Source organism: Engraulis encrasicolus, chromosome 5, assembly GCF_034702125.1.
Source record: "Engraulis encrasicolus isolate BLACKSEA-1 chromosome 5, IST_EnEncr_1.0, whole genome shotgun sequence".
NCBI classification, from domain to species: domain Eukaryota; kingdom Metazoa; phylum Chordata; class Actinopteri; order Clupeiformes; family Engraulidae; genus Engraulis; species Engraulis encrasicolus.
Window position 1 is genome coordinate 23,751,425 of NC_085861.1, and position 72,089 is coordinate 23,823,513.

General features: G+C 43.4%; 4 protein-coding genes and 1 long non-coding RNA gene across 5 annotated transcripts in view; 1 reads left to right on the forward strand and 4 right to left on the reverse strand.

Annotated features, from left to right (window-relative positions):
• Positions 1–14,690: 14,690 nt before the first annotated feature.
• Positions 14,691–16,517, reverse strand: LOC134448422 (phospholipase A2 inhibitor NAI-like). The gene is made up of 5 exons (XM_063198098.1): positions 16,436–16,517; positions 16,120–16,233; positions 15,621–15,767; positions 15,367–15,480; positions 14,691–15,001 (listed from the first exon to the last, which is right to left on the reverse strand). Exons 1-5 carry the CDS (start codon positions 16,494–16,496, stop codon positions 14,802–14,804), a joined length of 636 nt encoding a protein of 211 aa, XP_063054168.1. The 5' UTR covers positions 16,497–16,517; the 3' UTR covers positions 14,691–14,801.
• Positions 16,518–27,864: 11,347 nt separating this feature from the next.
• On the reverse strand, positions 27,865–33,609 carry LOC134449159 (urokinase plasminogen activator surface receptor-like). The gene is made up of 5 exons (XM_063198966.1): positions 33,526–33,609; positions 32,442–32,561; positions 31,839–31,982; positions 29,924–30,040; positions 27,865–28,426 (listed from the first exon to the last, which is right to left on the reverse strand). The coding sequence occupies exons 1-5, from the start codon at positions 33,569–33,571 to the stop codon at positions 28,215–28,217; spliced, it is 639 nt and encodes a 212-aa protein (XP_063055036.1). The 5' UTR covers positions 33,572–33,609; the 3' UTR covers positions 27,865–28,214.
• A 5,991-nt stretch (positions 33,610–39,600) lies between these two features.
• Positions 39,601–44,542, reverse strand: LOC134448423 (uncharacterized). Its single transcript, XR_010034763.1, has 7 exons — positions 44,244–44,542; positions 42,605–42,715; positions 42,413–42,513; positions 42,027–42,137; positions 41,855–41,929; positions 41,087–41,178; positions 39,601–39,748 (listed from the first exon to the last, which is right to left on the reverse strand). It is a non-coding gene; the product is annotated as an uncharacterized LOC134448423 (long non-coding RNA).
• Positions 44,543–50,400: 5,858 nt separating this feature from the next.
• Positions 50,401–58,177, forward strand: si:dkey-79d12.4 (uncharacterized). The gene is made up of 2 exons (XM_063199850.1): positions 50,401–51,189; positions 53,472–58,177. Exons 1-2 carry the CDS (start codon positions 51,157–51,159, stop codon positions 58,044–58,046), a joined length of 4,608 nt encoding a protein of 1,535 aa, XP_063055920.1. The 5' UTR covers positions 50,401–51,156; the 3' UTR covers positions 58,047–58,177.
• Positions 58,178–59,714: 1,537 nt separating this feature from the next.
• The window catches only part of kcnn4 (potassium intermediate/small conductance calcium-activated channel, subfamily N, member 4), a 49,423-nt gene continuing 37,048 nt past the window's right edge, over positions 59,715–72,089 (reverse strand). Inside the window, exons 7-10 of the mRNA XM_063198967.1 lie at positions 68,887–69,008; positions 64,730–64,799; positions 62,198–62,391; positions 59,715–59,835 (exon numbers count right to left, since the gene is read on the reverse strand). Coding sequence (XP_063055037.1) covers positions 59,832–59,835; positions 62,198–62,391; positions 64,730–64,799; positions 68,887–69,008 — 390 coding nt within the window. The 3' untranslated portion in view covers positions 59,715–59,831. The remainder of the gene's footprint in view (positions 59,836–62,197; positions 62,392–64,729; positions 64,800–68,886; positions 69,009–72,089) is intronic.

Consider the following 72,089-nt stretch of genomic DNA (forward strand, 5'->3'; position numbering starts at 1 on the left):
GGTGGGAGGGGGCATAAGATATTGTCCCCCGTGGGGTTGTCATTCAAGTGTAAAGAAATCCTGCACACTGTCCATTCCACCAACATAATTTGTACAGGAAGGTGTTACATCCTGCTGGGCATTGCTGCCTGCCGCACCTCCTCCGGTGCCCATGGGTCAGCTACAGGGTCATCAGTCGGGAATCACCGTGTCATCAACGTTTCGCCCCTTTAATCCCGAAACGTCTCCGGTGGCGGGGCAGTGACAGGGACGTCTCCCTGTCACCCCCTGCAGCTGATAGATGTTATCCCTGCGGCTGTTTTCTGGGGGTTAGTTGTCCCCGAGCTCCTGTACTTCCTCCGCAGCCAGAGCAAAAAGCTACCTTTTTCTGCCTCCTCTGCCAGCTCCTTTGCCTTCTTTAGCTTTCCTCCAGTGACTCCCACATCCTTCAGAAGGCGTATGGTCGACAGCCCCATAAAGCCTCGGCATCCAACTTCGACTGGATATATGGAAGTCTTCCAGCCCGCCTCCCGGCACTCCGCAGCCAGTTCGGTGTACTTGGCCTTTTTCCGTTCAAAGGCTGCCTCAATCCCTTCCTCCGATGGTACAGTGAGCTCTATTAGAGCTACCGCTCTTGCCTTTGCAGACCAAGCCACTATGTCTGGTCGGAGAGATGTGGTGGTGATCTCTGTGGGAAAGTGAAGCTTTCTATCCAAGTCAACCTTCATGCTCCACTCCTGGCTGGGAGTGAAGGGCCTTGTTGTTTCTTTTTGCCTGATGCTTCCAATTCCTCCTTCCGCAATAAAGATGGTAGAGTCCTCTGCAGGCGATGGTATTCTGCTACCCTGTCTGCACTCCTCCAGCACCTCGGCTAGCTTTCTCAGGACCTGGTCATGGCGCCATCTGTAGCGACCCTGAGAGAGCGCGATTTTGCAGCCTGACAGGATGTGCTGGAGGCTTGCGCTGGGAGCACTGCAGAGAGCACAACATTCCTCCTTTCCGAACCACTGGCTGAGGTTCCAAGGACAGGGAAGCGTGTCATACGTTGAGCGGATAAGGAAGCTGAGTGTTGCTTGTGGGATCTTCCATATGTCTGACCAACTGATGTTTCTGTTTGAGATTCCCTCCCAGGTTGTCCAGCTTCCTTGCCGACCCTGAGACACGGCCTTGATCTTGTAGCGGTCTTCCTCCATCCTTGTCACCTCCGCCACCACCATCTCCTTCCTTTCCTTGCGGTGGGCCTTGGACCAGAAGCGTGGTGCATCTCCCCATCCTAGGCCTGCTCTTCCTACCTGGACTCTTCCCACGATTTCCTTGTGTTGCAGCCGACTGACAGCTTGGTCGACCTCTGTCTGGGCATTCCACTTGCGGCCAGTTAGGACCCTGGCATTGGCTTTCCTCACTGACTCGTCTGTGGACTCCCGAAGCTCGAGCACCAACCTGGTCTTTTCTTGCCTGTACCCCAGCTGCAGAGATTTCAATGGTAGCTGGAGCATGTTTCTCCCGAACAGGCCGGTGTCAGAGAGGCACCGTGGCAGCCCCAACCACTTTCGGATGAATGAGTTGGCTTTCCCATCCATCTTACTCACGGTCAATGAGGGGATCTCGCTCATTTTCAGGGGCCACATTACTCTCTGGTAGAGAGTGAATTGGTAGCACCAGACCTTGTACTTCCCCGGGAGTTAGCTTTGGTCGATCCTCGCCAGGCCATCTGAGAGCTGCTTCATGACAGCTTTCCCCATCTGCTTATTGGAAATCTCAGCAGTGTACTGCCTCCCCAGGCTTTTGATGGGTTGCTCTCCGAGTAGTGGGATCTTTTCTCCTCCGATGACAAAGGTGGTGCTGTCGTTCCTGACTCCTCTCCTGAGTGACTACGGGAGGCTACGGGACTTGGAGGGCTTGATCTTCATTCTTGCCGATGACATCAGCTCATCAATCCTCTTCAGAAGCCTTGATGTACATGGCGCGGTCTGAAGAAGGATGGTGACACCGTCCATGTAGCTCCTTAGCGGGGGAAGCCTCTGGCCAGTTGGCAGTTTGATTCCTCCTGCCATTTGCCTAGCACCGATGAGAAAGATCTCAAATGCTGCGACAAAGAGTATCAGAGAAATGGCACACTCCATCGCTGGTGAAGTCTTGGGTAGAGAAGCACATCTGCAGGTTGTTAAAATAGCATGCTATCATGTTCCTAATGCAAGTGGGCATGTGGAAGAACTCCATGGCGTAAGTGATCAGCTGGTGTGGGACTGATCCATATGCGTTCGCCATGTCAAGCCAGATGACGTGCAGATCTGTCTTGTCCCGCTTAGCTCTCTGGATCTGATCCCAGATCATTGTGGAGTGCTCAACACATCCTGGGAAACCTGGCACTCCTGCCTTCTGGCAGTTGGTGTCGATGTAGTTGTTTTGGAGCAGGTAGTTGGTCATCCTTCTGGCTAGCACTGAGAAGAAGATCTGTCCTTATACGTTGAGGAGGGCGATGTTACGGAATTGGCCAATCTCTGTGGAGTTTGCTTCCTTTGGGATGAACACTGCTACTGCTCTTTGCCACTCAGATGGAATGAGTTGTTTTTTTTCCAAATGGTTCTCATAAGGTACCATAGCAGCTCTAGTACCTTGGGGCAGTTCTTGTAGAGCTTGTAGGGGACTCCGTTGGGGCCTGGTGCGGAGGAGGACCTTGCCTTCTCCACAACTTGCCTGACCTCGCTGAGCTTGGGAGGCATGATGTTGAATTCAGCTGTTGGTTGTGCAGGTTGCGGTACGTATCCTGGTGTTCCTAAGGGGACGCTCCTTTGTGGATCACTATACTGCTTTCTGACATGCTGTTCCAACTGCTCCCTGGTGGTTTCGAGCTTGCCAGTCTTCTTCTCCTCCAGCAGCTGTCTGGCATGCTTGAAGGGGTCCTTGAAGAAGCAATCTCGCTCTTTTTGCTTCCGTTTGCTGTGTTTCCGGACGTGTTCAGCTCTGCGTAGCATGGCTAGCCTCTTCCTGACCTCCTCCCACAAGACTTTCAAGCCTTCCTTCTCTGCCTGTGTTGCCTTTCTCCAGTTCTTGCGGAGTTGCCGTCGCCTTTGAACCTGTTGGAGGATTTCCTTTTCTCTCCATCCCTTCTCCCTTTGGATGGTCTTCTGTCTGTGCACAATCTCACCAAACCTGTCCTTGCAGGTCTGGTATATGATGTCCCCAATCAGATTGAGCTTGGCCTCTGCCCCTCCATGCAGTGACTCCTCAAGGATATTGATCAAGTGTGTGTCCAGTGTGCGCCATGCCTCTGCTTCAATAGACTTTGGCCACTTGATCTTGCTCCTTCTGGCGTCTGTCTTGGTCTCTGTGTTTTGCTCTGTCCTGTCTGGCGTGGTGAGGACTGGCAGAGACGGTCTAATACGAGACGAATCACTCATAAAACCTTCCATAGGAATGAACGAGAGCATTTGGCTACGCGAACATGGCGTTTGCCGGCGTCACTCCCACCTGTCCGGTAACGAGAGCCAATTGTTTGCTGAGCTGCGCTGTCACTTATCCAATCATCTCGACGCCTCGACACAAGTGCAAACGTAAACCTTTACGACTGCTTGTACCTAATCGGTTTGTTTGCTGGTGGCCATGTGGTTTGTTTGCCGTCCGTGGAAACTTCAGCCAGCCAACTGCCAACTGAGGGACAGCTGTTTTGAAAGTCTTCTCATGGACGAAGAGGTATGTGTTTTGGAGAAAATACTGATGTGAGTGCGTGTATTAGGCTACTTTAGTTTTGTGTTTTGTGCATGTCGTGTTTTGCCAAATGGGATGCGGTATCGCTACTAGCATACGTTAATAACAGAACTAATATGCATCGGTTGGCATATTCAAACTATCTCAGGCAACATATAATTTTAAGCGTATCTTCTTCATGCGCAACGTAAGACAACCCATGTCGCAACATGCTGTGTTTTTTTCCAATCCCCTGTGTTCTAAGCAGACCAGCCAAAATGGCTAGAAGTTCTAAGTTATAACTGGCCAAACACGCTCATAATAGGCCTAATGGGGCAAGTGGACATGACTAGGTTCTAGACCTCTAGCCAAACTGAAATCTCGCCAGCATTTTGCACAGTTGGCTGGTTCTAGCTTTGAGAACACCTTTGAAATTGTGATGGTTGGCATTCATGAACCAGATGATGGCTTGTTGTACATTTGATTTGACTTATTTGTATAAAACCCTCGTGCATTTAGAACTGACCAACTTGTGGACTAGTGGCACCACCCTCCGACCATAGCTCCGGCGTAGAGCTCTATTTCATAGGCCTATGCTGATTGCTGTATAGAATCATGAATCAACAACGAAATGCAATCCAAATAGAATTTTTTTTTTCAAGCTGCAACATTTAATGAGGTTATTATAACCATGTCAACATGGTTGACAGGTTTGTTTTGGCACATCCCAACATCAAATACAGGATGTAGGCCTAATGGACAGAAACAACAGATCACATGCATGACAGACAGCTGTGGACACATACATATATACACAGTGAACAGTGGTCAAGTCACATATGAAATTGCTAAAGTGCTTATTGAAGTGGAATGGTTATGTGCATACAAAATATCACATTATAGGCATGTCATAATTCAGAGCAGGTTCAAATGTCAGACCAGTCAGGCCAGTGGCTATGTGCTGTCTCTAAACCAGGATGTTCAGGTTCTCAAGATTCCATGAGGGGAGTAAAACGTCGATGTGCTGGATGGAAGGGATCAGCTATAATCTATGACACCATCGTGTCAGTAATACGTAGGATATAAGTAGTTGGCTAAGGAAATTTGGCTGTTAAAAAAAATCCTGCCTATTCCTTGGAATGTACTGAGTCACAGAACCACTTTCCCTCCTTCAGTGTGCACAGCTGTATGGACAGATAGACATCACAGAATCAGTTGTTCATCCATTGATCATCCATTGTCTTGTCTTTTTTGCAGCAGTGGCTCCAGGTTGCTTGATGTGCCTACATGCTCCTCTGGATTCTCCTCGGTGTCCATAGGTATGTTGACAGCTGCATGAATATGGTGGAAACAGATTGGCATACCGTTTAGAATTTCCCAATGTTTCTGTTCTCTGTGTGAATTACAGTCTTTGGAAGTGATCAAGATTCCACGCCACCACCACAGCAATCATTATGTGTTGGAAAACAGCAGATGGCCTGGAACTTATGAAGAATTCATATGCACTGCACTCAAGTACTGTTGTGGTATGTGGATATTTTTACTTTGCATTGCTCTCTGTCTCATAGAGGAAATATCCATAGTGCATTATAAGTTCAAAAGATTCATCACCAACAGAAGGGTTTTGCTTTGTTATTAATGAGAAAGGCACCAGTGGCTATATATTTAGTGATGCCACAGATAACTTATTGAAAAGTTAATTACCACAGTACTATACTATCATGACTATACTATACAACACTATCATGACATTACACTGGGCCTTTAATGCAGAACTTGGTCATCACTTGCTTTTCTGGTAACTGGAAATATCTAACGCCATATATTAATGGTTAATGTTGAAAAGCAACACAAGTTGTAGGGAATGTACTTGGTCATGCCTCGTCTGGCCATCATGGTATTCAACATTGCCAGTTTTGGACTTGCCAGTTACTTGCAGTTCTTTGGCATTTCCTGATTTCAGACATCAACATTTTAACATGCATCACGTCTTTGACAATAAAAATCACAAAAAAATGTGACATGATTGTGACAGTCACATGGCTCAGGCCTCAGTCTGTCCTGCATACAGGTGAACCCTTCACACAAAATGTCCCCTATCTACTGCTCGACATAAGATGAATCTTTCCTCATTGTGGACGTGACCGCTGATTTTAATGCAATCTTTCCCATAAAGTAAGAATGGCTACATCTGGCCTCTTCTTTTCCATTGTGGGATTGTCGTGGTCTTCATGAAACAACTTCTGTCTTTTAAAATGTCAATTGCAGTGAGGTTTTATCCACTGTTCTGTTTTGCTACATTCCCTAATGATTACCGGTTTGACCTTTTTCTTTGGTGTGTTAAAATAAGCCAAATTTTCCTGGGTAATATCAACCAAAACTACACGCTTTTGTTATTAACCCTTTACTCAAAGTATTATAAGACCACTGTTATTGAATGAAATGTTAATGTTGGACATTTGGGGGTTTTGTTATTAACAGAGTATTTTTTTTTTTTTTAGGAATGAAATTAAGTGCATTACCTCTTTTCCTCTGAACAGGGGTGACCTGCTGCCGGACAAGGATGAGGATAGCACCTGGAGTCAGACGTGTTCTTTGGCCTTTGAAGAGAAAACAACAACACTAATGTGGACTGTACTTTTATATTGTTACAGTAATAGTAAATTAATCACAAAGGAAAATAAAAACGTCTACTTGCTTAATGGCCTACAATATAAATACGTATGTGTCTGTTGTGCTTTAGCCTGTTTTTACCACCTCAGCGTTCATACAATAATGTACTTGTGTGATTAGTTAAGTTGGTGCATGTGTGTTTTTAAGGAGTTTCATTTGGTATAGCATTAATGTATACATACTTTTAAATTCAGGTTTTCGGCCTGAAATGATCTTCACAGACCATGTAGTCGCCTTGTTTTGCTTCTTCAGCAGTCATATTGGGTGGCAGGTCTTGGGTGTGTGAAGCCACTTTTCACGTCTGTGTTGATAGCAGTTCCAATACACAAGTTCTCATTTTGTTTGTATATAGGACATGATGACAAAAGTTGTAAAACAAAGACAAAAAAAAAACACACAAGTAGGCCTAACGTATCTGAGTAACCAGTAGAGCTGTGTGTAGGCTACTTGTCTGACCATCAGCTTACTCTGCATTTGGATAAAGTTTGTAGTGGGTCCTTGTTAGGCTTGCAGTGTCTTTCAGTAACAACACAGTCTATCTAGGGCAGGCCCATCTCATGTACAAATTGTACAGTGCAATGCAGTAGCCTAAATAGTGTAATAGCTATATAATAGTTGTGGCTTACTAACACTATTCATTTAGCCTACCAGTAGTTATTTAAATAGGCCTAGGCTACATCACAAAAGCACTTGGTTTTGAAGTAATTGTGAATTGGGCAGAGTGCGCAAATCGACCAATCCCCTTTCTGCGCCCATCCAAAACGCAGGTGCAGGACAAAGGGACAGATAATCACGGAAACAAAAACGGCCGTGCATAGACATGTGCACACCCGTTGTGGTTTTTCTTATGGTTGAAAACAAATAAGTAAGAAAAAGCAAAACGGGAGCAAGTCTGCAAGACATTCAACTTTGATCAGTTTAGCTTTTTTTTCTTATATTTTTCACCGTTTGTCATAGCTATTATCAGTTTAGGCAACAATGATATCACAGTTTAAAACACCAATTTTGAGGCAGGCTACATCATTAATTTATTCAATAGCCTATTTTTATTATTATTACTGATGAGCAGAGACGACTGCTTAGGCTACTGCTTTGGCTATCAGAAAATAAATCCAGTGTCTTTTCTGTACGATGACCGGAGAATGGATGCCCGTTTGACAGCCGGCCGGAAGAGGTGAAGTCCACGACCAGTGGCGGTTCTTATATTGAGGCGTACCTAGGCAACCGCCTTAGGCCCAGCCAAATGTAGGGGCCCCCAGAGGACCCCCCCAAACTTCCCATAGGCCTACAGTTGGTAGTTAGGGCGCTTTGGTCAGTAATGCACATACTGCGTTCATAAATATTTATTTCTGTACGTCAGAAACAAAATAAACAGCATAATAAAACACAAATAAATATAGATTACATGCACACCCCCTCCCTTTCTCGTGAACATGGTATATTCCATCTATGCCATGTGCGCCAGACGAATATCCAAAACAACGTTCACGGTGACAAACTTGTGCAAGTCGGCGCGGCGCAAATAAGCGCATTGCCAATTACAATGCAATCAGTGTGGTTGTGCTCTGCTGCGCTGCCTGCGCATATTTGTGCAGCATGTGGCATCGCGAACATGTTCCTTTTGCGAGAGGAAGTAGAGGAAAATTGAGTCAAGCTCAGTTGTGATAAAGTTGCAAAATTATCAAAATGAAGTGCCAATACCCTGGTAGTGTTACCAAACGGAGGAAAGGGAAGATACTTAATCAAAGACAAATGCACTTACGAAGCTGATAATCTTTTTTATGCATCAACGCCAGTTGGCCTGAATGTTGTGGATGTCCATTAAGATGACGAGTGGATTACCAACTCCAAAAATGACGTGGTGGGGAAGGAGGATTGCAAGCAGACATGAAAGTTTTGTGCTTTCCTGAATATGGATACCACTATGCGTAAATGATTTAAAACTCCAACATCTGTAACTTTGGATAACCCACGACATGACATGTTAGAAGCCTGAACTATCTCCGTGGATCCTGACCATTGACAGCCGTGCCGACAAGGAAGCGGTGCCCTACAGTAGCACTAGCAGGTCGACTACTGTGGCTATCCCCACTGATGGATCTGTGAATGACCGCGGCACTGATAAACCCAATCAGGTTTTGTTGAAAGAATACCTCGTGAGATATTTTGTTTCGAAAAGGCATTACTTTTCCTCTAGCTGTGAACTGGGATTGGCTCGAGTAAGTTATTCCATTGAAAAGGACGCAGCCTTTTAAGCGCTTGCAGACAGTGCATCGGTTACTGTATCTTCAGACACACAACCTTCTCAATCTCTCTGAAATGATTTCAGAAACATGCTATCGAAATTTGGAAAGGCTTAAACAAGCATGCAGCTTTCAAGGAACATTCAGTAACTTGACGCGATGTGGCGAGGTTCAGAAAAGCGCAGAACAGCTGACATGTCACCCACAGCCCTACATGTAGATATGCTGTAGTTTTTATTGGCTAATCAGCTGCGTTACTTGGCGATATTGCTGGCTAGTTCTGGATGCTAACAGGAGGTGATGTGGAAGTTCAGCCTGGAGAAACGACGACGTGATTGACAAAAGAATGCGCAGTCTACTCCTAGTAAGTCACATTGATTGTGTGTGTGTGTGTGTGTGTGTGTGTGTGTGTGTGTGTGTGTGTGTGTGTGTGTGTGTGTGTGTGTGTTCGCGTGTGTCTGTGTGATGGCAATTGGAACTATTGCTACTATGCCTCAGTTGGTTGCTTTGCATTTCACCCGCCGTGGTGTTTTGTTTTGTATTCAGTTTGAGATGCTTGCTGCTCGGCATACCATACGTCATGTGCACACACAGTTGGTGTGGTGGCGGTGTTGGCATTTGGGCAAAATGCAGCTACTCCTCTGTTGGTTGCTTTGAAATACTTCGTCAGAGGTGCATCTTGTCACCAGGCTAGAGAGGCAGGTGTGTGTGTGTGTGTGTGTGTGAGAGAGAGAGAGAGAGAGAGAGAGAGAGAGAGAGAGATGATGCCCATGTGTAATTGATTGATGCGCATGTGAAGATTGCAATGTTGAATATGTCACCATTGAATGCTGTCTAAATTAAAGCAAAACTGTGCCCAAGCACTAGCCTAGCGCAGCCAGACCCGTACAGCAAAAAGCTGCCCCCGGGAGCGAATTCAATTTGCGGTCGCTAGGGGCGTCTAGATTTCTAGGCTACCCAAGCACATTATGTTCACAAGGCCTTCTGACTGTTGTAGAGAGCTTGGTTTTTGAATTGTGTAGATGCTGTGAGCTAAGCATCTTCCCTAAGCAAGCCTATTATTATTATTATTATTATTATTATTATTATTTTATTTTTATTTTATTTTTAAGGAGGGGGGTGGGGATGTACAGACTTGGGTGGGCCGATGGGCCCCCTAGCTAATTTCGCCTTAGGCCCCCAAATTGCTAAGTCCGCCACTGTCCACGACACGCAACTTGCTCTCACCTGCCGCAAAACAGAACGTTGTCGTGGAATGTGGCGCATGCGCAGATCAAAAATAGCATGAAGAAAAACGCTGTTTTAAAGTGTTTCTTTCATTTTTCGGCCATTCTAAGACTGCCATTAAAACCAGTTTTTCATTGTGATTCCAACCATATGAGTTGTGTATCGCTGTGTTGTCCCACTGTCACACAACATTATTTCCCCCATTCATTCTTATATAGCCTACCCCATCACTGACTAATCTCAAATAGTCAGTTTTAGGCGTAGCCAAGATGGCCGCCGAGTGATGGGACTTATGGGAACAGACTTTGAGGACTGGGTCTTCGTGCTCGCGTTGGGGTTCGTTCTCCACTAGTGGACCATCCTCCTCTGCTACCCTCACGCCGTCAGCAACATTGGGTCCATTGGCTCTGTGGTTTTATACTTTAATACAACATGAAGAAGGTCGGATGACCGAAACAATGTATTAACGTTTGTTGGTGGAATGGACAGTGTGCAGGATTTCTTTGCTCTTAAAATAATGAATTCAAAGACAAAACCTTAACAGGTGAGCTGTTTTTTTTTTTGCTGCGCGCTATTCGCACGCATTTTCTTCCCCTGTCTCTCAAACCTAGTGACGGGTATGAGAGTTATACCGCAATCATTCATAACACAGTTTATCAATTTCCTCCAGACATAGTCAAGTCAAGTCAGCTTTTATTTTCACTTCTTTATATGCACAAGTCATACGAGGAAAATTAAATGACTTTTCTGTCAATACCATGCCTGGCCCAGGACATAGACACATACAAGACTGACATTTTACAGACTGTGCAAAAAGTGCAAGACAGGACAGGTAACAGTGTACATACAGTTTGTGTCCATTACATCTGGCAGGACAGGAGTCATGCTGCTTGGTCAATAGAGCAATGTTTTTAGATGTTTGCAATAGGTCTAAGAACCATCTGGGACAGTGCGGATACTGTGGGGAGTGTTCATTTTCCATTACGTCTCCCTCGGCAATACACCATGACAAAAGAGTTGTATCAAATGGCACCATTCACTCCTGTTATAAGGTAAAAAGTAAGCGCTTGCACAGAGTCACACGAACACCACTTTTGGTTAGCTTGGCTACTGCTAGACGATGTAGGCCTAGTCCAGAGACATAGTAGGCCTACTCTGGAGACTGTTTTCATTTTCCTGTGGGGGAGGTTGATCTGAAATAAATGATAGAAGTCCGCACTGTTAATGCTCCCAGTGATTTATTTGCACGACGTTTTGGACCTTCGCCCTTTTTCAAGTGCAACAATGAACAGGTGTATAGGTTGTGGTTTAAATACCTGTGAGGGGTGGGGGTAGGGGGAGGCGAGAGACACATTACATACACACACTGAATACAATGTCTCCAGCTGGCTTGAACGAGGAATTCGATATTAAGCCGTTCTTATAAATGTAACTCTATGTGATTTCTTTGTGATATGAGTGTGGTGGACTTTTCACTTCATGTTTCCTCATGACTAACCTTTTACTGAACATGTGTATGATGTGATAATTCTAATCGGTTACTATATTGTAGGCTATAATGTATTTATGGCGTGTAGTCAGATTATAATGATCAGAATATGTTTTTCTTTTTGAAAACTGACTTATGAAGAGCTATGTCTACAACCTTTGAAATTATGAATTGTATATATTGTAAATAAGTATTTGGGAAAGGTGCCCTCTGGTACCCACTGTGTATATAGGCCCTACCCTTCACTTTTAATGAGACACCCCCCCTCCCCCTACCCCCACCCCTCACAGGTATTTAAACCACACCCTATACACCTGTTCATTGTTGCACTTGAAAAAGGACGAAGGTCCGAAACGTTGTGCAAATAAATCACTGGGACCATTAACAGTGTTGCGGACTTCTATCATTTATTTCAGTTATTATATCTATTATATCTATTATATTATATCTATATTATATCTATATATTATATTTATTATATTATATCTATTTTGTCCAGCACCTGTGCCACTGATGTGCGCGCACTCTCCACCTTCTTGGAGGTTGATCTGAACCAGGGGTTCTCAGCCTTTTTTGAACAAACACCCCCTTGATTTCACCATAAGCATCCCAATGCCCCATTGACCTTAGCCTGCCAACGCCCCCCTTAGCATTGAAAATAAAATAGACTAATGCCTTCCAAGGGGAACTAAGCAGCGCGCCCACTCAGCTGTATCCTTTTCAACGTCAGGGGCTTCCCAACACACCTAGGGGTCTGTAGCGCCCACGTAGAGAAACACCAATCTAAACTGTTCAAAATCTTAACCTTGAATGGAAAGCTGGTTTTGCATCTGGTGTCAACATGATGGATCTGTTAACAAACTCAGCTTTGCCCGAACTCGGATTTGAGTCATAAGTCCATTTTTGTATGGACTTGGACTTGGACTTGACTTGCTAGTAGTTGGACTTGTCTTGGACTTGGACACTCTTGCCAAGTATAACTTTAATCTTAATTTCATTTAAAACACTGAGCGTCATATATTCTAAAATGGAGCTTTTAATCCAATAACATACTTGTTGATCTTTGCATGCATGGCATATAGTTTACCTTCAGACATTCATGTTATTGTCATTCATCATTTTCATTGATTTACACTGATCGACATGTGACTCGGACTTGGACTCTGGACTCTTATATTTTTGGACTTGGTCTTGTCTTGAAACTCTTTGGACTCTGACTTGTCTCAGACAGATGAATGCAGCGCTGCCTTGTGGAGCTCAGTGGAACAACACGTGGAGCAGAACAGTACGTCTATATAATACATGTAGCCTACATACTGTACATTACATCATGCTGCTTGGTTAATACTAGAGCAACGTTTTTAGATGTTTGCTCAGGGACACTTCAGCCCTTGTGTGATGGTGACTGTATACGTGAACTACGTCCAAACATACGATCTTAAAGGTAGAGTATACTTTTTGTCATCTATTTTCATAAATGTAGCTGCCCATTCACAAATTACACTGGTCTGACCAAAAGTATAGTTGGGTTTTCCAGCCAAAGATGTCTATGTCTCAAAATGGTGGACATGCAAGATCCACCTATTCATGCATGAAAAGTGTACATTTCCAAGCAAGGAATGCTTGATGGTGGTGGTAAATAAAACGATTAGGCCAACATTTGTGAATGCACAGCATCAATTCTGGAAATAAAATACCAAAAATATTACATTTACTTTACCTTAAAGACCTACCCATTTGGGCATACCAATTGTAGCAAAGGGGCCATCCGGGACCCGAACCTGGGGCTTCTGAGCTAGTTAACTGAAGCTCTGACCACTACACCAAAGAGCCAGGCTCATTAGCATAATTGTCAGAACACTCCCACAACACTAGGGATGGTCACTCCATCACACCAATTATCTCATGCTGTACATCAGTCACTAACATCACACTTGTGCAGAGTTTGTTTTAAAAGTTTAGATTATGGGAGGCTGGAGCCTGAACTACCAACGCAACATTTTGTTCTGCACAGGGCAGGGAAGCCCACAGGGGATCACACTTAAGCACAGCCGGCAACCCCAACCCTTATGTCTCCTAGTGTTTCCTAGTGATGTCTTTCCCTCACATCTCTCATGTCTGCGATTTCAGTAAATGGGGGAAAATACATATACTGCATACAGTATATAGGCCCTGTGTGTGTGTGTGTGTGTGTGTGTGTGTGTGTGTGTGTGTGTGTGTGTGTGTGTGTGTGTGTGTGTGTGTGTGTGTGTGTGTGTGTGTGTGTGTGCGTGTGCGTGTGTGTGTGTGTGTGTGTGTGTCAGGGCTTGACACTTGCACCTGTCAACCAGCCAAATGCTGGTAAAACTTGGCCGTGGTAAGTAACAATTTCAGTCTCACTAGCCACTTTGACAGGTAACTTATTCTTTGGTGTGTCAGTAGCATTAATTATATTGAAATACAAGAATAAGGGGGAAAAATAACAACAAAACTCTGGCTAGTAGAAAGCCTAAATGCAAGGATGATAGTATTCAGGTTCAGTAATAATAATAATAATAATAATAATTGTATTTGTATAGCACTGTATCATACAAGGCATGTAACTCAAAGTGCTTAACAAATGGGAAAAAAACATCATTGTAGAGATGGATTTAAAAGGAGAGGTATAGAGGAGAGGCAGAAATAGCAGGAAGGCAGAGGAAGAAGAGATAGATAGAGATTGTAGAGTCATAAGGTCAACGTAGGACCTGATTTCAGACTTGACAGAGTTTGTTTGCAAGAATAAAATGTAGTCATTAGGGTTTTCACATTTTGAAAAGTATTAAAAAGTTCAGGCTCAGAATTTTCTTCTACTAGAAGGCCTGTAAATGGCTAGTGACATGGTGAAACCACCAGCCACAGTGGCCGGTGAGCAAAAAAGTTAACGTCAAGCCCTGGTGTGTGTGTGTGTGTATTTGAATATTGTCTCCATTGAAATTTGCCTGTTTTAAGAACTTGAGGGTGTACAGTCGGACCAATGTTTAGATCAGGAGAAACTTGGTGCACGCACACAATAAACATTTGTATACTGCTACTGCAACTCATCAGGTCAATTCATTCATGCTGCAAGCCCTTGTAGGCAGCCCATTTAAGGCAAAGCACCTTTTTGTTTTGCTGGCTGTGATGCTGGAACTGGTTATTCAAATCAGATGAAATGAACATGTTCTGACAGAGTGAAATTGTGAAGTGAATATTTTTTGTGGCATACTAAAATTATGGTATTTGGCATTTAAATGAACCACAAACGCATAAAAATGTAAAAATGACATTTATTTTTTTGCATTACACACAATGTTTAGCTATTTCCGTAAGACAGTTTGATGTAGAGAAAGGATGATTTATTTTCACAAATAACACTCAAGACTCAGTGCAGCCATAATCAGAAATCAGTTTATCACAGCAAAGTATTGTAATTGGTATGTGAATGCAGTCCACATGCGCAGATAGGGGAGGGCAGGTGTAGCTGGGAGATCCTGTGAGGGACTTCAGTGGAAGAGCAGGACGGAGACGACAGACCCCAACAGGAGCAGGACACTTCCTCCCACATGCTTGGCACCGTTGCACAGGTCCCCCTCACAGCAACTTAATCCTACAGCGGTAGAGCCCAACTGTGCAGACAAGTCTCCCACACAAATGCTCTTTGAGGCACATCCTTTAGAAGTCACCTTCTGTCCACTCAGCTCCACTGCAATGAATAGGTATTATCAAATGATAACTTCACCACAGAACATAATCATGTAAGGACCAACAAGAGAGATTATCTTATAATGTACAAATTAAAAGTTTGCCTAAGAACCTTCACTTTATCACTGTGGAGGAACTCCTAAATTTTCTCTCTGGAACCTAAAAATTCCACGCGACAATTGGTTTCTCTTGAAGGTTCTTCAGATGAGAGAACCCAGGAACCGAAAGTCTCTTTGAGGAGCCCTTTGATTGCCAAGCTAAAGGTTCTTTGGGTTCTTCCAGGCTCTACAGACAACTTCTAGGTTCCCCCACTATCCAACTGATGGCTCTTTGAGGAACCCTCAATGAAAAAGCGGAATAACTTACCAGTTGTTTTAATGCAGCGGTCCTCACTTCCAACACAGGACATCATTTGTGTGCAGTCATCTCCCTGACAGGTGAAACACTTCTTCCCGGTGGCAGTGGAATTTGTATTTAGCTCTAAAACAAACAAACAAACAAACAAATAAACAAACAAATACGTGAATTAGACATTTGGAAGGATAACCGGGAAAAAACTAGAAGAGAGTGGGAGAAAGTGTTGGGGTACAGTGTGGAGAAATGACCAAGAAGATACTGACCTGGTGTCTCCTGAGAGTTGCAGCGGTCTGTTTTGCAGCATTTGGTGCTTATTGTTGTCTTAACAAGGCCAAAGTTCATTACCCCATTGATGCACTGCTCCGACGGCAAACAGGTCTTGAAGTTCATGTCTTGCAATTTCTGATTATCTATCAGCAAAAAGAAAATACAGTGTCCATAAGAAAACAGAATCACATGAGTTGATATGGGTATTATTTTGATTGATGTATTATGTCTAACTGTTAAATAAGTCTTAAAGTGATACTGTCCCATTTTTGGAAATAAGCTTATTGTACACCGCTTAGAGGTAAAATTTGCATATCCATACTCGGAGAACGGTTGAAAGTACAGGAGAAAGGTTAGACTCAATCATTTAACTCAAGGAGAGGTGTAAAATAAGCTTATGTCCAAAACTGGGACAGCATCACTTTAAGTCTTTCTTTTGTTTGATCAGACAAGTTGTATCTTTTAGCTGGCATGTTTTGACGGAGCATTCCTTACTTGCATAAGTCGTAACTGTCATGCTGCCACAAGAATTTGCGCCACATTCAGTTTCTGTATTTGTGCATGATGGAGAGGAAACAGGAATGCACTGGTTACAAGTGAGAGCAGCCCCTGGAAATACAAAGACAGAAAGAAGATTAAATAATCACGTATAACTGTTTGCAATATAAAAATATATAATAGGCCTAATTGTATATGGTAGCTTCCATTTTAATTTATGTATAAAAACGGTGGAATGTAGTAGACAAATATTTCAAAATTAGATTTTAAAATAATGTATGCCTACTTCAATAGGCTAATAAAAAACACTTACCTCTGCAGAAGAGCCCCCAAATAAGAGTTATGGTGAAGATGGATCTCATCTTGATTGTCATAAAGAACTGCACGGTGGTATATCCTGTGGCATCCCTCTTATAGGAGTCAGGTAGGGGAGCAATAGAAACTTAAAGCCCCTCCTTTTCCAGTGAAATGAAACCATTCCCCCGCTCCTCAGGTGTCAATGAACCACAATGGTTAATACCTAAGCTTGACTACTTTTTATTTCTTCTTAGAGTAGAATAGAATAGAACAAAATAGAATAGAATAGAATAGAATGTCTTTTATTTTCTTGTCACTGTTCACCTGTACAATTAGCCTACAGTAGGCCTACACTATTGGTCATCCATTCACAATGAGATTGAAAGCACTCACTTCAGGGCAGCACGTATTACCCACATTAGCTGAGGAAGTGATAGTATGGACTTGAATGGGGCAGGGGCAGTGGGTTAGGACATCCAACATTTACTGCTTGCTTTTATCTTTGTGTTCTATACCAAGTGTAACTTAATGTTTGCATGCCTTTAATTATGTAAGGGGTGTGGAATATCCAGTGGCTTTGGGGATAATGGAACTAACGTGGCATGTGTAAATACCCCCTGTCTGTTTCAGTCTGTCCACACTCAAGGCTTTCGCCACCTGTGACTTGGGCCTTTGTCTTCTCAAGACCTTGAGTTTTACAGAAGAAAAAGAATATTTAAATAAAATAATTAAGTGTGCATCCTGTCTCTGTCGTCCCTGCTGAACCTGTGTGCCTTAGGTCATTAAGTTTCTAGAGGGGAGCAATAGCTCCCCCCTAGTGGCGTAGTCAGATATAGAACAAAAGTGGTAATTATTATATTGGGTAAGAAGCATAAAATGCCCACTCTGCTACACCTAGGCCTACATGCTTTCAATTGCCCAACTAGTAGGTGTCTTCTTCATCATCGTGTTTTCCTTTTTGTTGTGCTTCATATGTGACATATCCAGACAACAAGCTGCCAATTCTACCATATCCTTAAGCCAGGCTGTAACTATACAACTATCTTAACTTAATGATTGAGCCTGTTGGAACATAGAAAAGAATGCAATTAGTCATCACTATATGGCAATATCTAGGACCTCCAAAATACAATGCCTTGATCGCTATGTGCTGTTCAAAACCTGCATTTATGTAACTCTCCACATGAGTAAGACAACCATAACCAAGGCACTACTGCATCCCCATAAGGGCAGGGAAAGTCAGGCCAATTTGCAAGACTACAATATGAATGAAAAGTAATAAATGGATTTTCCTGTCAGTGGAATTGGTTGAACATAAGTAGGGAATATTGAGATACAATACTGAGATCTGTGAGGGCAGAACGACTATACTTGGGGGTGGGTTGTAGGCCTATTTGGCCTGTATGGTGAGATGCAACCTATGGCTCTGGATACAACTTACAAAAGTCAGTAGCTACCGTAAGAATCTGAAAAAAGAGAAGCCCAAAGTAACATTGGTGTGAGTATGGGACTCTGACAGCTTGACAGCTCTGCAAGGCTGTTTTGACCGTAGGCCTACAGATTGGGAGGTGTTTGAATGTGACAACCTTTAGGCCTACAGGAGGCCTAATGTGGAAACAGTTACCGATTAGGCCTAGGCTACATCACTTTTTGCGTGGACAGCCTGATCCCTATCAAACAAGTTCAAATGTTTCCAAACTCAAAACCATGGATCACCAAAGACATTAAGAAGCTGCTGGTGCAAAAAGAACAAGCGTTCAAAGCCAATGATCATGTAAAGGGAAAATTATTCAGAGGGAGATAGGCCTACAGGCGAAAATGAATTAAGGAACTATAGCCTACAAATCAAAAGTGGAAGAACTGATGGTGGCCAATGATTCGCGAATGGCGTGGAAAGGAATAAAAACGTGATACATGATTGGGCAAAGTAAACAACAAAACATCCCTTGCCACTCAATAGGGGAAGCCAATGCTTTGAACGAACACTTTGCGAGATGGGAGAGCTCTCCACGGCTCCTTCCGACTTGGTCAGACAGCGCGTAGAGCGCAGTCGTCACTGTCTCCAGTAGGGAAGTGGAGCGAGTGTTCGCTCAAGTGGAACCTCGGAAAGCAGCCGGACCAGATAAGTTGCAGAACATGGTTTTCAGGACATGTCAGTCACCACCTGCCACTGCCTAAAAAAACAAAAGCCGTTTTTTCTGAATGAATACAGGCCAGTACATTAACTTCTGTGGCGATGAAATGTTTGGAGAGAATTGTGAGCACCCCACTTAAAGTAACACAGTAACACAAACGGATACACTGCAGTTCGCATACAGACAGCTAAAGTCTGTTGAGAGGACGCAGTAACCACAATGTTGAATGGAATAGGCCTATACAAACATCTGGAATTACCTTCTTCATATGTGCGCATTCTGTTTGCAGACTTTTCCTCTGCGTTCAACACCATACAATTAGTCCACGGGCCAGGTGAGATTTCGGTACCACTCAGAGGGGCAAAGGTTGCTTATATTTTTTGAAAAGATCAGGGTCTCCGCGGATCCTTAAAAAGTCTTATAAAGTCTTACTTTTAATATTTGTTTTTTAAGGTCTTATAAAGCATTATATTTCGCCAATTTTTGGAAGTGTGGTATTATGTTTACGTGGGAGGTCTTATATTTCCCCTGGGTAGCTTGAGTGTAAGAAAAAGGTCTATTTTTTTGACGCTATAAACCTTATTTAACCGGCATACGTCCCTTATCAAGATGCGGAAAAGTAGATGAAACTGATCTGTGTTTGTGGCGCAGCACAGCCCGCTGGCCACACAGCGGGGGGCAGCCGCAGACCTGTGGGTACAGCCAGAGCCGTCTAGCCTACTTGCATGTTCTATTAGAAACAGTCGAAAAAGTGGTCGAAAAAATATGAACGTGAATCGAGATGGGTACTGTAGATAGATGCACGTTCAGTGTAATGTGGCTTGAGGACAAGAAATAAAACGGTTGCTATCCAAAGCAACGTCGGAATATGAAGCTTGATGTTAACTGTGTCGGGAGGACGCATAGCCTAATCAGTCGTTGAGTGTAAGTTTTAAATCTTGTCTATCGTAAGCATGTTAGCCATGCCCTCGCGTTTGGGTAGAAGCGTTTGCTACATGTAAAGGGTTCATTTCATAAAGTCCATTATGACCGTATTCGAAAATAAATGTTCCTTCATACAATAGCCTACACTTTCAAAATCGCCTCTAGATACGTGACAGGCTATTTGAGGCCTCTGTCAAATGCAAAATGATTTCGTTAACATGATGGCAGCATGAGGAAGTGAGCGCGAGGCAATACGAAATCGGATGAGTAACAGAATATGTACGACGCCAATGATCTGGCGAGGTGCGTAATGTCCAAATCGGTAACCAGATGGGCAACGGTAAACGCGCTAAATGCTTGTTATGGACATGCTGGAAATCGCTTCCAAGTTGTGCGCTGTTTGTTGAGAACAACAAACTACAGACAGGCTGCTCAAATTAGAACGCTTGCTTCTGCTACCCGTCTCTGATAAAGCGAGCTGGAGGAGGAGAAACGGCACTCAGAGTAGTCATACATTTAACCCTTTTGACACCAGGTGTCATCTCTCCTAATAGCAAAGTGCATTCAACTATTTATCCATCAGAAATGATGAGTTGTTGAGCCATTTTTAATGTGTACATTTAAAGGCATTTGATGAACATTCATCTCAGTTTTCCAAAGGCCGTCAAAACATGCGTGGGACCCTCAATTAAATGCCAGTTGTCAGTTAACTGACCATATGCATGCATGGTGTCTGTAGGCCTACAGATCAGTTACACCTCGCTACTGCTTACACTGTGTTTACCCTAGGCTACACTATAAAAGCACAGTAGTCATATAATATTGTTTATTATATATAATTATGTATAGGCCTACATTTCATTATAGCAATGCAAACTAATAACATTAGCAATATTGCAATGCCTCACCCCGAGCGGTGGTCTTATATTTTATCATCAGAGGTCTTATATTTGTCTTAAAAAGTCTTATATTTGGTGATCGAAAATGTGCAGAAACCCTGAAGATACATGTCTGAAGTTAACATTTTTGTATGATAACCCTTCTGGTAGTCCAGCCAAGTTAGGGTTATCAGTCGTTAAAGTAACACCCCCCCCCATCAAAAATAAAGGTTTTTAAGATGGGTGCCTGTCTTTCTACTGGCCCTTGATTAAGACATATAGGGATGGTTAATTTTGTTATGTGTGGTATCGTTGCGAAGGGGAGACACTGTGCTTTCATCCGACACCTTTTGAGAACATTTTGGTTGAGTATAGCCCTCCCTGCAGCTCTTCAAACATTTATTCAGACACATTCAGACAGGCGCTGGGTTAAGATGTCTTGTCCCGGGCCCAGCCAAGGCTGTCAGCGGCCCTGTATATCATATGAAAGGTTGGATTGTATAGTATACAGATATGACCATGTATTTGGTGTACCTATTTGCATAGCAACCTATTTGCATAGCAGCCTATTTGCATAGCAACCTATTTGCATAGCAATATAACTAACTCCCACTCCACTTTTCTTTTTTACACTGCATTGTACATGACCCCACACTACTCTATCAGTTCCATGTAGTGGTAAACTGGCAAGGCTTCTAAGGCCATTCTGCAATTGGTTATCATAGCTCATTATACACCATGTATAAAATATAAGCAACCTTTGCCCCTCTGAGTGGTACCGACATCTCACCTGGCCCGTGGACTAAATCGCATATCCTCATCGACAAACTGAGTGCAATGGGAGTCAACTAGACTTTTTAAATGGGTTTTTGATTTTCTAACTGACAGAGTGCAATATGTTACAGCAAGTAATGGACAGTCATCAACCATTAGCATAAACGGGGGGGTTCCTCAGGGGAGCGTTTTACTAGGCTACTGTACACGAATGACTGTGTGAGCCACACCCCTGAATGTTCTGTTTTTAAGTTTGCTGATGCGATAGTGGGTTTCTTAACAGGTGATGAAACTGGCTACAGACAAGAGGTAGACCAGTTCTGTACTCGGTGCACTGAAAATTCTTTAATTTTAAATGTTTCAAAAACAAAAGAAATGGTTATAAATTTTAGGGAAATGCCACCACATGAACCAAGTAGGCTAATGTAGGCTACATGGGAATGATATTGAAACAGTAGAAGAGTACAGCCTATCTAGGTAGGCCTACAATAGATAATAAGCTTACATGGAAAGAAAATACTCTTGCAAGATACTCAAAGGCACAACAGAGATTTTATTTTTTTCAAGGAAATTGCGTAGCTTCAAGGTTGATACAGTGATTTCAAGATTGTTTTATCTAACTTTCATACAAAGTCATTCAGTGTTGGGGAGGTGGTCTTTCTGTTAAAAAACAGACACATGCTGGACAAAATCACACACTAAGTTGTAAAATAACTGGAACAGAATTTAAAAGTATCAGGCAAATCTCTGATAAGTACACTACCAATTTGGCATTAAAAATAGGCTAGTAGATGATCCATCCCACCCCCTTTTCTTTGAATACTCCCTCCTCCCATCTGGACTTAGATACAGGTACCCTTTTTTTAAAACTAATAGAGAGTTAACAAACTTTGTGCCTAGAAGCATCCAACTGTTGAATAAGTTAAGTGCAGACAGAGTTAATGTAATAACTTTAATAGGCTATACTGAATGTATATGATTTTTAATTTAATTTAATTTAATTATTTCTATTCTGCCAGGACTTTTTATTTTAATTTGAATACTTTGGATGTTTTGTTTGTTTTTAGTCTTGTCCTTGTATAATGTCGTAATTGTAATTGTTCAAGTGTTCCCAAAACGCAAAACAAATTCCCCCTGGGGCAATAAAAGGTATATTCATATTCATAAGCATTGAGCAGAGCACCTGACAAAATTTCTATGACAGATATATGAAGATGTATGCGATATATTAAATAAAAGAACTTGAACTTGAACTTGATAGGCAGCAGCCTACATACACTTGACTATACTGCGATGTGCGTTGAACTTCAGCACAAAGGCATAGAGTCTCTATGGACTGGATTTCCGCTATGAGCGCCTTACTGTACATGATTATTATTGAGACTTGAGGTATGGACTTGTGGTCTGGTATGAGAGTTAGGTATACCGCTATCATTCATAACACAGTATCAATTTCCTCCACATAAAGATATATCTTCAAACATATTGAGTTTTCAAATTAAGGTAAAAAAAGTAGCCTAAATAGTATAAATGCCACCTTTCTCTTTCTCTCTTATTGCACAAAAGCAGCGATTGCGTCATCAGTTTCACTTTTAATCAGTGTCTGGCTGGCAGGAAAAGGGAAACTCTTTGCTTTCATTTCTTCATTCCCCCTGCAGCATGTATGTTGACCCCACCCTAACAGACACATTTTTATACCATGTCGCCTTATTGTGTGTGTCTATTCATACAAAATGAGTCACTTGTGCCATTTCAAAATTTAACAAGCCATTAACCCTTAACACACATTGCTTATTCCATATCTTTTTTTTCAAAAAAGGAGGCCGCACCTTGCATAGATTATGTTTTTATAAAAGTGTGCTATGAATTTGTGCAATAAAAACACAATCTATGCAAGGTGCTGTCTCCTTTTTTAAAAAAAAACAACAAAACATTTGGGCCAGCACCCTTACAGTTTAAGTAGCCTGAGTGACGTTTGCTCTTAGCTGAACAATTATTCTATGTCGAAAAATGGTAGAAGGATGGTAGAAATGTTCACAACCTAAAAGTAGGCCTACGTACATGTTTTCACATCTTGTGATGTATTTTTTCTGACAATATTTGAGTGACCCCAACTGCACACACTGTTCCGCGACTGGAACTGTAATATTCTATGAATATTTAGCCTACAGTCACTATTATGACAACCTTTAGTGATACATGACTTGGTCATTGTCATTCTGGTAACAGCTCATTTATTACAGGGGTCATAATCAAATGTTTAAATGTTAAACTGAAATGTATGTGAAATCTTGAGCATAAATAAATATAAATACAGTGGTGGATTATTTGAATACAGTGAATTATTTGGTAATAATAACAATAAACATTTACATATTGTATATGTATCATTTAGATTTCACATTTAGAGTCATATTACTTTGTATACATGAGAGAGAGACTAAGAGAGAGACGGTGCATTGGGGTGAGGTGGAGTGGGTGGGTGGGGGTAGGAGGGGGGATGCGCCACACACACAAGCAGCAAGTCTGCAGGAAGAGGTATTCCATTGAAATTCAGTAATGCTAGATGGAATCTGAACTCTACATTGGATTTAAAACAGAATACAATTGAGATATAGTTTGTTTTTATGACTCACAATATTGTGGTATTTACCTTAAGAGTCTGGGACCCTTTAATGGACCATAAGCACAATAAAATATTCATATTCAATTATTCATTTATTTACATATTTTTTATTTTTGAATCAAACGTTAAAACCCATTTCATGACATGTTGTAAATGTTGTGGTGACACAGTAAATGTTGTGGTATTTATTCAACACTTATAGAGTTGATTTGACATCATTTGGACTCAAATGAACTCTCTAAGTGTTAAATGAGCACTGCAGAATTTACTGTGTAGTTTTCAAAAAAGTATATAAAACAATTATTATTTATTTTCACAAACAGCAATCAAGCCTCACTTCAGATACTTATCATGCAGATGTTAATTAATCCACGCAAAGTATTATAACTGATGTACTGCCAATGCCAGCCTCCATGACCAGACAGGGAAGGACAGGTGTTGCTGGGACTCGGAGATCCTGTGAGGGACTTCAGTGGAAGACCAGGACGGAGACGACAGACCCCAACAGGAGCAGGACTCCTCCTCCCACATGCTTGGCACCGTTGCACAGGTCTCCCTCACAGCAGTTCAAGTTCTCAGACATGGAACCCAACTGTGCAGACAAGTTAGCTCTGCAAAGGCTACTTGATGCACATCCTTTTGCAGTGAACACCTCTACATACACTTCAACTGAGGATAAATGTTACATTGTAAAATATAGAATAGGATATTAAAATGACCAACCAGATTTAGGTAGGCCTATTGTTAAGTTCAGAGGTGTCAAAAGTAAAAGTAAAAAAAGAAACACTATTTCCTTCCAGCATAGAACTTATCCGAGTAAAAAGTAGACCTGTGTACTTACAATCAGCTGACGCTGCACTGGTTGGACATTTGTGGTGGGTCCTTGTTAGTGTTTTTCAGTAACAACAGAGTCTATCTATCTTGTAATTTACAATGTAAATGGAGTAACAGTTATGTAATATCATGTGCTAGTGTTGTAATTACACCATAAATTTACTTTTACTTTTACTTCTGACACCTCTGGTTAAGTTGAAAACTCACTGGCTGTTTTCATGCAGCGGTTCTCATTTCCCTGACAGGATATAGACTGTTTACAGTCATGTCCCAGGTGACAGGTGAAACACTTCCTCCCGTTGAGAGTGGTATTTGTATTTAGTTCTGGAAAAAAAACACAAACAGTGGATTAAACATTTCGAGGGATAACCTGACAAGATGTTAGTTACATGCAGAGCAGCAAAAGCAGATCAGCAACGGCTCAATGGGAATATGTCGCTAAGCTAGTGAAAGTCAATGTATCCATGTAGCATTGTAGCATGCTACACGGATCCATTGACTTTCACTAGCTTAGCGACATATTGCCTCTTTTAACTTGTCTTAAAGCAAGACAACGCTTAACATGAAAAATAAGACACTTTACCACCTTTATAAACCCCAGCCAACGATTTTAACTGTATTAAGCCCCAAAATAGTGGCCTACCCCTTTAAATCAGATTACAGGGTTAGGCCTTACAAGTTCGAATTCCACCCTTACCAGTACCTTCACAAGGCTGAAGTGCCCTTGCTTGAGAAAGGCAACTAGCCCCACATTGCTCCAGGCCAAGTAGCCAATACCCTGTACTTAAATAATGGTAAGTCGCTTTGGAAAAATAGCGTTACTGTAATGTAATGCAATGTAATATTACGTGACATGACATATCCTTTTTGTATTTACCCGGATCCCCTCTATGTCAAAACGCCAACCATTTTCACTTCCTCTTTTTTTCAACAGTCTAAATAAACCATTTTATAACATGCAACACATACAGTAACTCAAGAAGAGGATCATGCCCTCTGCAGGTCATTTGGGGAACTACATTGTTCTGAGTCAAGAGTCGTGCCAAAAATGCTGGATTATCAAAATCATGTGATATGGATGGTGTCAAAAAAGGATGACCAAAACAGGCAAAATGTCGAACAAACGGAACATGATAAATATGGTTGCTGTGGTCTGTTTACATTTATCACAAATGGGGCTAATTAAAAAAGGAGCTTGTTCAAAATAGGAAAAAAAATGTGTGTAATGACATCAAACCGAAACAGGGTTGGGATTGGAATAACCCAGATGCATTGTCTTCAATCCAGCATCTTAACAGTCTAGTATTGTTGTCTCTTTCATTCCAGAATCCTGCTTATGAATATAGGCTACACACAGAAATCTAAAATACTGACCTGGAGTGTTCTGAGAATTGCAGAGGTCTGTCTTACAGCATGCCGTGCTTACTGTTGCAGCAGTACCCCAACCAAAGTTCAATATCCCAGTGATGCACTGCTCAGGTGGCAAGCAGGTCTTAAAATTCATGCTTAGTACTCTGATCCAAGCTATCAGCAAGAGAGTGGTAACAATAATAATATGACTGAGTCATGAGATGCGTCAGACACAATTTTGAAATTTTGAAGCCTTTTACCGTACTCACAATTGTAAGTGGTAACAGTCATACTGCCACATGACCCCGTGCCACATGCTGATTCTGTATTTGTGCACTGCCATGGATAGGTAACAGGAATGCACTGGTTGCAAATGAGAGCATCCCCTGTAAATATATACGTAAAAGAACAGTAAGCAAATCTAAGAATAAAAAAATACAACTGAAATGACTTTAAAACATACAGTGAAATAAACAAGATAAACATTGGACAGTGTGATTTCAAAGTACTTAAAACAAAAATCGATTAGATTAGATTCTTTATTGTCCTTAAGAGATACTTGCTTTCACATCAGACAAGATACAGGTCAATTTCATCAGGATCAGCATTAGTCAGATCTTGACTCACATCTCATATACTGTAGGCCTACAATTGAAGTAGATGGTAATAGAATTGTTACCTTCATAGAGCAGTTTCAAAAGAATACTGAAGGCGAGAATGGGTCTCATCTTGATTGTCACAGTGGTATCGACTGCCGCAGTGGTGTCCTACGACAATCGTACCCCTCTTAGGGCCAAAACATACCAAGGCGGAACGGAACGGTCCCGGGACGAACGCGGTCTTTCTGCTTAGTTTTGGCCGGCGTGTTTTTCTGACAGCGTCGGCGTGCGCGGCCAGTCCTATTCAAAACCCTCCCCACAGCCAAAGCTAGCATGCTACTTTGCCATTCATTTGAATATCAAGTATATACTTTATATTGACTTTTCAAGTGAAGTTAATGGTAGACCGTGTAAGATTGTGGCCACACACACGCACGCACGCACGCACGCACGCACGCACGCACGCACGCACACACACACACACACACACCAATTCATAGCCAAACATGTTACATTGTTTCTCTATCTCAACTGCCGCTGACTGGTTTGTCTGGTCTTGTGATAAATGGACATTTGCATTGGCACTGGATGAAATGGAAGTCTTTCTTTCCTTTCATTCCCTTATTGAGTTTCTATTAACTGGTAACCCCACCCAACAATATTTTTTTACATATATATTTTGTCTTCATGTGCATCGCAAATAAATGTAGGCCTATCATTTTTCACTTCCTATCAGCATTCCTGTGATAATCAAACATTATAAATATAATTATAAATATAGCCTACGTATAAAAAGAGCACAGGAGGGTATAAAGGGGCACTGGCGATATGCTTGCTGTGTGCTTAAATTATGCATGCAACCACACTCGATCAAGTTCATATACTTCCTCAAAGGGGCCAGATAGCCAACAGGACTCCAAATTTTAAGAGACATAAGGACAGCAAACCCAACCTCCAATCACAACGCAATGTTTTTTCCCCCGTTTGAGAGTTTCAGAGCAGTTTGAGCGATAGTTTGGTACCAACCGCAGCCCTCAACTTCATAGGCTTGCTAGGCTAGGGTATTCCTGATATGGAAGTCTTTCAAGTCATTGACTGCAAAGACATAAATGTTTTGCAGTGTTTCAGAAGGAGTGTTTATTGATGCAGTACAGACCCAAATGACAATACAAGTCAATACAAATGCTAGGCCTATGCTCCCTGAGATGAGGGGAGCAGCTCGGCTTAGCGTAGAAATTTCTCAACGGGTGTTCTATAGCCCCCCAGGGGGCGTTACGGAGCCATTGGGGGGCATTGAGAATTAAATTAAATTAAATTCAATTCAATTAAATTCATTTATTTCTTCAGGACATTGCGAACATATACATACATGCACATATATGTAAAGGCAGGGTAGGTGTTTACAAGCATTACAAATTAAAATCCCAAACATACATCTAAAACCAAAACAGACCGTTCGTAACAAAGAAATGAAACACAATACAGACGCAAAAAACATGTCAATATGAAGAAAAAAAGAGACAGCTGGGGGTTGGAGGGTGCTCAGTTGCAAATTAGTTTATGGCATTAGTTTATTTGATTTATTTAATGCTAAGGAGGCATTGGCAGGCTTATGATGAGGTCACAGGGACATTGGGAGGGTTATGATGAGGTCATGGGGTTGAGAACCACTGGCTTAGCGGAAGAGCAGGACAGACATCACGGGCCACAGCAGCAGGACTACGCTGGCCCCAGGTCCCGGGCCCACACCCCAGGCTCCGTTACACAGGTTTCCCTCACAGCACCTCACGTCTGCAGCCACTGACCCCAACTCTGATGACAGGTCCCCTGTGCAGATGCTGCTGGTGGCACAACCCCTCGCTTGAATGCTCTGTCCACCAGTTGTGACTGGTTTTAAAAATGAAAAAAAAAAAAAAACAGAGGTGTGATTCAACTCTAATATTAGCATAGACTATGCAGCAATATTAAATAATACACCATAGAGAAAAAAAGACAGTTGCAATGGGGTGTAGAATAGTTAAAAGTAGTATTATATCTCTATATTGAAACAGTAAGTATTCAAATTGACTATCAAAAGCCTACAATATGATCTAGTCTAAAGGCCAAATGGCGCCCTCTTTTGGGGACCTTAAATGAACTGTAATATGGTAAATCATTTCCTCAAGCTTATGTCTTTTCCCCTATCCTCTGGGCCTGTTCATCATTGTTGACCTGGATAAAGTCAGTTTTATGTTGGATAATAATTTAGCATTCAAAATGCACAAATACATATATGTGTAGTGATGAGCAACCTGGATTTAGAAGCTACAACCCAGTACCACATATTCCATAGGACCTGTTTTTACCTGTATAGTTCAACCAGGTGATAAGTCTAATTCAGGGATGGGCAACTTTTATGGTAAGGAGGGCCACATTTTTTCATCGCCACCATGGAAGGGCCACATGACCACGGATCAGACTGCAATTCGCAGAGTTCGAGGTGCAGTTGATTGCTGATGACTGCCCATATTGTTTGGAAGGAATAGAATACTCCACACTTAATACTCTATTACCCAACAGTATAATTACAACAGATTGATTCAGTAGTCCTTTAAAAAAATATATGATCATTTCTTTTTTTTAAATTAGGCCTACTGTTTTATCTATGGGCCGCATTGAGTGAGGAGGCGGGCCGCATGTGGCCCCCGGGCCTCCAGTTGCCCATCTAATTGGATAAGAGCAGGTCATTTGGAATATGTGCCACTGGATTGTAGCTTCTGAATCGTGGTTGCCCATCACTGCATAAGTCATATGCCTGAAATAACAAGCCTAGTGGCACATAAGGACATTCATTTTGAAGCTAGTTTGACAACTTTTTTTCTTCAGATAAGTCACGTAGAGCAGGGCTGGACTGGTAATCTGGCATACAGGGCATTTTCCCGGTGGGCCGACAGTCCTCAGGGGCCGATACTTTCGTTTTTTTGTTTGTTTGTTTGTTTCAAAATTTCCCTTAGTATAGAGACGGGCCCACAATTTAGATGGGGTGGCCCATCAGTGCATCCTTAATATACAGTGGACTGAGGCCCATCATAATTGTGGGGCTCAGAGGAGTATGGGGGTGGGCAGCGGTGTAGTCTACTTTTTTGAAGTGGCTATACTGTATATTCGAGCATTTTTGGAAGTCTGTATACTGTATATATTTATGCTATTCTAAATAATGGATCAATCAATTTTAAGTGGGTATACTGAAGCCCCGCGTTGTACGTAGACTACACCACTGGGGGTGGGAGTGAGGGGCTAGTCTATGCCAAAAATGTCCCAGGCCGGTTTATGGTCCCAGCCCAGCCCTGACATAGTGTGTGTAGGCTCCTTTGACTTCACCTCTGTCTCTGAATGTGTTCTCACCTGTGGCTGAGATGCAGCGGTCCTCATCACCGACACAGTCGATCCTTGATGAACAGAGCTGTCCAAACAGGTTGCAGGTGAAACACTGCCTCCCGTTGGAGCCACTATTTCCAATAGCTGGAACATAAACCATAAACTTTCTTCATGGGTCCATCTCAATTCAAACCTGCCCTCTCATTTTTGCTTGTGGCCTTGCGATACAAAGCCAGGTGTCACTGATGATAGAAATTTTACACAATATCTCACAAAAGCACAATTCAAAGGTAATTTTCTCCAGAGTTGCATAAAGTAGAAGTAGAAGTACTCTTACAGATGTAATCACAACACTAGTAGTGTCATATTACAAAGTTGAAACCATGTAATGTCCTACCAGCAGTGTTGCGATCACATATAAATACTTCTACTTCTACTTTTTACAACTCTGGGGTGAATTTCTCGAAACCAAAGTTGCTTACTACATTAGCTACTTCTTTGCTTTCAATGCATTTTCCCATTGGCAACTACCGAAGTTTCTAACAGGCTAACAACTTCCCTTTTGAGAAACTCACCCCAGATTGTCTTGTTTGCAATTGGGATGTAGAATGAGTAAAAGCCTTGACACACCTTCCCCCATGAAGGCGGTGCATCAGCGAAGCAGGACACCACAAGCAAGAGGCGAGGACAGGAGGAACTAAAAAGGGGAAAGAAATCTGGTGCCACACGGATGTCTATTTTCTGTAATTTATTTTTTAGTGCAGTGAGACGCATGTCGAAACGTTAGTCTCACTGCACTAAAAAATAAATTACAGAAAATAGACATCCGTGTGGCACCAGATTTCTTTCCCCTTTTTGCTTATGTTTTAGTCCTGCTCTGGTTGCACCAGATTGTTAATTTAGAAGCGCGGAGTGCGTATCTCCTTTGTTTGACAGGAGGAACTAGTTTGAAATGTACTTCACGTGCATAACCACACAGAACTCTCATTTTTTTACAAAGAGTGTTTCCTCATGCCTATAACCACTAGTGGTGTGGATTGGCACTGTCCCTCACGATCTGATTCGATCACGATTCGGGAGGTAGCAATTCGATTCGATTCGATCCGATTCAATTCTACCATGCATTGCAATGCATTACATTTCTACTGAAAGCAAAGCAAATGTTTAATCAGTCATGATGAGACAATACAAGTAGTCAGATACTGAGCACCAATTTATTGGCTGTTTTCTGTATCAATCTATATCAGTCTTGCAATGTTTTGAAGTGCTTTTATTTAATTTAACATTCATTTGCTCCCGAAATATCCATGGAAGTAATTGAAACTTAAAAAAATTGCCGGATCGATTCTGGAACTTGCCGGATCGATTCTGGATCGTCCATGCCCCGCATTGGATTGGATCGCTGAATCGATCATTGTTGACACCACATATAACCACATAGATATCTGATTTGTATAAACCAAAATTTCCTCATGTGTGCAACCACATGGACTTTGCATTTGTACAAAGACAAGGAACAAATGTGATCGACCGATGAGGAAGGAGAGATAGTGAGAGATTGCATCATCAGCATTACGTACTGTGTGAAGCATGCTTACTACTTGACAAGGACACAGTTGATGTTTGGGAACATTGAGGCAGCCTGTTCAGCCTCAATATTTTTATACGTTTTAGCTGACTAAAAATGTTTTATCCAAAAATGACATCCACAATAATAGCAACAATAAGCAGCAATAGCAAGAAACAATAACATGAAAGCTAACAAAGTCAACAAATCCATTTAATTTTTCATGAATATTCTGTCAATGCAAAGTTACAATTTCAAAGGACCCCCTCTAGGGATCCCTGACACCACTAAGATCATCTTCAATTATTTACAGCTGGAGTAATAATGATGTAATATCGTACTTCTAAAGGCTTGGGTGTGAGTGCACTAATGTACCTGGAGGGGTCTGGGTGTTGCAGTTGTCCGTGTTGCAGCACAATGTGCTCAAGGTGACTCTTGCAGTTCCAACGTTCAGGGAGGCATTGATGCACCGTGATGAATTGAAGCAGCTTTTCGTGTTCACTTCAGTTTGTGTGCCCACTGAAAATAACAAGCCCATGAGAAACATAGTATAATATAGTGGTTGGATATTGTGGTTTTCTTAACCCTTAATACCAACCAACTTAGCCTACAACTAATGTATTATGAGTTAAACTGTGGAAAACACTATAAGTTGATATTTTGTATGTTGTATGAGTAGGTCATATACCAGTGCATGGTTTTATGACAGTAATGAATCCATGAAAAACCATACAAGTCCAAAAAATTGTAAATGTCCAGAATTGTAAATACCTGGTAACATTAATTTTTAACATTGACATTAAAAAATCTTACATTATCATAATTAAGAAGCAATTTGTTTTCTGACTTCAAGAAAAATCTAAATAAGAAATGCAATGTTCCAACTGCAAATTAAAAAAAACATAGGCCTCTGTTCAAAATGTGAAAATGTGGACTTGTATGGTTCTTCGTCTCAGGGCTTCAGTTGCAAACTCTCACATGCGGAAATGGTGGTGGTCATACTGCTGCATGTGTCGAGAGCAGAGGACACACACGACTGTGAGGATCCACTGCAAGACCCAGATGTGCTGCTGCAGGTGATGCACGACAGTCCCTCAGCTGGAGATGAAGTTCACGCATGTACACATGCATCCACACACACACACACACACACACACACACACACACACACACACACACACACACACACACACACACACACACACACACACACACACACACACACACACACACACACACCATTAGTCATAGTAGATCAGGTAATGAGTGAAATCATTTGTTTTAACGCTAACTACCTCCTCTCTTTGGTTCATCAAAATGCAGACAGCCGACTCTTCAGAACTTGCGTAGCTGTGTGCAATGTGTTTGCAGCCCATAGAGAAAGCAGTAAATTCTGAAGAACTTGTCAACCTCTTACAAGCTGATGAAAAACTGAAAGATTGTGGAACCAGCATTCCAAAGTTGAAAACCAAAAAACAGTTTGATTCTATCTGCTGTTAACATGATTGACTTCCCTAATTAATGCATTAACTTGGTTGAAGAGTAAGGTAGTTTTAAACACGGGCAGGGTTTACACCTCCATTTAGTTATTGTTCAACGATTGGAGAGATGCTGAGACAAGCATCTCAATGGGGCCACAGCCAATGGCTTCTATTATGCTTTATGTAGCATTTTGGGAATATTTTTTTCTTTCATTCACAAGATGCCAAACAAAACATGACAGGAAACTAATTTCGCTTTCAAACTACTTGATGAGATGCATACTTTTGAAGACAAATGCTGAGGATGGTTTCAAGAACAGATATAGACATGCTCATAAACAACCTTTTTAAAGCCGGTTGATACATAGTTCAAATTAACCAAATAACGGAGACAGCAGCAAAGAGTTGCTGGCTGCTGGCCTAAGCTAATTCCATTTTTCATTTGGTTAGGGTTGTTAGTGATACAGTCAGTGTAAGCATGTTGTTAGGTTACCGTACTGTATGTGATAAAAGGACCTGTAAAATAATGTATTACTAAATTCCGAATGCAATACACATCTTCATTGTCACATACTTCTTACCTTGACTGAAAAGCAGGAACATTATGGAAATTATTTGACGAGACATGTTGATGGTAAATGGAAGGATGAGTCTATGTTTGTATAGGCTATCAGTCGGCATATGTACCTGTCATTTGAAGGTGTGTCTATATAACATTTTTTCATTGCAATAACTGGTTAAACTGGTCCGTTTTGCTGTTTCAGAATGAGGAATATCAGATCAGATTGCTAACTGCCAAAGTTAATAGAAAGTAGGCACGATGTCAAAATGCTTGGGTTTCATTTGCAGCCTCTGTAAATGCACAGCGTCTAGACTGATCAATTTTCACATTCCAAACTCCTGCTATTGTGATTTTGTGATGTCTTTGTTCATGCCTTCACCACTGGCACGAGTTTCTTGTATCATTTGCAATCAGAAACGACTAGATATACGAGTTTTGTACCTATCAAATTAATCTAGGAATTTGTTTTCTTTCACAATAGGCCTATTTGTTTTCTTCTGCGGTGAGGTGAGGTGAGGCTGAGGCATTGTAACATCTTCACTAACCTAATAAAAATGCCCAAGACTCTTGTATTTCGTCTCCTATTTATTCTTATTTTATGCTTTAATATTCCAGGTGTGTGTGTGTATGTGTGCGTGTGCATGTGTGTGTATGTGTGCGTGTGTGTATGTGTGCGTGCGCGTACGTGTGTGCGCGGCGCGCACGTGTGTACTGAACTTTACCCTGCTGCCATTGAGAGACTGAGCATAGAGGTACGTATCTGTTGTGCATAATCAGTAGAGATGCACAGGATCCAAGATCCGGTTCCGGATCCGGCAGGATAATAGGGTTTTTCACAGGATCCGGTATCCGGCAGTTACCTAAAAATCAGGATCTGCTGCATCTCTAGCCTAGGTTTTTCAGTCAGTCTTTCACAACCCCATTTGCTGCATGAAGTGAAAGCCCCTTGGAAGCAGCCAATGCAAGTAGTGTGGCAGTAAGCCAATGAGTCTAAAAAATAGTTTGAGCCAACGTAATAAAAAGGGCCCACATGTGCGAGTAGCAGGGCTTAACACTAACACCCGCCAGGTAGCCAAATGCGGGTGAAAGTCGGCGTTGGCTAGTAGATACCGAAGGTTCACTAGCCATTCTGGCGGGTCCGTTACTATTCTGAATGATGAGGCACCGCATTTTGTAGTTTTTTTCTTTGGACCGTCTTTGCTACAAAAGCAATGCAATGCGATTTTGCGAGCCTACAATACCCATGAAGCACCTGTGTCACGTGTCACCTGTGTCTCACGCAAGCCAGGAATCTGATAGAGCTAGTCTTGCGAAGAGGAGTGACAGCGAGCTACCGGGACATCAGCGTGCGTTCGGAAATGTCACTGGAAACCTTCACGTGAAAATAAAGTAGCGAAGTTCATCTCAACTGACCTGTTTTGCGATCTGTCATTAGTACAATACTTAGTAGTAATGGACATTAAAATGACTAAAGCGAGAGGAAAACACGTCAGTCTGTCTTACTCTTGTGAAAGTCTCAGGACTGATTAGCGCAGTGATAAGACAAGGACGGCATTAATAATGTTTGGTTAAAATTGTTTTCTGATTTGCCTGTAGGCCTATGTCTTCATACCTTAATATTCCTCCATGTTTCTTGTGCTGTTGTTCCCGACTGTCAAACCGTTCTTAAAAAACGCGCAGTAGCCCAGTAGCCTTCCAGACTGCACAAAAGCATCCCATTGCATGTCCCTTCGAAGGTGCCCGTCTCACCTTGCGCCCGTTTGTATTTTAAACAACTCACTATTAAACGGCATGAAAGGAAGTCGTAGCCCCTTCTGTAGCTACACATAGGCCTATATGTGTGTGCTTTCTAGTGGATATTTTTATAAGCAAATATTCCAGAAGAGGTGTTATTCCACATCCATGACCTGAGGACAGGCGAACTTGGCAATGACTTTACGCTATCTACTTTGCGCATCAATTTGGACGGCGACCTCCACAGATAGGCCTATATGATATGAAGAAGTCCCTCCAGATTAAAGACGAAAATATTTTGCTCTTGTGTAGCTTACATTTGTGCCCTTCCACAACACTGTGCTTGGTGTTTCTGCATGGTAGGCTAAATATAGGCCTACTATAGGCTATGCCATTCCTCAGATCAGTAAATCTGTTCTTTGCATAGCATGCATGCATGGACCAGTTAATAGGCCTAACAATTCTAATTATTAGGCCCTATAGCATATTATATTATATTATATTATATTATATTATATTATATTATATTATATTATATTTAGGGGTGGGCATAGATTAATTTTTTTAATCTAGATTAATCTCACTGTAATTATGAAATTAATCTAGATTAATCTAGATTAATCTATATCAAAATGGCTCATTCAGAATAGGCACGATAGCGAAATAATGCCGAAAAAAACCTTGGGGTTTCTTAAGACAGATGGCGCATTAGACCAGAGCTCATCTTTTTTTCCAAAATGCATCTCATCTTCAAAAAATTGTCATGTTGATACTTGGAGATGAAAAAATCACAGCAATATGTGTAAAGTGTGTCCAATATGTTAGAAAGCATTTACAGTTATAAGATATACTGAATACTGTAATAATAATAATAAGATATACTAATACTGAAATTTCAAAATGAACAGCGCTATAAGTTGTAGAGGCAAATACAGATAAATCTATCAAACATTTAGGCTATTTAAACAATATTACCTCAACAATTCAGCATTTCTAATGGGCAGAGAGAGAGAGAGAGAGAGAGAGAGAGAGAGAGAGAGAGAGAGAGAGAGAGAGAGAGAGAGAGAGAAAATCTGCCACTGACTGTTAAAAGGAGCAGCGGCTCCTTTAAGAGAGGGAGGAGCTCTGCGCGTAGTAGGCACATGCTGTGTTCCATTACCCGTACTTAACGCCCTTTCCTGTTTGGGTACGCAGGGCGTTCCATTTCTAATCGCGAGGGTAAAGTGTACTGTAAATTACCCGGATAACGCCCCCAAAACGGCCATTTTTCGAAGTGTGGTGTTACTGTACACTTTTCGCACTCAACGGCCGCCATGTTTGTGACGTAGTTGAGTGTCAGATCTGTCAAACGGTTGAATCTCTGTGATAACAGCATAGTTTTGATTCCAAAGACAATCGCCATGTGTATTAGAGGCAGGGGTAACTTTAAAAAGTGTTAGCATAAGGAACAGTGCCTTCCGTGTTGAATTGCATATTGGCAGTTGGTAAACTCGGATGTCACGCGACCAACCGTCATTTCCGTTAAGTGTATCAGACAGAACGGGAATCGGAATGTACTCGCCTCGTGAATTGCGGAGGGTGGAAAGGGTACTTCACTGCACTCAAACAAGGTACACAGTACAGAGGGTGAATAATGGAACACAGCAACAGTCAGCAGCCCTCAGCAGAGCCAGGCTACTGGATATGCCTATCTAGAACCTACAGCACTGGCACACGGCGATTTGACAGTTGTTCTCTTAGAATGCCAGATGAGTTACAACTCGACATGAATTCAGTTTGCAAAAAAAAAGTCAAGCGCGACAACCGCGAGGTTTATTACCGTCGGACATGAGAATATCTCACTGAATCGCAAATGTGCGCGATTGCAACACAAACATTCAGCAAGAGTAGATATTGACAGTTTCAGTTTGACAATCTTGAATTGCAAAATGCATAGGACTATCACACGGAATGTTTTGCAATTATAGCACAGGCAAGATTTCTGGAAGTTGTTTATGTATTCTATGCAATGCGTGAGGAAATGTAGGCTATGTCGGGCTGGTAGCTACTCACACACAATAATGTCTCTCTACACTCTTAAAAAGGCTGGGTCAAAAACAACCCAAATTGGGTTATTTTCTGACCCAGGCCCTGGTTCAGTATTGGGCCTACCCTTTGCCTGGGTTAAAATATTTTAACCCTCAGATTGGGTCATTCCTCTAAACCAACTAAATGGGTCATTCTGACCAAATTGCTGTGTTAAAAGAACCCATTACATGGGTCAGACCTACTACCACATTATTGGGTCATATTGACTTCTTTGTTGGGTTCATACTTTAACCCAATACTGGGTATTTAAATTGCAAGGAGATTTACAAAAAACAATTATGACTTTACATTAGTACATTAAGGTGAAATATACCAGAATTGTTTACCAATACAATTGAGATCAATTTAAAAAACAAAATACAAGAATGCATAATATTTCAGATCTCTTTTTTTATTGCTGAACAATGTAGATAATTAACAATACATTTCATAAAAGTATACTATAAAGATGCAAATCACAGCAGTGTAGCATTAACACATCTTATTACATGGTTGTGACGTCATCTGTCGAATGCTCCATTCATTTCAACGGGACTCCCCAACGTTCGGACGTCTGTTATTTTTCGATAACGGACGGGTTGGTCTATAACAGACCGCTGTCAATGGCAACAAGACTTTTCACTGCTAAAGCGACTTTTCAACAAGACTCTAATCAGCTGCTGTGATAGACAGCACCCGTTGTCCTGGTTACCGCTGTCAATGGCAACAAGACGTTCACTGCTAAAGCCACTGGCTTGTATACAAGTCAGTGGCTAAAGCGAATGTTTCATATCACTCCGCAGGGGGTCCGGTCTTTTGTCACTCTAATCGGCTGCTGTGATAGACAACACCTGTTGTCCTGGCTAGCCTACCTAGCTGTTGCCTAGCGGTGTTCCACAACGGCACTGTTTTGTTTTGCGCAGCAACAATCTTAACATTAAATAGGTCTAAAGAAATGGCCCCGCATGTGTGAATCATTTAAGTATATCCATATAATAAGCGGGTTAACTTTCGGCGAGTCGGTCGCTTTGTGGAATAGCAGCACTTCAGAGAGAACAAGACCCCTCCGCTCCGCGTCGGGGTCTAAAGATTCTCTCTGTCGTGCTGCTATTCCACGGTAGCGACCTTCTCGCCGAACGTTAACCCTTACATAGCATTGAAGCAATAAAACCTTAATTGAATTTACATGCATCTTTGTAGCCTCTTTGCAAAGATGGGTTATCAGCAAGACTGATCACTCATGACCGAAAAGACTCAACTACATCACAGCAACATTGCTACGACATTACCAAGAGCCTTAAGTAACAGGTTAAAACTCAGTCACTACAATATTGGTGACAGTAAAGTTAAAACATAGGCTCTGCTAAAAGGGGTTAAAAGGACTACTGAAGCAGATCATGATATTCTCCATAGGATTGCATTCAAATCTCACACCAATCTATGTAAGCCAGATGCAGACTCAAAATTTAAAAGTTCAATGCAAAGAAAGGTTGAAACGCACACTGATGACCTCCCTTGTCATCCCTTTTCATTTCGAGACGATTCGAGCCAACATAGCCCCTTCTCTACCGGATTTTAATCTGGGGTGTACTCACTTTTGTGAGTACATGTTCAAACATTAATGGCTGTTTTGTTTTTTTCTGAGTGAACAAGAAATTTAAGCGGTTAAATATGTTGTTAAAAGGTCACTAATCATTGTGTCAAAGTTAAATTTCTGTAATGCTTTCCTATGAAAAGATATACACAAAAATCTGCAAAACGGTGAGGGGTGTATTCACTTTCGTGATATACTGTATATATATATATATATATATATATATATATATATATATATATATATATATATATATATATATATATATATATATATATATATATATATAGCAGGAAGGCAGAGGAAGAAGAGATAGACAGAGAATGTAGAGTCATAAGGTCAAGGTAGGTTAGGACCAGGATTCTTAGATGTGTAAGGTCCATAGTGGCTGGGCCTATCATAAGTCATAGATAGTCACACAGAGATTGGGCGCTCAGGTGCGGCCCCTGGTGGCATCAGGGGTGAAGAAAAACTCCCTTTCGCTTGATTCATGGTTTGTAAGGGGGGAAAAAAAGCTGAGTGAGGTCTGAGAAAAAAGACCCCCTATAGTCAGGAAGAAACCTCAGGCAGAGACCAGCGGCCACCTAGGGGAGCCCCCTGCCAGGGCTGGTTGCGAGTAGTAAGGGCGCTGCGGCAGCTGGGACACTATGGCGCCTTGGCAGCTAGGAGTTGGCAAGGATGAAAGAGGTGGGTCTTCAGCTGCTTCTTGAAGGAGTCGACGGAGGTGGCTGATCGGATCTCGATGGGGAGGGCGTTCCATCTCTTGGGCGCATAGCAGGCAAACGCGGCGTCGCCGATCTTCTTCTGCGGGGGGGTGGGGGTCCTTAGCAGCTTGGCATCAGTGGACCTGAGAGCGTGAGCAGGGGCATAAAAAGAGAGCATGTCTGAGATATAACTAGGGGCAAGTCCATTTAATGCTTTAAATACTGTGAGCAGAATCTTAAAGTCGATTCTGTATGAGACAGGTAACCAGTGCAGGTCTGCAAAGACAGGAGAGATGTGCTCTCTCATTCTGGTTCTTGTTAGGAGTCTTGCCGCAGAATTTTGAATGAGTTTGCAATTTGTCAATTATTTTTTTTTGGGAGACCAGAGAAGAGAGCATTGCAGTAGTCTATCCTACTGGTGAAAAAGGCATGAATAAGTTTTCTCAGCGTCTTGTCGGGGGCCAAGCCGCGCACTTTGTTGACATTTCTAAGATGGAAAAAAGCAGATTTTGTTATCTTGTTGATGTGAGGCTCAAAGCTCAAATCCGAGTCTATGACCACACCTAGGCTAGTAACCTTATCTTTAATGTGTATGCTTAGTCACCCTAGGCTTGAGTGGAGTTTTGCACGTTTTTTCTTAGGCCCAATGAGCAACACTTCGGTTTTATCCTCATTTAATTTTAGGAAGTTACTGTTCATCCAATCTGTGATGGCAGACATGCATTTAGTCAAGGCATGAATGCCAGTGGTTTGACTAGGCTCGACAGAGATATATAGTTGAGTGTCATCGGCATAGCTATGAAAATCAACATTGTGCTCTCTGATGATGGAGCCCAGGGGCAACATATATAGAGAGAAGAGGAGAGGGCCCAAGCAACTACCCTGAGCAACTCCAAAAGGCACATCATACTTGTTTGAGACGTATTCTCCGATGGTGACAAAAAACTGCCTTCCTGTAATATATGTTTTGAACCACTCTAAGACGTGACCGGACAAGCCTACCCAAGATTCAAGGCGGTCAATTAGTATGTTGTGGTCTATCGTGTCAAAGGCGGCACTGAGGTCGAGGAGGATAAGTGCTGAAACTTTGTTTGCGGCAGTGCTGAGCCTAAGATCACTTATTATTTTGGTTAGTGCTGTAGTGTGTGTGTATATATATATATATATATATATATATACACACACACACACACACACACTGGTATATAAAATGTTATTTCTGACTTGACTGCACCGGAATGACTGTGCCTACCGGTGCCCAAAGAGGAAGACAAAAAAAAGACAACAAGTTTGAGAGTTTGGCAAACAAATAGACAGAACATACAGTAAACCGTAGCAAAATTGTCTTAAGTGACACCACACAGTAGGCATTCCATACACATTCACAGAACCAAAGAACAATATCAGGCCTCATTGTGTGTGTGTGTGAGTGTGTGTGTGCATTAACGCCTGCTGTTGTGCATTGATATAAAAAAACTTACTTCATACATGCCGATGATATCCAAGAGCTTCTTGAATAAGTAGTGTGGCCGCCGACCCAGCTGAACAGCATTCTTCTCCTTTTACTTGTGTCCTACAGCCAAAAAATAAGCAGTTATTGTGATTTTATTGTTAAAGTAATAGGCCTACAATACAGCTGACATACACATTTATCCTGAACTGCGTTGTTGGGTCCTGACAAGCCAGTGGTAGTGAGAACAATGTAATTGGATGTTGAAACTAGTAGGGATTTTCCTTTAAAGGGACACTGTGCAGGAAATGGTCAAAAAAGGTACTGCAACTATGCTGCTCGTTGAAACTGGGCTGCCTATTGCAAAATTTGATCTTTGCATGAAAGTTTACAAAGTAATAAACAGATATTTTCTAGCATGGTCCAAGTAGTCATTTTTGCAGCTAAAAATGGCTATTTTTGGAAATTCAAAATGGCGGACCATGGAGAAGATCCCCCTTTTCATGTATGAAAAATGCAATTTTTTAAAGTCATAATGAATACTTAGAACTTGATGCTGGTGGTAAGTATTAATGAAAAAGGTAACATAAGTGAATGGGCAGCATGAATTCTGGAAATAAACAACTAAAAATCTCACACAGTGTCCCTTTAAGGTTGTGTGTGTTTATCTGTGTGTGGTGTAGAGTGGGGCTGTGCATGCGCATGTGTCCGCATGTGTGTATGAGCATATGTGTGGTGTGTGTGTGTGTGTGTGTGTGTGCACGCATGGGCTGTTATGCATGACATAAAAAGATCTTACTTCCTACATCCTGATGTTTGAGGACTCCTCGGATAAGTAGTGTCACAGACCCAGTAGAGCAGTAGTCCTCTTGTCCTACAGCAGAAAAAGAACTATGAGTAATTGGGATTTTACTTTGAAATATATAGTACAACTGGTACACATGTTTACAATTCTTGGATCATACACTCACATTTCAGTGCCGCGTTCTTTCCTCGATGCAGACACAGCTCCATACACTTTAAGCGGTTTTGGTGCCAGGTCATCACGTCCATCGAGGAACGGACTACCGGAATGACTGTGCCTGCCGGTGCCCAAAGAGGAAGACAAAAAGACAGACAACAAGTTAGAGAGTTTGGCAGACAGATAGACAGAACATACAGTAAACCGTAGCAAAATTGTCTGAAGTGACACCAGACAGTAGTCATTCCATACACATTCACAGCATCAAAGAACAATATCAGGCCAGCTCTCATTGTTTGTGTGTGTGTGTGTGTGTGTGTGTGTGTGTGTGTGTGCGCACGCACGCGTGTGCGAGCGCATTCACGCCTGCTGTTGTGCATGACATTAAAAACTTACTTCATACATGCCGATGATATCCAAGGGCTTCTTGAATAAGTAGTGTGGCCGACGCCGACCCAGCTGAGCAGCATTCTTCTCCTCTTACTTGTGTCCTACAGCTGAAAAATAAGCAGTTGTTGTGATTTTATTGTTCAAGTAATAAGCCTACAATACAGTTGATACACATTTATCCTGAACTCACTGACTTACATCTCTCAGACAATCCAAATCGGTTTTCATCGGTTTACTTCTTCAGTGACTTAGTTCCAGTTTCCTACACACCCAGCTGTCTTGGTAACAGGTCAGAGGAGAGAAGTCCACCTTATCCAGAGCAGAAGAGACAAAAAATGACAAAACGTTTTCAGAGCTTTGCAGACACACATTCAAACAGACAACAGACAACCTTAAATAAATGTATGAAAGGCTTTTGTCTCACTACTACACACAACTTTACATTTTTCATTTACATAAACAAAACTATAAACCAACCAGTCTCTTCGTAAATACTGCAGAGTACAATATCACACACTCACACTAGAACTAAGTTACACACACACACGATTTCATGCAAAGCTTGTTGAAGTAGCTGTTGCCTATAGCCACAACTTTCTTTAAACCAGGAAACTTCCCTGTAGCGTCAACAAAGCAACAACACCTCCCTGCTCGTGAATGAAAGAAATTGGATAACTATTCCCTCCGTAATTTTGGAACACAACGACTGGTGAATGTAAACACGTTTTCCACGCGTAGCCTTCATCCGCATTTATCAAACAGCTACGTAGTAGAGCCACAGCCCTTATAAGTCTCTTACAGAATCTGTGGTAGAGCTACGACTCCAACCAAGCAAGCAAAGCACATAGGCTACGAGATAAGAAACGCCAGTTGACACACAAACAATAAACAATTGTCGCGACAACATTTTCTTGCACAGGCAAGCTGCCCGAACACACGATGCGACTTACCACACCTAACATACCGGTAATATTTCATGCGCGAGCTATCCTTCCCTCTGCCTATCAGAGTTCGGACTTGTGAAAGGTGCAAGTCGCAGTGAGCTGAGCTCGGAAGAATATCGCAGGAGTCAGGAGAAGTCACACAACACAAGCACTTGCTCTTATAAAACTAGTTCTAGTTGACACAGAAAAAGAAGAAAGCCCGTCGACTCCCCTACAGTATGTAGAACTAACATGACACTTGTGGAAACCGAAGACAGTCTCCAGATGCCAGCTTGCGGACCCCAAACGAAAATGCTGTCGTTATGAACTGAATTCTAGGTCGAGTGGAGCCAGGTAGCGGCTAGATATAGTTAGCTAATTTCTCAGATTTGTGTCAGTTGCGTCCTGCATTAGGCTAGTAGTATCACAGCCCGTATAGAAAGTATATCGCCTCACTGTGTACTGAACCTCAATTTATCGTTGAGTAGACACACTTAGCCCTCTACCTAAAAAGAATCTGCCCAACCACTGACAGCCAACCAGCCGTTATTAGCTATGCGAAATAGCAACCAAATGAATCCCAGAGGGGCTAACATTATGACTTACCTTACCGTAGAGTTTTGGTTATTAGCTAACTGACAGAACCTGGACGAACACTTTCCAATGAAATGTAGCAAATATATTCCCAAATCCACCACAGGATAGCAAACCGCTGCAGTTATGACAAAGTGCTTATTCATTTGCTCCTTGCCCTTAAAAGAGTAGTTACCGTTTCCTCCTATTCGAAATGGGTATAGCTTTCTATGAAATGTGCCTTAATATACTCGCCACAAACAGGAACTCACAGCTGACGCATATTTACACCGCGAAAAGCAATATGGCAAGTTTATATGTAATAAAAGGCGCACACTTACCGAAACAATGCTTTCACATGCCATCCGGTGTCCTTTCTTCTGGACGTTGGTAGTCTACTGGTAGCCGTTTTGGCAATGGCGACCGGGCGGTAAAATTCAAAATTCAAATATCTTGACAAGATAACTTAGATTACAGGGTTGAAATGACCCAGGGCCTGGGTGCTGATGTGGGTCTAGCGAATAACCCAGGTAATGGGTACGGAAAATGACCCAATATGGGTTATATTTAACCCATTTTTCATAGAAAAGCAATTGACCCAGGGGTTTAGTCAAAGTAATAACCCAGCTCTTTTTAGAGTGTATGCTTCACCTCAAACAATAACGTCTCTTTAGTCTACCACTTATGAAAAAGCACTCAAACAACAACTACCACGGCAGAGGGATTAATGTTTTCAGCATGCAAACACTTCATATTTAGTAGGTCTGCTGAAACAACAGGTGGAGAGAGGAGAAGCGACTGGAGCGCAGTCTAAAAGCGTCTGTCAATTAAACGCTATGGTGACGTGCATACCCAAACTCCAAACCTATATTTTCAGAATAGATTAACGTGCGATATTTTCTTTATCGCGCGACAAGAGTCTCACATTATCGCAGCACGTTAACGCCGATAACGGCCCACCACTAATTATGTTATATTATCCTACATTACATTATTAGGGCCTACAGCCTATTATATAATTCATTAAAGCTGCTATGATGGTTAAGAAAATTATGGCTAGTGAAAAGGCCCAATGGCTAGTGAGTCAGGAAAACCACTAGCCAAAATGGCTGGTAAGCGAAAAAGTTAGTGTCAAGCACTGGCGAGTAGGCTATGTGTCACTTTCAACCCTTTCGTAGGATCCGGTATCCGGTTCCGGATCCGGCAGGATCTTAAGCAGTTGATCCGGTATCTGGCAGGATCCTAAAAATCAGGATCCAGTGCATCTCTAATAATCAGACTGACAGTGGAAAGATTAATAGGGCAGGCAGGCATGAGGAACATATTTCTCAAATTCACCTCACACCATGCGTCACAGGTATGACCACACAAAGAAGAAAGCTCTTCATTGTTATGGAGTACAAATGTGACCTAACTTCCTGGCATCAGTTGTTTTTTTGTTCATATATTATTTAAAGAGGCCATGCCAAAAAATGTGTAACATTTTTCATGATTGTGTGTGTAATATCGGTTCATAATATGTTTACCTGGTCCTGTAAATGTGAAAAAAACATTTACTTCGTTTGATTGTTACAGTTTATGAAAATGTAAAAAACGGGTAAGCCTGGCCAATAGAGCCCACAAGTGGGTGACAATGTATGCGCGGATTAGCATTTTATCGGCATCCGGTTTCCAGGAATATAAAAAGTAACATTGGGTTAACAAAAATATAAGACAGACATTAACAGCCGTCATTCGCTTATCCCCGCATCCTTTCCTTAGTAACAAATGGACCAGCACAACAACACGTGTGTATTTATCAAACAAAACATAACGATAGTAGAGTAATGTTGCTATTCCTTGGGTGCTCATGAAGTTTTTAGAACTACACATGTCACATTCTCGCGTGAGCTATAAGGACTTCCTTATGTGAAGCCAGTTGCATGAGCAAACTTCTCCTAGATGGTAAGTTTTGAAAGTAGGCTATACTACTAAACCAAGGCGATTTGAGTGGGCCTAATTGCAGTCATGGCACTTTAAGTTTTATCAAAAGAGTGTTACCAGGAGTGAAAAACAACCTGTATCAGAGAATATTTTCAAAGTCTCGTACCTGTAAAATGTATGGCGGTTTGCTGTGGGTTACCATGGACACGGCTTGTGAAATCTCCTCCTTTACCTACATGCTAGCAATTAACATTGAGTCTTATGAGACCAGTTGGCGGCTAACTGGTCTCATAGTAATCAATGTTAATGGCTAGCTTAGAGGTAAAATTTGCACTGCCATACTCAGAGAACGGTTGAAAGTACAGGAGAAAGGTCAAACTCAATCATTTAACTCAAGGAGAGGTGTAAAATAAGCTTATTTCCAAAAATGGGACAGTTTCACTTTAACTTCAGCTTTACTATACTTAAAGGGACAGTTTGGTCAATTTCAACATGCAGTTGTATTGCTCACGCTACCCTTGACTTGTCAGTACCTGGTGATGCCACATTTTTCGGCTCAGCCCTTTCCGAGATATGAGCAATTCTAATGGGGGCAGCGTTTGTTTACATTTTAAAAAAATGAAACATAGGCCAACTCCAAATATTTTCCCAAAAGGTACTGCTGTTTGCTAGTTGTCTGCTGATGTTTTATAACCTTTTGGATGTTTTTGGGAATAAATAAAAATGTTTTTTTGAAATGTAAACAAAGAGCTGCCCCCATTACAATGACCAGGATCTCGGAAACGGCTGAAGAAGAAGAAAAAAAATCTCAGGCACTGACAAGTCCAGGGTAGTGTGAGCATTACAACTGCATGTTGAAATTGACCAAACTGTCCCTTTAATGTCCATATATTGTGTTTGTTTTCATGTCTTACGCTCCTCTCACTAGAAGAAATTTCCCCCATGGGGGATAATAAATCTACAACTACTACTATATCTATACTTGGTCGATCTGCTTTAGGCTCAGCTGGGGCCCCAAGCGAAATTTCAAAGGAGTGAACGTTTGAAAGAAATTCACCACTACTGTGGTGGCAAAGTGAGAGCTGTTATTTACCATCTAGAGTCTAAAGCTCTACTAGGGGGTCTTGGGAGCCCCAAGCAGCTGCTGACAGGTTAGCCTGCTGACAAGATGCGCCGCTGGTAATAACCATAATTATCCTAACCTAATGAAAATGTTATGTCTTCATAAAGTGTTAAGCTAAAGGATCATAAGCTTACATTTTCCGAAATTCATATATTGACCATGTTGTGTTGGCGTATAGCGAAACTAGCACGATAAAGGGATAAGTAAATTACCCTTCTGACCAGGGGGACAGGATTTGGCTGGTTAGCAAGGCACTTCCTCGTCGCCATTTTCACAAATTCACATCATATCCGGTAGGCCTACCACTTCGCTCATGATGAATGGTGGGTGCGCCATTGCTCTCAGCACATGCACGAGTTTAGTGTTGGGCACACGATTAATATACGTTTGTGGTTGGGCCGGCTAGAAGACAATGCGCGTCCCCGAACAACGTCATCGTCCATTTCTGAACATCCAATGCCCGTCTTCCATATAGCTTTCTGGTCAACCTTACGTCAGTCAGTAACGTGGCACGCAATTGGCTGAGTAAACTTGTACCGGAAAGGAGCTCCATGAAACTCCATTTTGGAAGCTGAAAAATGTGTTCAATTGTGGCTGAATTCACTAGCCCAGCATTTCCCATTGAGATGAATGGGGGCGGGACTTATTCACTGTCTCCAGGTCTTATAACAGCCTCGGTCGTGATGGAGCAGTGCTGGCTGGCAGCAAGTTTGCTAGGCAGCGAGCATGCCCACTGTGTTCCGCGTGAAGCATCCTGGTTAGAATTTCTGTCCACGACGCAGCATATGGGAGTGACCTCTGTGCCGCAGTCATGTCACATGGTGTTAAGTCATTGCGGGAACAACATTTTTGCTAAGCAGTCGCGCAGTCACCTCAGAGCAACTGCTCTGGCATGGGACCTCCACCATGCCGTCGGTAATCTACCCTGATTGGCATTTTATACATCTGACCCGTGAATTACGGGTGTAGTCCACATGCCTGTGAGGCAGTTCACTCGCTGCTTCAAGTAGGAAGCAGCGTTTGTTATGTCTCGGGAAATCACGTCAGATATTTCTGTCCTTTTTGTTTGCCAAGCATTCAACCCCACCTTTTTAAGACCAAGCAGATCTCGTGTTGATCATGAAAATATCTGCTTGGTTGCGACCGGGGCTTATACCTCCATGATTCTTCTGACACATCCATTTTTCTCCAACCCCCGGCTTCCTCTTCAGAGTTCTCCTCCTCCGACTCGGTCTCACTCTCCGGTTCGAAGCCATAGGGTTGGATTCCTGCCACTTTTTTTCCCCTTTTATTACAAAATAGTGACGCCAAATTTTTTGTTTCAATAGTGGTAATAGTAGGCCTTACAACTAGCTCTAACTTCCTAGCTCTACTGTGCTAAGCTGCGAGTCGTGAATGAGTGTGTTCTCTAGCAGCAGCTGAGCCAATCAGTGCACAGCTCATTAACATAATGTTAATGAGGAAAATTCAGTTGCTTCTCCGATGATGTTATTATTTTTTTTTTAAATATACCACAAAATATCTTTCTAGATAAATAATTTGCATTCCGGGTCAGAGGACACCAAGGATTATGAAAAAATGGTTGAAATGGGTATATAATTAGAGTGGCATGGCCTCTTTAACTCACCATGGGCAGAAGTTGAACTGAGCATTATTTTTTCAAGCAGTATAATTGAAAAAAAAAAGAACCTATTAGTAATGTCTCACACAAGTCCATCACAAAAATGCATATATTAAAAAAACGAACGGTCCTATAGGCCTACTTTGGTTAGAAACTGAATGGGTCTCTCGGTATGCATGACTTGGCTTTTCTCTGGACTTGGCAACTGGCCTGTGGGCTTTTGGACTATGCGGCTGCTCTACGCTACACATTAGCTCTGCCTTATGAAGACCGTCACACCTTTCATTACCAATCACAGCTGCTGGTGTGTGTGTGTGTGTGTGTGTGTGTGTGTGTGTGTGTGTGTGTGTGTGTGTGTGTGTGTTTAGCAAAAACATTAGGCTCGTTCGTGACGAAGCAGTGCTGGTTTTACTAAGCAGCGAGCATGCGCACTTTGCCAGTGCAAACTGGCAAAGTGCGCATGCTCGCTGCTTAGCAAAAGCAGCACTGCTTCGTCACGAACGAGCCTACTGTTTGCGCGATGACTTAACACCATGTGACATGACTGCGGCACAGAAGTCACTCCCATATGCCATGTCCTGGACAGAATTTATAACCAGGATGCTTCACGCTGCACACAGTGGGCATGCACGCTGCTTAGCAAAAACTTCATGACTTCATCATGAACGAGCCCTGTGGGCATGATCTTGATGAAGCGGTGCTGCTTTTGCTAGGCAGTGCGCACGCACACTTTGTCAGTTTGATGCATTCTGGTTAGAATTTTCTAAGCAAATGTGCATGCGCGCTGCCTGGCAAAAGCAGCACTGCTTTATCACAAACGTGCCCTGTGTTTAAGTCAACAATGCGCGCACAGGGGGCAACTGCCATTCCGACATACTGCCATTTCGACACACATCCACACTTAATCATACCGCCATTCCAACACCACGTTACTCTTATGGGGAGCTGTCCACGCGCGAGCCTACACCTAAACGGTGTGCCCAGAGCTGTCCACGTGTGTGGTGCTGAAATATATGTTTGCTCCAAGTGACGCGAGCTTACACCTTCAACGGTGTGTCCGAAGCTGTCCACGTGCGTGGTGCTGAAATCTGTGTTTGCTCCGAGTCATGCACGGAGATGGAAAAATCGATACCGCCATTCAGACAATTGAACGTCAATGTCGGAATGGCGATATGTAACCTGCGCGCACATTTCATCAGGCCTTGTCACAAGATAAAGTGAAAGCCCAACTCCCATTGTCATTGTGACACAACACTCCACAGCACACAAGTGAACACTGCACACAACGAAATTGCATTTATGCCTCACCGGTGCAAGGGGACAGCCTTAAATGGCACCCCTGGGGAGCAATGCAATAGGACAGTACCATGTTCAGGGTGCCTCGGTCATGGAGGAGGATGGGGGACAGCACTGGATGATTACAACCCTCACCAACCTGGCGGGTTGGGAGTCGAACCGGCAACCTTTGGGCTACAAGTCTGACGCCCTAACCGTTTACCCATGACTTCCCATGGGTGAGGGAGATGTTATGAAGAAGTATTTTCAGTCTAAACAAAATATGTAGTTATTGCACTTTGCCTTTGTAGGTTATAGGGCAGTATTAGAAAGCTTATTAAAATATATATGCTATCATTTAATAAAATCTATTTTAAACAATCACGCATGTGTTAACTGTGTACAGATTCGACAAAGATGCTCCAGAATGGGATTGGATCAATCCATGTCTTTGATTGGATGCTGAGTAAAAGTCATGTGACCCTGAGTGCATGCTGGGAAAAACGTCACTCATGACCCGCCTCTTCCGCCTATTGCAGGAAGAGGAGGACAACCCCGGAAATAAGAAAATACAAATATTTTGGCAATTTTAGGTATGCATAGACAATAATCAAGAAAGGACAATGATACGTTGAGCATATCTCATGCGACGCAGCACGATTATTACATGTGGCGTTTCATTCACACATTCGCGCTTCATTCGTGGGCGTCCTTACGGACGTATCAGCAGACGTTCTGCATATCGTCATCGTATGGTAGCAAGTGAAGATGGCTAATGTGTTTACCTGTTTACACTGACTTGGTCATCATGATTTGCGAAACTATAGAACTAGAACTACAACGGAATAACACACAGCGTGTAAATTGACCGCACTTTCAGGTGGAGGAGTAGTTAAAGCACAGTTATGATTATTCAAGAAAACATAATCTGAGTCAGCGGCTCAGCATCTCTAAATTCGTTGGCCATGTGGTAACTAGTTGTAGGGGGCAAGAGCCTTTCTTTCGACTTGAAGTAAGCTACTTGCACGGCGAGAAATGAAGGGAACACACTTTAATGTGGTAGAGGGCTCGGGCTCGTCTTCAACAATAACTTAGATGCTCTAGGCCTACGAAACGTTAAGCCGCTGCCACCAAGTCGGTTCAGCGTTAAAATTAATGTTTAAAGACAATGTAATGGTCTGTTGTGCTGTACTGTTACACAGGCTGTCTTGACAAGTCACTTACACCAGTGTATGCTGCTGTTGAGAGTATGTAAGCCGCTGCCGGCCCCATTCACGCAGAGGAGGATGCAGGTGACGGGGTGAAGGTGGAGATGGATGAAAAAGTGTGCGCTGTTGACTCAGCGGTGAGTTTGTTCTCAGTTAAGACTTTCGGTAGCATCGTATGGACTAGGCCTATACAGTCAATGGCACATTGAATAAGCTACTTGGACTCAAACTCATAGATAATGCTTCAAGGTTATTGGGTAACACTTTATAATAATGTTCCTTAGTAAAGACTCAGTAAATAATTAACTAATGATGAATAAAACATTAACAAATGTTTTTATTATTAACTAAGTTTTAATGATGCTTTATAAAATATCTACAAATGATATATGCAAGATTTTACACACCTTATAACAGAGTATTTTATTCATTTACAAGCAACTTGTAAATGTTTGATAAATATAAAATATTAACATAGCATTTCCTAGTCATTTACAAGCATTTGTTTACATTTCCTAGTCATTTACAAACGTTTGTTAATGTTTTGTTCATCAATAGTTAATTATTTATTAAGTCTTTATAATGCTTTTTTGCATCCATTATTCTAAAGTGTTACCGGTTATTGAAGTACAGTTAACAGTGTTTTGTCCACTTCAGTGTTGTGTTTACATGTAGGATTGTCTGTAGGCCTACATCTGGGTTGGTAGTGCTGTATCGGACCTTTTAAAAGAATGGGTTGTCACATTAGCACACTACCAGTCTTTCAACTAACTCAAACAATTTATTATTATTTATTTATTTCTTTGGTTTTGGGGGGGGGGGGGTGCCTTTATTATAATAGGTTGAGTAGCTGTACAGGAAAGGATACAGCTTAATTTAATATGACTCAGGCTTGAACCAAACCGGGATCCTAATGGGCAACTGCCTGTCTCTGGTAGAAGTCAGAGGATGCAATATCACGTTGTGTGCTGTGTGTGTCCACAGGAAGTAGTACTACCCGGGCCATACTCACCTGACATTACGCTACCCGACACAGTGAAAGTGAAAAAGTGAAAGCCCCATTGGGAAACTCCAACTCCCATTGTCATTGTGACACAGCACACAAGTGAACACTGCACACAACGAAATTGCATTTATGCCTCACCCGTGCAAGGGGGCAGCCCTCAATGGCGCCCCAAGGGAGCAGTGCAGTGGGACGGTACAATGCTCAGCGTACCTCAGTCATGGACGAGGATTGGGCAGAGCACTGGTTGATTACCCCGCCAATCAACCTGGCCGGTCGGGAATCAAACCGGTAATCTTTGGGCTACAAGTTTGACACCCTAACCAATTACCCATGAATTAGCATTGGCATTTCGGTTCAGTGTCAGGTAGGATACTCATGACAGTTGACAGATGGGATACACACTTCCCTAACACTATTGTATTACTACCTTATTACAACTCATTTCAACCCTAAGTGACATTATTTCCGAAATGACTGAAGAACCAAACACCGTCATTTCAGGTGTTATTCGTGACATTGTAGGTTAGGTTTGGAGAAGGAAATTGGCCATTTAAAAAACAAAGTTTTTTGTATATTAAACCATATTCATATTTTAATATATAGGCTATCATAATTCAGCAAGCAAGGCAGCAAGACTACGAGGTCATCTCTCAACCTCCAAGAAGCAGATAAAGACTTGTCCTTCATGACTATAGTATTTCATGCTCTAATGCCCAAGCTGACCCAGACCTGGGGTAGACTTAGACTCTATGGCATGTTGGTGTATGAGTGTGTGTACTCTGTACCCTGTGCTAAATGTACTTACTGTACACAATGAAATTGCATTCATGCCTCACCTGTGCAAGGGGGCAGCCCCAAATGGCGCCCCAAGGGAACAGTGCGGCGGGATGGTACCATGCTCAGGGTTGGGGCCCAAAGTGTCTGATTTCACATGAAATGACGACACATTAATGGAACTGACAACCTTTTTTTTTTTTTCACATATTTGCATTATTTCCAAGCATTATTCATGAATGGGCATATAATTTTTGTCTGTGTTTGCATTGCCTCGTTTAACAGTATAGCCAAATTAAACATAGCAATGCAAGTCTATGGTACAAAATAAAACATCATCAAATGTACTTATAAACCACTTTAAAATGAATATTAATTCACCAGAGTTTAAAATGGCAAATTAATTACGTCCAGTGATCACTTGTGGCTTGATGCTAAAGTTACCAGTTACTTCCAGTGATTATGCTAAGCTATGCTAATAATTCTGATCCAATAAATCTATGTACTGAAAACACTGAGAAGAAAATGATATGCACACTCATGAATAATGCTGGGAAATACTACAAATATGTGAAAATCAAAAAATGGTGGTCTGTTCCTTTAAACTTGAGATCTTACCCCTGTCATTCCCTTTTTCAGGACGGAGATGACAAACGTTCAACACGGGATATGGCCCAGTGCCTGGACAACCACTCTGACATGAACTCCTGTGATTCGGAGCACAACCCATCGCCCACGTCATCACCTTCTCTATCACCAGATGTCTCGTCCATCCAACGCACCCGCACCAACGGCTCGCAGCAGCACCTGCCCAGCCTGCAGTGTCGCGAGTGCTGGGAGTGCGGCGAGTCCTTCCCGACGCTGCACGACCTCCTGGCCCACTTCCGGGGCCACCAGACCTCAGGCCACTGCCACCTCTGCCAGGTGACCTTCCGCCTGGGCACGTCGCTGGCCCTGCACCTGGAGAACGCCCAAAGCCACAGCCACAAGTCGCTCCTGTGCCCCAACGACGGGTGCGGGACCGTGCTCAGGAACCGGTGGCACCTGAACCAGCACTTGGAGACGTGCCAGGCGAGTAAAAGTGTGGAACAGGAAATTATGGTGGAAGAAGAGGATGAGGGGGAAGAGGAAGATGAAGAGGAGGAGGAGGAGGAAGGGGATGGGGAGGGGGAAGAAGTAGAGAACGATTATGACCACACCTACTGCAGCAGGCTTCAGCCACCCAGTCCAAACGGCTTGAGTCTGACATGCAACGTCACCAACACCTCTGCCACTCAGAGGAAAAGCCAGACTGACGTGTTGTCCAATGCACAGCAAGTACATGTGGAAACTAGTGTGGGTCAGATAAAGATGGAGGTCGAGGAGGTGTTGGTGAAGGAGGAGGAGATGTCTGAGGAGGAGGAGGAGGAGGTGTTTAAAGAGGAGGCGATGCTTCAGGAGCAGCAGCAGGAGGAGGAGGAGGAGGTCGTGGAGGAGGAAGAGGTCGTGGAACAGGAGGAGGTCATGGAGGAGGAGGCAGTGGAGGAGAAAGAGGAGGAGGAGATCGTGGAGGAGGAGGTAGAGGTCTTTCTGGACGCACCCGACGAAGACGGCCACGATCAGAAGTTTTTTGAGGAGGAAGTGGATATTGGTGATGAATCTGACATGTCGAGCTCAACAGAGGAGGATGCTGAAACGGACAGAGGTTTTGATCACCACAACAGCGACGCAGATGATGGTGATGAAGATTACGTCCCAGACGAGCAAGACTCCCAGAGCTCCTCTTCCGAGTCGGACTCGACATTGTCCTCTGACGGCTTCGAGTACAACGAGTATTTAAAGAGCAACATGTACATGCCGTACAAAACGCTTGTGGACACGAGGAAACCGGTGTTCTGCAGCACAGAGAAAGGTCGCAAGTGTCCCCACTGTGGCCTGGGCCCCTTCCTGGACTTGAAGCCCCACATGACTCGCTGCTGCCTGAGGGGCCCGGACAAGTGCATGAAATGCTGGAAGGCGTACGGCTACAAGATGGACTTCATCTGTGTGCTCTGCAAGAAGAAATTCCCCGACTGGGACTCCGGTAAGGACCACGTCTGCCCTGCCAACGGTGAGCCAGCAGGGTCACACTTCGCAAGCATCACCGGCAGCCAGCCAGCACACTCAAAGCAACTAGCAACATCAGCAGCAGTAGTGGCAGGAGCTGGGTCCTTCTCTTTGCTCAACACTGCCCAGTTTAACAAAATCGTCTCTTTGCTGCCTCCTGGTGTGATTTACACGCAAGCGCAACCTACCATAGTAACACAAACTGTGCCCTCTATTGGTTTCACTGTGGTCAGTAACAACAGCAACAGGGTTGTAAACATGGTCAAGCCAGCGAGTCCCTTGGTTGCTCAGTCTGCTGCCCTCGGAGGTTCCAGTGGCCCCCAGGTGGTGAAAATGATCCTACCCCAAAACAAAGCGACCGCTGAGGGTTTGGTCGTCCACGGAAACAGTAACACGGCTGTTCCTGTGTCACTGGCAACGGTTTGCAGCAAAGGTGTGACTCTTTCTTCTGCCTCTACACAGGGAACAAAGCAGGACATTGTGAGGCTCAGCACCCAGGGAACCAATCAGATTCTGGGGCCTAGCAGCCACGGAGCCAATGCTGTGGGGGCCCCTCCGATAGTCTTCGGGCTGGCTGGGCACGTGCCCCCGTCTGCAGCGTCCAACGCGGCCCAGCTTGTAGAACGGCAGCATGGAGCAACTACAGCCATACTTTTTGGGTGTCAACCATCTGATCAGCCACCAATGGCCACAACACCACAGAGTCAAAGCCTAGCTAAAGTGGACCCACCAGTGCCCTCAGCACTGCAGAGCCAAGCCCTAGCACCACAGAGTCAATTCCCAGCACCACTGTGTCAGCCCCTAGCCAAGGTAGTTCCGCTAGTACCCTCAGCTCAGCAGAGTCAAGCCCTAGCACCACAGAGTCAGCCCCTAGCCAAGGTGGTTCCGCTACTACCCCCAGTACCACAGAGTCAGCCCCTAGCCAAGGTGGTTCCACTAGTACCCTCAGCTCAGCAGAGTGAAGCCCTAGCACCACAGAGTCAGCCCCTAGCCAAGGTGGTTCCACTACTACCCCCAGTACCACAGAGTCAGCCCCTAGCCAAGGTGGTTCCATTTGTACCCTCAGCCCGGCAGAGTCCTCCCCTGGCCCCCGAGAGTCAATCTCCAGCACTGCAGAGTCAGCCCCTGGCCAATGTGGCTCCACCAGTGGCCTCGGCACAGCAGAGCGAAGCCCTAGCATCACAGAGTCAACCCCTAGCCAAGGTAGTTCCACTAGTGCCCTCAGCAGAGCAGAGCGAAGACCTACCCGGGGTGACTGCCAGTAGCAAAGCCCATACCCAAACCACACTGTCCACAATATCTGGCATGATGTTTCGCATCCCTGGCAAGGACGCCTCGCAGGCCGTCTTCATCCCCGACAAGCCCCTGGGCAGCGCCAGCCCTTTCGTCGGCCATCTGGTTCCCGTGCCAACAACGAGTGGACATTCCGTCACCCTTCCGACGCCGCTGCCCATCGTGTCCCTGAAAAATGCGACGGCAGCGCCACTAGTGACAGCCTCAAGCGCGGCTGGTCCTCACGTCTCAAGTCAGGTTTCCTCTTCCTCCTCCTCCTCTTCTTCCCAGACCCCAGTTTCTGACACTGTGTGCACCACCCAGACTTCTGTCACGTCTTTGCCCCCTACCCAGGCCTCAGCTGCTCACTTGGCATGCCAGCAGGTCACCAGTCTGCCACGATTAGCCAATGTGTCCTCTGTCATTGCACCAGTTCAGGCCACACCTCGCGCCACCACGGCACCTGCTCACAGGCTCATCTTACCCGCCCTGGCACCCAAGAAAACCATCACCACCACCAGCACCTCAGCGTCCAGCTCCTTTCCCCCGTATGCTGCACTTAACACGGCACCCAACCAATCCACCACTGTCACCACTACCACCACTACCACTGCTGCTGTCTCCAGCTCCTACACCCCATATGCTACACTTAACACAGCACCAAACAAAACCATCACCACCACCACCACCACTTCTGCCTCCAGTTCCTATTACCCACACACCATGCTTAACACGGCACCCAACAAATCCATCATCACCAGCACCACTTCAGCTCCCAGTTCCTATGTCCCATACGCTGCATTTAACACAGCAACCAACAAATCCACCACCACCACCAGCGCAGTCTCCACTTCCTATACCGCGCACACCACACTTAACACGGCACCCAACAAAAACACCTCAGTCTCCAGCTCCCACGTCCCTTACGCTACACTTAAAACTGCACCCAACAAAACCATCATCACCGCACCCAACAAAACCATCATCACCGCACCCAACAAAACCATCATCACCGCACCCAACAAAACCATCATCACCGCACCCAACACCATGCCCCAGCTGAAGATCCTCTTCATGTTCCTGAACCAGAGCCGGGAGCAGGCCCAGGAGAAGCTGATGAACACCCGCTGGAACTACAAGCCCGTCTTCACCTGCCGCCATTGCGGCGCCGTATTCCGCCAGCGCCCGTTGCTCCTGCTGCACCGCTACCGCCACCTGGAGGTGTGGAGGCGACGGTGGCAGCAGGCTCGACACCAGCAGCAGCAGCAGCGGCACCAGCGCCACTACTGCTACCACCACTGCAGCTGCCAGTGCGGCCGGCGCTTCCAGACGCTTCTCTACTTACTCCGGCACCAGCTGACGCACGCTGAGGCCACGCGGTACATATGCCCGCCCTGCGGAGACACCTTCGAGGGGGCACGACAGCTGGCCAGGCACAAGGCCGTCTGCTACAGACCCAAGAAGGCGCAGGTTAAGACAAAGCCAGAGGTGGATCACACGTACTGCCTGCCACCCTTCATTTATGAACCAAAGAACATTAAGGTGACGAGGAAGGTGAAAGGTCACTCGGGTGGCAGGGAGGCCTTGCCCTACAGACTTAGGAAGAAGAGAAAGAAAGGGAAGACGAAGGTGAAGGTGAAGGCTAAGTATCACCCGGACTGTGGAAGGCCCTTCGTCTGTGTATGTGGACTCCGGTTTGTCCGGCCGTCGGCCCTCCTGTGGCACAGGCTGAACAACAGCAGGAGACACAAGCACTGCAGAGCTCGGCATGCTGAGACACTAACTGTGAGCGACCCTGATGAAGCGTTGCAGTCTGATCTGGTGCAACAGCAAACTCTGAGGAGTGATGTATGCTAAATTGGTCGGAAAGTAAAACAAAACGAATACAGATCTAGATGTTTACATTTTTCTTCCCTTTTCTTTTTTTTTGTATATAAAACTAAATCTAAAAAAAATGTGAACTGAATAAATAAGAAAGTTTCTCACAATGGTGTACAATTATTAGTGACTTCATGTTGAAGCTAGTGTCATTGAAATGCCAAATCTCATTATTTTTTTACTTTTGTACGGTCATAACAAAAAAAAATATCACACGGCTTCTTTTTCAATGTATTTTAATACTTGGACATATTTACAATGTATGGCCTACACCATGTGCAAAAACATTGCTGTAAACGTCTTATTTTATAAGATATTAACATTATCAACAGTCAGATATACTTTCATGCTCTTTCTCACAAATACTACATGCATAACTATGTCTGAATACACTATACAGCCACAGGTTGCTGTTTCTCAATAAGACGGAAACAAAATTGCATAGATCCAGTTCATGCTCCAGTTTAAAACAGGGATATTAAAAGCCCAATAAGACATCGAGTGAGAAAAGCCTGACAACTTCTGACTCTCTGGAGCCCTCCCTTTCAACCAAGGGCATGTATACTACATACATTTGTTCAGAGTTAACGGAACACAAGCAATACTGACCAACAACATTGATTGACCAGACTAAGCAGTTAGTGTGGAGATCGATCTCTTTTGATTTCGTATGTGCCAGTTCAGTTTCATTCATTCGGATACATTTTGAACTTCATATGTATGACATAACTAAGCACTTGGTGTGCTACGTACCACCTGCCTCTAGGTGGCGACAAACTTCTAGGAAATGTACTGCCAATAACTGGCTGGAATACCTGTAGATAGGCCTGCTTGTGAATTTACATTGTTCAACTCGCATGGCATTAGTTCATTATGTTGTGTACGTACACTGACCAGCACTTTCCTCACACTACACCGGCAAGGCTACTGACATAGGTGTCCATATAGTCAATACACATATTCAATACATTGTGCGGCCTTGACATGGAAAAGATGCAGTAAAGAAAGCAGTGTTCAAATGATCAGATATCAGAGTGTTGACCCAACCAAAAAAAAGTGTTGACCCTAACACACACAAAAAAGATTTCCTGTGAGTTAATTGTCGGAGAGTGACACAGCAATCAATAGGCCTACTACAAAAGCTGAATTTGGAAGGGGTATAGGCTACAAACTTGGCTTGGATATCTTTCATTTGTTAGAGCCAACACTATGGCTAGATTTGTTTTCCATGCAGTCTGAAGCAAACATGAAAGTCTGAAGAGATATAGGTTACCAATGGTAATACTGTTAAAAAAAAAAAAAAAAGGAAACTAATTAGTTGCTGTGACTTGCCCCAGGAAACATGGGAACACGCGAAGGAATGTCCCAGTGCCTGGGCAACTGCATCGTTCCACAGAGAATGAGCCCCTGAGCAGCACAGGTTTGACCTTTCTTAATTGTTCGCCGTTTGTTAGAGGTGCCTATGACACATACACATACACAGAGGCCTGGCTGCATTTTGTGAAAAAGGGACATTTGTCATCAATGCATAAATAACACATACACACCCCATGTCCTCTTTGAAAAAGGAATTCGATATACATTTTACATGTGAAGGCACGTCTTTTGATATGTCTAAAATTTCAAAACAGTCCGGAGCCGTGAAGATCCTCGGCGGAAACATTTAATGGGGACAGAAGTCCATGAGTCCCATTGTTGTGGGAGCGCTTAGTGGAGTCAAAGTAGTGGAGAGGAGAGGGGAGAGCAGCTGAGGTGCCTGCAGAGTCACCTGTGGAGGACACACATACAAATAACAGGTGCACACGATGAGAGGGGATATTCTACATCAAGTTTGCTTAACATAACGTAACAATTGAATTAGTATGATTTTAATACATGGAACAAAATAGGCTACAGCTGCTATGTCAAACAAACTCACTCAAGGCTGTAGCAGTTAGCCCACATGCTGTACAAAAACCATTAATATATAGAAATATGACTTGGACAATATATTTTAAAAGTGAAAGTGAAAGCCCATTGGGAAACTCCAACTCCCATTGTCATTGTGACACAGCACTCCACAACACACAAGTGAACACTGCACACAACGAAATTGCATTTATGCCTCATCCGTGCAAGGGGGCAGCCCTCAGTGGCGCCCCATGGGGAGCAGTGCGGTGGGACGGTACCATGCTCAGGGTACCTCAGTCATGGAGGAGGATGGGGGAGAGCACTGGTTGATTACTCCCCCCACCAACCTGGCAGGTCGGGAGTCGAACCGGCAACCTCTGGGATGCAAGTCTGACGCCCTAACCGCTCACCCATGACTGCATTTTGTGCATCAAAGGAGTTATGAGTGGGCTCTGGGCAGTGTAACAGCGCTATCAGTAGTAGTGGTGTACTCAATTTCAGTCCTTTTTTTTCTTTGATAAATATTGAGTTCAGCCCACGGCTTTGTCCCAGGTTTTGATTTTTTGGCCCACTCCGAATTTGAGTTTGACACCCGTGGACTACGGAGTCTAAGTAACTAATGATATTGTTACAATATCACCGGTGGGCCTATTCACTATTTGCTGAAAATACTCAACTACATCGTAACAACATTGGTATGATAGTTCAGAGAGTCTTAAGTAACAGATTAAGACATAGCCATTGCAATTTTGGTGACAGTAAGGTTATAATATAGGCTCCAGGGGTTAAATGAATGTTTCATTACAAGACAGTTAATATGTTTTATATTAGCTGTACAAATGATTTAGGCCTACATTTTTTAACTGATCATTACTTTGATCACTAGCTGCATTGTCGTCTGTAAAGGTCCCATTAGATATATAATGTGAAGAATGTGCAACACCCCAAAAAATAAATAGTCTAAAAATAAATAAATAATAAAAAAACCCACACCCACACTTCCCCGTTTTCACTGTTATGTTTTGGTTGTGAGCCTTAGGACTCCAGTCTATAATTTTACGGTTTGGCAGTCCAGCTAGCAGTAAATATTGCATGACCACACAAACCATTTCCACTGCTTCATGAAATTCAGTTACTATATCCATCCCCTATGCACTGCCAGCTGGCAGGTGGCACCACCACTTCATCATCGTCATGTTTTAAGACGGTAGAATCCCAAAGGCGATATTCCTCCATGACTGGGGTAGCATCCCGCCGTAGGCCTACTGCTCCCTTGGGGCGCCATTGGGGGCTGCGCCCTTGCACGGGGGGTGAGGCATTAATGCAATTTTGTTGTGTGCAGTGTGCACTTGTGTGCTGTGGAGGGCTGTGTCACAATGACCAATGGGAGCTGGAGATTCCCAGGTGGGCTTTCATATCATGGCTATATTCAAAATTGTAGCTTGCCACTATTTGTCGCATAGTCCACACTATTTCTTTGTTAATGGTAAACCCAGCTAATATCTGAGGAAACACGGTACGCTAATTTGGTGAGTTAAAGGACCAGTTCAGTCAATTTCAACATGCAGTTGTAATGCTCACACTACCCTGGACTTGTCAGTAGGCCTACCTGAGATTTGTTTTCCTTCTTCTTCAGCCATTTCCGAGATCCTGGTCATTGCAATGGGGGCAGCACTTTGTTTACATTTCAAAAAAACATTTTTATTTATTCCCAAAAACATCCAAAAGGTTATAAAACATCAGCAGACAACTAGCAACCAGCGGTACCTTTTGGGAAAATATTTGGAGTAGGCCTATGTTGTAAACTGTAAATGTAAAACAAAAATGTAAACAAACGCTGCCCCCATTAGAATTGCTCATATCTCGGAAAGGGCTGAGCCAAAAAATGTGGCATCACCGGGTACTGACAAGTCAAGGGTAGCGTGAGCAATACAACAGCATATTGAAATTGACTGAACTGGTCCTTTCAGGACTTCCGCACACCGGCTCCGACAAAGTGCTGAGCACTGCTCAGCTAAAATTCGATTCCATTGTTTTCAATAGAACCACGCACACTGGCGCCGATGTCCGCGGACATTCGCCGATGTCGGATAGCAATTAGAGACAAGTTCTATTTTGTAGGCGCCGCCCGTTGACTATCAATGCAATGTTCGGGTGAAAATGGGTTTGAAGCGAAAGTGCGCCGCAGTGCTGTCGGAGCCTATGTGCGACTGGCCTAACTCTGGTGAGCAGCCCCTCACCTGTGTGGAGAAGACAGGCGAGAAGGCCTCCGCTCCAGGCCCTGTAGACCCAGGGCCTCGTTCAGCAGCCGGGTGGTCTGCTGTAAGCTCTGGTTCAGGGTGTCCAGCTTCTCCTCCATGGACACCATCCGCAGCTCCAGCTCTCGGTGGGAGCTGTTCCAGTTGTTGCTGAGGTCGCACATGATCATCTGCATCTATAGTGCGGGGGGTGGGGGGGAGGTGGTATAGAAGCCATAGGAGAACAACATTGTCAATTCCTTTGCTCTTCTCCAGCTTTACCTATACCTATGTGAACCTCCTACATATTTACAAATGGGAGTAACTCGTAGACAGTCACCAGCCACCGGAAATAATGTGTCACAATTTCCTTTCAAATCTTGCTCTCGTCCTCTCTCCCTCTCACTCTCTCTCTCTCTCTCTCTCTCTCTCTCTCTCTCTCAAAAAAGCACACAAACACAGATAAGCAATAATGCAAACGCACATGCATGCAGGTTCACACACACACACACTTGCGCACACATGATGGGATTCAGTATGGGCCTTGAAGGGCGAGCAACCTGAATTACAGTACAGTGGAGGGCATCTAGTGGGCTTTTTCCCAGGTCAGTCATGCACAATGGTGTCAATTTGCCTTGTATCCCCCCCCCAGTCCGTTTTTTTCTCTCCTCGAGTCCCCCAATTCAATGCAGCTAATGCATCCCAGAGCATATACGTACGTACGTACGTAGTATATCAGAAGCGATTTGCTGCGTCTGTCTGTTTGGAACCTCCGCTGATGCCATTTGTTTCCAGCCAGCCGCATGTATTATTAAGCCTTTATTTGTTTATTTAATTTTATTAGCATGTCTGGGGGTTTATGTGCGCTTGTTTGTGTTGGTAATTGAACCCTCTGAACCCTGTCCCGCACCTCATGTTTGGCCTGGTGACAGACATTTTATGTGTGTATTTACAGACGTTTTTATGTGTCTCAGCACCTCTCGGTAAGGAGTGGGGGGAAAATGAGGTGGGGGTAACCGTAGTGGATTGGATAATGGCGCGATTATGTAATAAATGGGGCTGACGTGACGTGTGGTGCTCCACTTGCACATGAGGGTTTTTCCCTTCGGCCGCAGAGAGAGAGAGAGAGAGAGAGAGAGAGAGAGAGAGAGAGAGAGAGAAAGAGAAAGAAAGAGACTGACTGTTGTTAGTGTACCTAGGTGATGGGCTAGTACTGAGGGAAGACTGTAAAGGTAGACAAACTGGATGGAGAAAGTACAAGTCCTGTTATACCCTCTGCTTATAGCACACAATGCTGTCTGTCATCAGTGCTCTCAACCAGGGCTTCACGTTTACTTTTTTTTGTTGCTCATCGGCCACTGTGGCTAGTTGTTTTACCAAGTCACCAGTCATCCTTCCTGAAAATGCGAAGGACTTTTCACATTCAGACCGATTTGCCTGAAGCGGTAAAGAGGGAGAGTGTGTTGGTGTTAGTTGGTGGGCAGTAATCTATGACATGAAATGACTATACTGCCAAGGCACCATTGATGAAGCTGAAGGTTGTGGTTCAACCAACCGTTGCCATTCAAACTGCTTAAAGTGACATGCATAGGCCAGGGCAGCTGTCTCGTTAGCCTGATTATCATCGACTTTCAAATCTCTAGCAACGCTGAAGGTGTTGCGTCACTAGGAGGGCACGGCCTAGCTACTGTCTCGTCACATTTCTAAGCCCCCTCCCCAGTAACTCATTACAGATTCAAACCAAAAAAATCATCCTCTATATTATTACATTACATTATATATTACACGTCGCTGACGTTTTTGTCCAAAGCGACTTACAGTTATTATTTACAGGGTATTGGTTACAGTCCCTGGAGCCATGCGTGGTTAGGTGCCTTGCTTAAGGGCACTTCAGCCATGGACAGAGGTGTCGGGAGAAAGGTGAGGGTGGAATTCGAACCTACAGCCCCTTGATCCAAAGACCACCTCCCTGATCACTAGGACTAGGACTAGGGCAGTCATGGGTGAGCGGTTAGGGCGTCAGACTTGCATCCCAGAGGTTGCCGGTTCGACTCCTGACCCGCCAGGTTGGTGGGGGGAGTAATCAACCAGTGCTCTCCCCCATCCTCCTCCATGACTGAGGTACCCTGAGCATGGTACCGTCCCACCGCACTGCTCCCCATGGGGCGCCACTGAGGGCTGCCCCCTTGCACGGGTGAGGCATAAATGCAGTTTCGTTGTGTGCAGTGTGCAGTGTTCACTTGTGTGCTGTGGATTGCTGTGTCACAATGACAATGGGAGTTGGAGTTTCCCAATGGGCTTTCACTTTTTTCTTTCACTTTCACATGGCTGTCCAAAATACCCAGATAGCGCATCGTGATTTATTGACAGATTTTGTGCCCCTTTGGTTTGTGGTCGATGGGGTGGTGCTAGAGCCAACAGGTTAAGTGCAAACCTATCTTCTGTTGCTAGGGTTCGTCCATAGGGTTCGGCTAGCTGGGTGGTGGTGGCGCTGGGGGAGATCATGAGGGAAGAACAGGTGGAGGCAACATTTACCTTCTCGAAGTCCATCATCTCACTCGCAAAGTCCCGCAACTTCTTCTGTTTGAGGCGAAGATGTCGGAATCTTAAAGAGAAGGAATAGAGAATACCTTTTGTTATTATACACACATCTCTCCTCTAAATGGTAGATGGGCTACGGTACATATTACATACTTGGTACAACGACTTTGAAAGCATATCACCCATCAGTGTAACATGCAAGTAGAAGCCGATTGGCTTTATATCATTTATCGGGACTCGTCGTGAGTAGGGTTGCCATCTCTGACAAAACACCTTAACATTTCAAACCCAACTGACCTTTTCCCTTTCCTGAGCGAACATGGTGACGCACAGAGGCGAAATGTGCTGTTCGCGCTGATAATAAATGAACAAAGTCAAGCAAGTGTTAAGCAAACTTTTTTCTTTTGAATTGACCTTTTTCCCTTGTAAGCAATGGTGCCCTTTATTCAGTTTCCAGGGAAAAATACACCACCCCCCCGGACAGACCATTAAATCCCAGGACAATCAGGAAAATCTGGGACAGGTCTGGCAGCTTTAATTGTGAGTGTATATGTCAGGTCAGTCATACACAGAAAGTGACACAGTCAGAGCCACACCATGGTTGTTTCAGAGATGAGCTAACTGAACAGTGTTTAGAAAAGCCAATGGCAAAGAGTTAAAGAGGTTTCTTCGTCTGTCCGACAGAAAAGCGTTTTTCTGCTGCATCCAGCAAAGTTAAAAGCAACTTTTTCACCAACTTTCTCCATGCTATACCCAAATCCTATACTTAGGAAAGACTTGAAATTCGACAGAACCAGAAGTTCCCCGAAAAAGCAACAGCGGAAACCAATATTGCAGGGGAACCCTGCGCCTCTGCTGAGGCACACACAAATCTCCGACAGCCATGGGGCCATGTGCAAAATGAGACGCTGCACAAACACGCCAAATAAGTTTAGAAATTATAATAATAATGATTAAAAAAACAATTTCAGTGCCATTTGGCAGCTGCCTTGTGCTGAGATGCTGTTGGTGGCTTTCCCTGCGCTACTGCCTTTTCCATTTTATTTTTAGTGCTACTAACTACAACAGGAAGTTAAAAAAGAGAAAAAAAACTCCACCCAAACAAGTCTCCCCTTTCTCTCTCCTTCTCTGTGCCCTTCTTTCTTCCTCTCTCAATTCAATGCAGGTGATTTTGCCTCTCTCTCTCTCTCTCTCTCTCTCTCTCTCTCTCTCTCTCTCTCTCTCTCTCTCTCTCTCTCTCTCTCTCTCTCTCTCTCTCTCACACACACACACACACACACACACACACACACACACACACACACACACACACACACACACACACACACACACACACACACACACACACACACACACACACACACACACACGCACACACGCACACACACACGCACACAGGGGCTGGGGGTGTTGAAAAAAATCAGTTTGCTTTTGCACAGTTGTAAAATCTTTCAATCTGTAAAATCACATTTCCTTCAGTCTGTAAAATCACATTTTGCCAGATAACCCTTTCTGAGCCCCCATCTCCCCGGGACCTGGTCCACGCTGGTCAGCTCCCCTGCTTCTCTTGCTTCAGCCATTGCAAAACCATGATTGAGAATATGCTCAACTATTGTGGCTCTGAGATCATCAGCAACTGATGTGTCCACATCTTCTACCTCCTCTCCTATTTTGCCTCCTATGTCCTCCCAGATACTCCTCTACTGTATACATTCTCACTCCTCTTCTTCCCCTTCTCCTTGCCTCTTTGACCCTGTCCAATGTCTTGTCATTATAACTTCCTGTTCTGTTTTTTTGAGCTATTCAAATGATCACTGCCTATGGCTGATGTAAAGCTTCACTATTTCTCAACTTTTAGAGAAAGTCAAGATACTACATGCATGGATGCAGGGCCGCTGACAGCTTCGCTGTGCCCAGGACAAAGTTGTCTGAAAGGGCCCCCCAGCCTAACACATACAATGTAATGAGGACCCAATTCTAGGCCCCCACTCTCCCAGGACCCGGGACAACTGTCCCCTTTGTCGTCGCCCCCCAACCCCCTGTCGGCACCCCGGCATAGATGGACCAAAGCGTTTACAAATGGCTCCAATGACTAAGAAGCTGCCATTTTCAATGTCCACTAGGGGCACAACGATGAGACAACAATTGGACAAGCAGCTTTGAAAATGTCAATTCAGGTCTGAGAAATGTGCCGCCAGAGGAATGTAGCGTCAGAGGAAAATCGTAAGCTGAAAAAAATCGCATGCTGCACACAAAGGGCATACACCAGCGCGCACACACACACAAGGGTCATTATGTAAAAGGCGGCGATCTCAATTACACGAGGGAGCAACACTTAGCACGGCACACATACACGCCGCCTCCGTCTCCGTCTCCTGTGGCTACTGTGCGCGCTGCGCAGGTCCCTGGCTAGCAGCCTCCACACCTCCTGCAATCACGCGCTTATCACACAGGAAGGTTCGGGTGTACAGCATAAACAAGCAAGGCCGACAACAATCAGCAGAGAGAGAGAGAGAGAGAGAGAGAGAGGCAGGGGGAAGGGGGAAGGGGGAAGGGGGAAGGGGGAAAGGGTGGGGAAGGGGGAAGGGGTGGGGTGGGGTGGGGTGGGGTGGGGTACGAGAGTCTCAAGAGAGAGAGGGGGACAAGAGAGACGCAAGTGCAACTGAATTAGACGGAACAGAAAGGGAGTTTGTGTTAGAGAGATGCAAATTCAACTGAAGTAATAAAAAGAGGAGAGGAAGAGAAAGGAGGGGGAGCGAGAGAAACCCAACCAGAACTGAATTGAACTGAGAGCGAGATAGAGAGAGAGAGAGAGAGAGAGAGAGAGAGAGAGAGAGAGAGAGAGAGAGAGAGAGAAAGCCAGAGAAAGAGAGAAGTGGCCTTTTCCAGATGCTGGTCACTGACTTTCTCTGAAAGTGCGGAAGAGTAGACTTCCTGATGCTTTGTGAGCTCATTTTCAACCTTCAGCAACCAGCGGGCGAAAAAAAAAACGCAAAGAGAGAACCTGCTGATCACAATGGAATTCTGGTGGTCCAACTCCTAATGTCTTAAAACAGGTTGCGTTTATTTCCGGCTTTCCACACGCACAGCATTCACAAGTATGTCCTCTACACTTCCGACTATGAGTGCGCCCCTACTTTCTTCCCACTTGTTATCTCGATATCACTACATGTTTTAGGGTTTATGCAAATTAAGGAATGGTGCCTTTTTTCAGATGGCTTTGTCCTGGGCCCGGGCCAAATATGTCAATGGCCCTGGTCTCCGTTGTTCTTTCCTGTGTCCTTACATGTATGTAGTTGTCAGATTTGGTAGGGGAAGTTAAGTTGAGTTACAACAAGATGTGGTCTGCACATAAGCTAAGTCTGTCAGTCAGGCATAGAAATACTGTTTTTCACATTGCTTCCTCAGAACTTCTAACTAGCCACCTCAGGCATGCTTCTCTAACAATGCTACTTTACTTACCAAAAATGAGACGGCCGTGCATGGAATACAATGGCGAACATAATAGTAGCTCGTGTGAGGTCATTTACATAGGCAAAGTAGGCATAGTGTTCGAGGAGAATCAAACATTGACTAGGTTACGGTCATTTAGTCACGGATGGACGGGAGAGGACAGACACGCTTGAACACACTCAGTTGCGCGAGCGCGTGCGCGCGCACACACACACACACACACACACACACACACACACACACACACACACACACACACACACACACACACACACACACACACACACACACACACAATAAAGGTGTGAGGGTTTTCAAAAGCCAGACACACATAGTTCATTTGCGAAGTTCAGGGAAAAGCCAGAGTCAGGCATCCAGACAGTGTGACCTACACAAATTGGCATTTGCATTTTTTTTTGCATTACTTGCATTTGCGAGTCCCCTCCTTCCCCTTTTCTAACATTACACAAATATCCACAAATATACATACGTAGATGGCAACCTAATGGCAATCATAGTAAACAAACACAAAACACACTCATGCTCTCTGATATGTATCAACAACATTTTCTACTTGTGGTTTGGTCTGATAGAAAATGTTGAGCCGCACACACTCGCACGCACAATGATCATCATCATCATTATTATTATTAGTTTTTCTTATTTATTTATTTATTTATTTATTTATTCACACTTACACTCGTATGCCCTCCAGCAGACGCCTCTGGCGGTCGCGGTGCTCTCTGCCGCTGCCCTTCATCACGTCCGTGCGGTGAAGCAGCCAGCACTCCCTCAGCACGTTAGCCGCAGCGTGCCGCACCTGCAAAGAGGAGGGGAGACATTGTGTCAAAGAACAAGGTTAAGTTCAAGGTTAACCTCAGTGTCAGTGAGTCAGCACTCCCTCAGTACAACGCCTGTTGCATGGCACACCTGGAAGGGGGAGGGGAATGGGCACATAGAGGGTCAACGTTGGTCAACAAAACAAGATGATGTCAACGTCAAGGTCACCTTTAGTGTCAAAGAGAAAGCTAGCACTTCCTCGGCACATTGGCCGCAGCATGGCATATCTAGAAGGGGCAGGGGAGCACAATCACGGAAGGTTGACATTGGGTCAGGAAAACAAGGTCACTGTCAATGTCACGGTCATCTTAACCCATTTAAGCCTGATGCTGCGTATATGCTGCATTGACCTTTGGCGCCTGGAGCGACATAGACGCTGCATTCAGGCTCTTGACATTTGAGGTTTTTTTTATAATGTCGGTATGTAAGAGCTGAATGAACACATTCTAATGCAAGATCAGCGTCCTAGCTTTTAAATGCAACTTATTTCTGTTTTCATGTGCTTCGAAGGCTGAGATATGTAGGTTTTTATTGGCTGACGGCACCTCAAAAAGGGCTTATGCCTGCCTTGTCCACACCAAGAGCGACCTACGCTAACTGAGCAACTGAAGTCATTTCTCTATGGAGGGCGCGCGACCAGCGCTACCAGCGCTACCAGAGCGAATTCGCCAGGATCGAAGCGAACTGAGCGACCAGAGCGAACTTTAACGATAAATGGTCAGCTAATATTATGGTAATGAGCTATGACGCGGTTCGGCAAAAAACAATTTGAATGTTCATAACTCCGAATGTCCCCGGCTTTCAAGCCAGAAACATTATGTGATTAGCTAAATCAAACATATCAATGCCGCATCCTGAGCGAATAAAGCGAATTCAAGGCGAAATGTCTTCTGCTACCTCCGCTACCAGGTAGCGTAGTTTGCTCTTGGTGTGGACAAGGCATTAGACATTCAGCAGGTGTTTTTGCAGGTGCCTTAAATGAGCATAGAAAGTTTACTTTGGGCCAACAAACAAGTTCAAGGTGATGGTTGGAGTCCCTGACAGCTCTCCTTCATCATGTTGGCTGTGGCGTACCGCACCTGGAAAGGGGAAGGTAGGGGGCTGACAAATTGAAGGTTAATGTTGGTCAACAAAACAAGGTCACGGTCATATTTAGTGTCAGTCACTACATGGCATTCTCAGGGGAGAGAGCGTCAGAGGACAGTCATCACAACATCCTTAACCTGCAACACCCCCATGCACTTCACATCAGCACTGTAGCGAAGGGGAATAGAGACTTCAAACCCCACCCAGGTGAAAAAGTGGTTCAATTTAGTACAATAAAAGCATGACTGAAGTGTACTTAGCATGTTAAAAGTGCACTCGTGCTTTTTGTGCTAAGAAAAAGTATGTTTACAATATGCTTATTTAAAGTGTACTTAAAATTAGATGTAATTAAGTTGCTCTCAAAGAAAGTACACTTAGCGAACCATACTTCAAGTGTACTTCGAAGATGTTTGGCTAAAGTGTATTTAGAGTGTTCTAATAGTGAACTTACTAAAAGTGTATTTTTAATAACATATTGCAATTGTACTTTTTTAAAGTGCAATATGATTACACTTCACCCAAATATCTTCGAAGTGTGATTTTCTATAGTGCGCTTTAAAGTAAATCGCTTTAACATATTGCAAGTACACTTTTTCTAAGTGCACCATGATTGTACTTCACCCAAATATATTCAAAGTGTGCTTACACAAAGTTCTTTTACCCATCATGCACCATCATGCATGTACCATCATGCAATGCACTTCTTGGAGCTACATTTCTCAAACAGAAATCCATTTACCTCTAAGGAATATCTTTGGTTTGCATGAAAATATTACTCATTGTTATATTCTACGTTTATTGTAGGAGTTTTAAAATGTTAAAGTGGTACACAAAAAATGGCCATGTTCCCACCGTCATTATGATGGTCACGTATATGTTCTGGTATATATAGGCTTACACTTCCCTAATATCATGGTGAGAGGTAAGTTGGAACTACTGTAGTTGTTCAAAAAAGAATCAAGGGTCACCATTAGTGATCAATTCAAATGATCTACTGCAGGAAGGTGGAACAAGAATGAAATAAAGTGAAATGTGTATCTGAAATCTCTGTAACAATGCAATGATTGTAAATGTCAGTCGTGCTAGGCATGCATACTGTATCACTACTGTGACATGTGGCTGTGTGTAATGTACAAGCTCTGAGAACCATCATGGATTGTAGTATTACATTTATATGATTCGTTGTACTTGGGAGTGTACTGTAAATATACTTCAAGCATACCTGTTATATATTTACAATACTTAATATGATATACTTTTTACAGACTTAAAATGTCCCAATGTAGTCCAAAGAAGCATGAAGTTAATATACTTTTATTGTACTTCTAATAACAATAAAATGTTATAGAAGTGTACTCAAGCACACTATTAATGCCATACGAATGCATGAAAAGCGTGTTTGGGGCATACTTTCAAAAGTATGCTTGTAGTGCACTTAAAGTTGTCCAAAAGCGGTGCCAATTTAGCATCCTCAGTGTGCTGCAAGTGTGCTGAAGTACTGCTTTAGTAGTGCTTCAGCGCACTAATAGTGCAATGAAGCGCACTTTAAATCGCCGAAAATAGTACACTTTGTACTAAGTACGGTCAAAAAAAGTACACTTTAAGTATATGGGTTTTTCACCTGGGCAGCCTTCCAGGTACTAAACTGGGGCTCTGCTACACCAAAGAGCCAGGCTCGTTGGCACGACAGTCAGAACACACCCACGACCCTCGTGATGGTCACTCCATCACAAGCACTCACTAGCAACATGCAAGAATACTTTAAAAGTATGGTTACAGCAAATCTTTATGCGTTTTTCAATCGGTTTAGACGAGGAAGGAAGTGGTGGTTGTATCAGCAGTACGATCAAGTCAAGTCAAGTCAAGTCAAGTAAGCTTTTATCGTCAGCTTCTTCATATGCGCAGGTCATACAAGGAAATTGAAATTACGTTTTCTCTCTATACCATGAAAGGACATAGACATACACAGGACTGA

Coding starts and splice junctions, on each gene's coding strand:
- LOC134448422 (XM_063198098.1), bottom strand. CDS start 16,496: ATGACAATCAAGATGAGATCCATCTTCACCATAACTCTTATTTGGGGG. Junction 16,234..16,435: donor TTGGGGGCTCTTCTGCAGAG/GTAAGTGTTTTT, acceptor TTGTATTTCCAG/GGGCTGCTCTCACTTGTAAC. Junction 15,768..16,119: donor GACAGTTACGACTTATGCAA/GTAAGGAATGCT, acceptor TTTTGCTGATAG/ATAATCAGAAATTGCAAGAC.
- LOC134449159 (XM_063198966.1), bottom strand. CDS start 33,571: ATGTCTCGTCAAATAATTTCCATAATGTTCCTGCTTTTCAGTCAAG. Junction 30,041..31,838: donor CAACACCCAGACCCCTCCAG/GTACATTAGTGC, acceptor TTTATGTTCCAG/CTATTGGAAATAGTGGCTCC. Junction 28,427..29,923: donor CCGCTGCATCTCAGCCACAG/GTGAGAACACAT, acceptor TTTTAAAACCAG/TCACAACTGGTGGACAGAGC.
- si:dkey-79d12.4 (XM_063199850.1), top strand. CDS start 51,157: ATGGATGAAAAAGTGTGCGCTGTTGACTCAGCG. Junction 51,190..53,471: donor TGTGCGCTGTTGACTCAGCG/GTGAGTTTGTTC, acceptor TCCCTTTTTCAG/GACGGAGATGACAAACGTTC.